This window comes from Bufo bufo, chromosome 4, assembly GCF_905171765.1.
Source record: "Bufo bufo chromosome 4, aBufBuf1.1, whole genome shotgun sequence".
In the NCBI taxonomy this organism is placed as follows: Eukaryota; Metazoa; Chordata; class Amphibia; order Anura; family Bufonidae; genus Bufo; species Bufo bufo.
This window is the reverse complement of record NC_053392.1, coordinates 404,568,063-404,640,151: the sequence shown is the minus strand read 5'-3', so window position 1 is coordinate 404,640,151 and position 72,089 is coordinate 404,568,063.

Here is a 72,089-nt window from a genome sequence, read left to right as displayed (position 1 = left end):
AAATAGGGATGCAGTGAATACAGGTGAAAGTGAAAGTAAAAGCAGGTTTTACAAGTGATTATCCCCGACTTGATTTCTTACAGTGATATCTCCACTAATGCTGTTATTTTTGGTCTTGATTGAAAGCCTGGAATGCCAGCTTTTAAGCAAGACCAGTTGCATGTTGCTTCTACCATTCAGGAGATAGCAGCATCTAAAGCAGCCCTCTCTCCTCCACTTCTGCCGAGCTCAGCTCGGGCAGAACACTTAAGTACTTTTCCCACATCCCGAGCTGAGCTCGGGCGAAACAGGTAGGTGGCTAAAGGATATTCATTGAAAGCACTTATATACAGTATGCCATTGTGGCCGTAAGCTTCAATATCTTTTTGGCTTATATCTGTGTAGTATATGTCACATACCTTTTTTAACTTTTTATCAAAATGTCACAAAGGGGATCCACAAAAAAATAATAAACCATGTGATATGTGTTTTATTTTACACTGGGAATGAGAAGCAGACACATGCAACTTCAAAGTATACAGTTGCATATGACTGATGCATACTTTCAGAAGAACACTTAAAAAATGTCCTCCATCCATAAGCTGCAAACGCAGTTGAACAGAGCCTAACTTGGAGAGTCAAGAAGCTTAACCATAAAGTATGCCGCACAAACCATACATTTTCCATTCCAATATGATGAGTCCTGATAAATACAGTTCTCTCTCTTTTATGTTGCTAACATGAACAAGCTTTATGTCTAGAAGCAGAGGTAGATTTACTGTAGTGGAGCCACTGCTGATTAATTCACAAATGTAAGTAGTTTGGTCAATATACCTTGATTTAAATCCATTACTTAAATAAGTCTGTTTTCCTAGTGATTTAAACACAGCCTCACGGGGTATTTCAACTCACTGATTACTTTGTTCACTGTAAGCCAAGTAAAAAAAATTTTCACTGCAATCAAGTCTAAAATTCTATAGATTTCTAGTAATTCAGCTGCTACGCTATGTCCAGTGCAAAACTGCTACTCTAAACTGCATGTGATCCTCACAAAATATAATCAGATTAGAATTATTTAGAATTTCTATGCTACTTTATAGTGTCAAAGTCTTATGTAGAACATTTTTTCCACTATAATTTTTGTAATTTGTTTTCAAAAAAGTACCATCAGAAATATAAGAGAGACATTTCAGCTCAGTCAAATGTTTGATATCAATGAGGACAGGACTAGAAGTAGATATCTAGAATAATACATAAAGACACTTAACCCATCATGATGTTTACAGAGTGTAAAAATATATAAACATAAATTGCCATGAGCTTTTTGAGGCCAATTGAGCAAGCAACTGTCGGGAAGGTAGCGTTCCCTCCCGGAAATTGCTTGCTAGCTAGCCGCGGAGAACGCTTTTATTACATGCAGAGATCTTGGCTTTAGCATAGGGAAGAGTGATGGCTATGCCATCGCTCATCCCCATACTGTGTAGGTGTCGCTATAAGACAGCATATTCTGCCCCCAGCAAGCGCTGATTATTAAGCATGCTTAAAAATCAGAATTGCCCGAAGAATAAATTTTTGATCTTTCATCGGGCAATCGGCGGCTGTATTACACTGCAAGATGATTGCTAACGAACGTTGATAAAAAATCGGCCAGTGTAATATAGCCCTTGGAAGGTAGGAAGTGAAAGAGGATGGGTCCACCAAACAAAGCAAGATTGAATACACCCATCAGTAGAGATATGTGTGGGGACCTAAACAGATGATTGTGTATAGGAAATCCAGCGTGACCAAATGCTCTGGAATTTGTCATGCTTCTTCTCCCTTTTTGAATGGGTACATTTTCAGTTTTTTTTAGCATGTGTCTTTGAAAATAAGTCCTAACTTATTTTTTTCCATTCGAATATGTAAATAAGTTTTGGGCCTTTTTTGGTGATATCTAGGAATTTTTATTTTATTTAACTTTTGCATTGTTTTCACTTTTTTGGTTAAGAGCACAACATACTAAAATATTTTTAAATTATGTCCCCCATCCATAACAGTCATTTTGATATGGGATGTATGGGTTATGGTCACCGAGGGTGAGGTAAGGCTACTTTCACACCTGTGTTTAGGTGCGGATCCGTCTGGTATCTGCACAGACGGATCCGCACCTATAATGCAAACGCTTGTATCCGTTCAGAACGGATCCATTTGCATTACTATGAAAAAAAAAATATATATATATTATTATTATTTTTTTTGTTCATGATAATGCAAATTGCATTATATTGTGTCAGTAAAAACGCATCCGTGCCCATTGACTTACATTGTAAGTCAGGACGGATCCGTTTGGCTCAGTTTCGTCAGACTGCAAGCAGCGTTTTGGTGTCCTCCTCCAGAGCGGAATTGAGGCTGAACGGAAGCAAACTGATGCATTCTGAACGGATCCTTATCCATTCAGAATGCATTGGGGCTAAACTGATCCATTTTGGGCCGCTTGTGAGAGCACTGAAACGGATCTCACAGGCGGACCCAGAAACGCCAGTGTGAAAGTAGCCTTAGAAGCTGCAGTGTGGTGTGTAGTGGAGTTTATAAATATTATATATATATATATACAGTCAGGTCCATAAATATTGGGACATCAACACAATTCTAACATTTTTGGCTCTATGCACCACCACAATATATTTGAAATGAAACAAACAAAATGTGCAGACTGTCAGCTTTAATTTGAGGGTATTTACATCCAAATCAGGTGTACGGTGTAAGAATTACAACAGTTTGTATATGTGCCTCTCACTTGTTAAGGGACCAAAAGTAATGGGACAATTGGCTTCTCAGCTGTTCCATGGCCAGGTGTGTGTTATTCCCTCATTATCCCAATTACAATGAGCAGATAAAAGGTCCAGAGTTCATTTCAACTGTGCTATTTGCATTTAGAATCTGTTGCTGTCAACTCTCAAGATGAGATCCAAAGAGCTGTCACTATCAGTGAAACAAGCCATCATTAGGCTGAAAAAACTAAACAAACCCCTCAGAGAGATAGCAAATATTAGGCGTGGCCAAAACAACTGTTTGGAACATTCTTAAAAAGAAGGAACGCATCGGTGAGCTCAGCAACACCAAAAGACCCGGAAGACCACAGAAAACAACTGTGGTGGGTGACCGAAGAATTATTTCCCTGGTAATGAAAACACCCTTCACAACAGTTGGCCAGATCAAGAACACTCTCCAAGAGGTAGGTGTATGTGTGTCAAAGTCAACAATCAAGAGAGGAATTCACCAGAGTGAATACAGAGGGTTCACCACAAGATGTAAACCATTGGTGAGCCTCAAAAACAGGAAGGCCAGATTAGAGTTTGTCCAAACGACATCTAGAAAAGCCTTCACAGTTCTGGAACAGCATCCTATGGACAGATAAGACCAAGATCAACTTGTACCAGAGTGATGGGAAGAGAAGAGTATGGAGAAGGAAAGGAACTGCTCATGATCCTAAGCATACCACCTCATCAGTGAAGCATGGTGGTGGTAGTGTCATGGCGTGGGCGTGTATGGCTGCCAATGGAACTCGTTCTCTTCTATTTATTGATGATGTGACTGCTGACAAAAGCAGCAGGATGAATTCAGAAGTGTTTCGGGCAATATTATCTGCTCATATTCAGCCAAATGCTTCAGAACTCATTGGAAGCTGCTTCACAAGGCAGATGGACAATGACCCAAAGCATACTGCAAAAGCAACCAAAGAGTTTTTTAAGGGAAAGAAGTGGAATGTTATGCAATGGCCAAGTCAATCACTTGACTTGAATACAATTGAGCATGCATTTCACTTGCTAAAGACAAAACTGAAGGGAAAATGCCCCAAGAACAAGCAGGAACAGAAGATAGTTGCAGTTGAGGCCTGGCAGAGCATCACCAGGAATGAAACCCAGCGTCTGGTGATGTCTATGCGTTCCAAACTTCAGGCTGTAATTGACTGCAAAGGATTTGTAACCAAGTATTAAAAAGTGAAAGTTTGATTTATGATTAGAGTTGAGCGAACCCTGTAAAGTTCGGGTTCGTGCCGAACTTTAGGTTTTTCGGGACACCCGGACCCGAAACCGAACATTTACGTAAAAGTTCGGGTTCGGTGTTCAGCGCTTTCTTGGCGCTTTTTGAAAGGCTGCACAGCAGCCAATCAACAAGCGTCATACTACTTGCCCCAAAAGGCCATCACAGCCATGCCTACCATTAGCATGGCTGTGATTGGCCAACTGCAGCATGTGACCCAGCCTCTATTTAACCTGGAGTCACTTAGCGCCGCCCGTCACTCTGCTCTGATTAGTGTAGGGATAGGCTGCAGCTGCTGTGAGGGAGAGATCAGGGAGAAACCTTATGAAGAACTGCTTCTTTACTCAGCGATCTACAGCAAATGTGTTTTGTGGGTGCAGTGCACAATTGTTTTAAGCCTGCCCTGAGCCAACTACTACTGAAAACGAACTTTTTTTCCTTCAGTTAGTCAATATCAATACATAATCGGCAGCCATTTTATGCAACGATAGTGCACCAGCACAGGATATCTGCATGTCTGCAAGTCCAGAAATACTGCTTTGAGACACTGGGGTTAAAAAAATAACTTTTTTTCATATAGTGCACATCTAGGATTAGACGTGCATAAGTGAGTGTCACATTTAGGCCAGAAATACAGCTTTTTGCTTACTGGGGTGAAAAAAAACCACATCTGTTTCATATAGTGCACATCTAGGATTAGACGTGCATAAGTGAGTGTCACATTTAGGCCAGAAATACAGCTTTTTGCTTAGGCCTCATGCACACGACCGTTGTGTGCATCCGTGGCCATTGTTCCGTTTTCTGTGATCTTCTGCGGATCCATTGACTTTCAATGGGTCCTTTGAAAAATCGGAAAATGAACCGTTATTCATCCGCGGCCGTGATCCGTGTTTCCTGTCCGTCAAAAAATAGGACCTGTCCTACTTTTTGGACGGACAACGGTTCACGGACCCATTCAAGTCAATGGCCAGTGCAGCCTCTGGTGGCAGCGGAGAGTTCCGATCGAAGTCCCAGTTTAATCGCTGGGGCTCCGATCAGTAACCATGGCAACCAGAACGCTACTGCAGTCCTGGTTGCCATGGTTACTTAGCAATTTTTAGAAGCATTATACTTACCTGCGAGCTGCGATGTCTGTGACCGGCCGGGCGCTCCTCCTACTGGTAAGTGACAGGTCTGTGCTATAAGCAATGCGCCGCACAGACCTTTCACTTACCAGTAGGAGGAGCGCCTGGTCGGTCACAGACATCGCAGCTCGCAGGTAAGTATAATGCTTCTAAAAATTGCTAAGTAACCATGGCAACCAGGACTGCAGTAGCGTCCTGGTTGCCATGGTTACCGATCGGAGCCCCAGCGATTAAACTGGGACTCCGATCGGAACTCTCCACTGCCACCAATGATGGGGGAACGTGATTTTAACTAGGGGGGGAGGGGGGATGTGAGGCCGCACTGGCCACCAATGATGAGGGATTCGGAACGTGATTTTAACTAGGAGGGGAGATGTAAGGCCGCACTGGCCACCAATGATGGGGGATTCGGAACGTGATTTTAACAAGGGGGGGAGATGTGAGGCCGCACTGGCCACCAATGATGGGGGATTCGGAACGTGATTTAAACTGGGGGGGGAGAGGGGAGCCGCACTGGCCACCAATGAATATAATATTGGGGAGGGGGGTCTGCCCCCTCCTGCCTGGCAGTCACATAATCTCTTACAGGGGCTATGATACGCACAATTAACCCTTTAGGTGCGGCACCTGAGAGGTTAATTGTGCGGATCACAGCCCCCTGTAAAAGATCGGGTGCTGCCAGGCAGCAGGGGGCAGTCATGTAACAGTTCGTAGGATATTCTAACTTGAAGCGTCCCCATCACTATGGGAACGCCTCTGTGTTAGAATATACTGTCGGATATGAGTTTCACGATCTAACTCAAATCCATGGTGATAGGGGACGCTTCAAGTTAAAATACTACCATCGGAATTGGAGAAAACTCAGATCCTATGGTATATTAACTCTGACTTTACATTGAAAGTCAATGGGGGACGGATCCATTTGCAATTGCACCATATTGTGTCAACGTCGAACGGATCCGTCCACATTGACTTGCATTGTAAGTCAGGACGGATCCGTTTGGCTCCGCCTGGCCAGGCGACACCAAAACGACTTTTTTTTCATGTCCGTAGGATCCTCAAAATCAAGGAAGACCCACGGACCGAAAAAAAAACGGTCACGGATCATGGACCAACGGAACCCCATTTTGCGGACCGTGAAAAAATACTGTTGTGTGCATGAGGCCTTACTGGGGTGAAAAAAAAACCATCTGTTTCATATAGTGCACATCTAGGATTAGACGTGCATAAGTAAGTGTCCATTTAGGCCAGAAATACATCTTTTTGCTTACTGGGGTGAAAAAAAAACACACTCTGTTTTTATATAGTGCACATCTAGATTAGACGTGCCTAAGTGAGTGTCACATTTAGGCCATAAAATACAGCTTTTTGCTTACTGGGGTGAAAAAAAAAACATCTGCTTCATAAGTGCACATCTAGGATTAGACGTTCTAAGTGAGTGTCACATTTAGGCAGAAAATACAGCTTTTGCTTACTGGGGTGAAAAAACCCTCTGATATACTGCACATCTTGGATTAGACGTGCATAAGTGACTGTGAAATATAGGCCACAAATACGGCTTTCTCATACTGGGGCATACTGGGGTGAAAAAAAACATCTGTTTCATATAGTGCACATCTAGGATTATAGGTGCATAACTGAGTGTCACATTTAGGCCACAACTACAGCTTTTTGCTTACTGGGGTTAAAAAACCCTCTGATATTACTGCACCTCTGGGATATAGACGTGCATAAGTGAGTGTCACATTTTAGGCCAGGAAATAATGCTTTATTGGTTACTGGGGTTATAAAAACCCTCTGATATACTGCACATCTGGGATTAGAAGTGCATAATTTACTGTGAAATTTAGGCCACAAATACCGCTGTCATATAGAGTTTAAAAAAAAAAATTGAGTGCAATACCCTACATCAGGGTTTTTTATTGGCAGTAAATTATTTTTAACAGACTTAACCACTTTTTACTTTGCTTGGTGAACGCTAACTATGAGGCAAACATCTAATAAGGGACTGCGGTCATGGTCGTGGTGGTGGTGTTGGTGGAGCCTCTGGTGCAGGGAGAGGACGTGGCCGTTCTGCCACAGCTACACGTCCTACTGAACCTACTACCTCAGGTCCCAGTAGCCGCCAGAATCGAAAGCGATTATTTGGTCGGGCCTAATGCCGTTCTAAGGATGGTAAGGCCTGAGCAAGTACAGGCGCTAGTCAATTGGGTGGCCGACAGTGGATCCAGCACGTTCACATTATCTCCCACCCAGTCTTCTGCAGAAAGAGCACAGGTGGTGCCTGAAACCCATGCCCATCAGTCTGTCACATCACCCCCCGTGCATATCGGGGAACCTGTCTGAGCCTCAAGGTCATGCAGCAGTCTCTTATGCTGTTTGAAGACTCTGCTGGCAGGGTTTCCCAAGGGCATCCACCTAGCCCTTCCCCAGGGGTGGAAGACATAGAATGCACTGACGCACAACCACTTATGTATCCTGATGAGGACATGGGAATACCACCTCAGCACGTCTCTGATGATGATGAAACACAAGGTGCCAACTGCTGCGTCTTTCTGCAGTGTGCAGACCGAAAAGGAGGTCAGGAGGAAGGCTGGGTGGAAGACGATGCAGAGGACGATGAGATCCTAAACCCCACATGGAATGAAGGTCGTGCCACTGACTTTCAGAGTTCGGAGGAAGAGGCAGTGGTGAGACCGAGCCAACAGCGTAGCAAAAGAGGGAGCAGGGTGCAAAAGCAGAGCAGCTGTCACCAAAACAGTTCGCCTGCTACTGGTCACCATCACCAGGGACCAAGCACACCAAAGGCAGCTTCAATGAGTTCCCTAAAAGAAAGAGAAGGTTTCTGCCTCGGCGCAAAATCACTGGAGAAGACGATCTTAGTGCAAGAGTTATTCTTGGTTTAATAGAAACAACGCGTTTCGGGGATTACAAACTCCCCTTCATCAGGTTTCATAATGATACAATGAATATAGCAAAAAGGTAGACATTTATAGATAAAACATATAAAAAAAAACGCCAAAAAGACGCACCTGGGTGACGCCCCCTAAGGGGAGGGGCCACCCCCAGGTGTCATCCAATGTGCAGCTTCAGTTTTTGTAAAAAGAAAACAATGTTGTGGGTATATGACTGTTCTTTAGGAGTTGGGACTAAAATCGCTGGTATATTTGTAAAATGAGCTTTATTCTTAGCTGATTGTTTACACCATTGTTAAAGAAAGACTCCCTGTCATGTGATCGCAAGAATTCAGCTAAGAATTAGGCCTCTGCACACGACCGTATTTTTTTGCGGTCCGCAAAACGGGTTCCGTTTTGCCGTGATCCGTGACCGTTTTTTCGTCCGTGGGTCTTCCTTGATTTTTGGAGGATCCACGGACATGAAAAAAAAAGTCGTTTTGGTGTCCGCCTGACCGTGCGGAGCCAAACGCGATCCGTCCTGAATTACAATGAAAGTCAATGGGGACGGATCCGTTTGACGTTGACACAATATGGTGCAATTTCAAACGGATCCATCCCCATGACTTTCAATGTAAAGTCAGGAGTTAATATACCATAGGATCGGAGTTTTTCTCCAATCCGATGCTATATTTTAACTTGAAGCGTCCCCATCACCATGGAACGCCTCTATGTTAGAATATACCGTCGGATTTGAGTTACATCGTGAAACTCAAATCCGACAGTATATTCTAACACAGAGGCGTTCCCATGGTGATGGGGACGCTTCAGGTTAGAATATACTAAAAGAACTGTGTACATGACTGCCCCCTGCTGCCTGGCAGGCTGCTGCCAGGCAGCAGGGGGCAGCCCCCCCCTGTAGTTAACATATTGGTGGCCAGTGCGGCCGGCCCCCCTCCTTCCCCTGTAGTAACTCGTTGGTGGCCAGTGGGCCCCCTCCTCCCTCCCCTGTAGTTAACTCGTTGGTGGCCAGTGGGCCTTCTCCCCTCCCTCCCCCTCCTAATTAAAATCTCCCCCCTATCATTTGGTGGCAGCGCCGCAGCGGAGTGTACCGATCGGAGTCCCAGTTTAATCGCTGGGGCTCCGATCGGTAACCATGGCAACCAGGACGCTACTGCAGTCCGGTTGCCATGGTTACTTAGCAATTTGTAGAAACCATTATACTTACTTGTGAGCTGCCGATGTCTGCGTCCGGCCGGTAGCTCCTCCTACTGTGTAAGTGCCGTCCGGCCGGGAGCTCCTCCTACTGGTAAGTGACAGGTCATGTCACTTACAGTAGGAGGAGCTCCCGCTGGACGTCACTTACCAGTAGGAGGAGCTACCGGCCGGACGCAGACATCGCAGCTCACAGGTAAGTATAATGTTTCTACAAATTGCTAAGTAACCATGGCAACCGGGACTGCAGTAGCGTCCTGGTTGCCATGGTTACCGATCGGAGCCCCAGCGATTTAAACTGGGACTCCGATCGGTACACTCCGCTGCCACCAATGATAGGGGGGAGATTTTAATTAGGAGGGGAGAAGGCCCACTGGCCACCAATGGAGTTAACTACAGGGGAGGGAGGGGGCCCCACTGGCCACCAACGAGTTAACTACAGGGGAGGGAGGGCGGCCGGCCGCACTGGCCACCAATGAGTTAACTACAGGGGAGGGAGGGGGGCCCAATTGGCCATTAATGAGTTAACTACAGGAGGAGGGAGGGGGGGGGCCGGCCGCACTGGCCACCAATGAGTTAACTACAGCGGAGGGAGGGGGGCCCACTGGCCACCAATGAGTTAACTACAGGGGAGGGAGGGGGGGGCCTGCCGCACTGGCCACCAATGTGTTAACTAGAGGGGGGGGCCTGCCCCCTGCTGCCTGGCAGCACCTGCCAGGCAGCAGGGGCAGTCATGTACACAGTTCTTTTAGTATATTCTAAACTGAAGCGTCCCCATCACCATGGGAACGCCTCTGTGTTAGAATATACTCGTCGGATCTGAGTTTTCACGAAGTGAAAACTCAGCTATGAAAAAGCTTTTATGCAGACGGATCTTCGGATCCGTCTGTATAAAAACTAACACTACGGCCACGGATCACGGACACGGATTGCCAATCTTGTGTGCATCCATGTTCTTTCACGGACCCATTGACTTGAATGGGTCCGTGAACCGTTGTCCGTCAAAAAAATAGGACAGGTCTTATTTTTTTGACGGACAGGATACACGGATCACGGTCTCGGCTGCAAAACGGTGTATTTTCCGATTTTTCCACGGACCCATTGAAAGTCAATGGGTCCGCAAAAAAAACGGAAAACGGCACAACGGCCACGGATGCACACAACGGTCGTGTGCATGAGGCCTAAAGCTCATTTTACAAATATACCAGCGATTTTAGTCCCAACTCCTAAAGAACAGTCATATACTCTCTGAACGTGTATTTAGCACCGCAGGAGACGTCATTACAGACGCCAACGTGGACAAGCTCACATTTATTAACCCCTTAAGGACTAAGGACGTACCGGACCGCTATGTTTGCCGAGTCCTTAAGGACCCAGGACGTACCGGTACGTCGTAACTTTAAAACTACATTGCGGCGCGGCGGGGATTAATCGGAACAGGATGTCCGCTGAAATCATTCAGCGGGCATCCTGTCACAACGCCGGGGGGGGGTCACGTGACGCCCTGCATCGGCGATCGCCGCAACACCGCAGGTCAATTCAGACCTGCGGTTTGCAGTTTTACCTTATCCGGCGGGCGGCGGTGCCATCAGGTCCCCATGCGGCTGTAGGGGGGACCCGATGGCATGGAAGGCAGCGAGATGGCCTTCCTTTGGCATCTGCGCTGCCTTCCGGTGACAAGCCTGTGAGTTCTAGCCCCCTGGATCTCACAGGCCGGAAGCTGTATGAGTAATACACACAGAAGTATTGGAATGCATTGTATAAGGGATTAGACCCCAAAAGTGAATTCCCAAAGTGGGACAAAAAATAAAGTAAAAAAAAGTAGAAAAAATAAAGTTTTCCCCCGCAAAAATTAAAAGTTTCAAGTAAAAATAAACAAAAACGTCATTTTCCCCAAATAAAGTTAAAAAAAATGGTAAAAAATAGGGGGAGGGGGGGAGTAGACATATTAGGTATCGCCGCGTCCGTATCGACCGGCTCTATAAAAATATCACATGACTTAACCCTTTAGATGAACACCGTAAAAAAAAAAAAAAACCTGTGCTAAATAAACCATTTTTTTGTCACCTTACATCACAAAAAGTACAACAGCAATCGATCAAAAGGCGTTTTCCCACCGAAATAGTACCAATCTAACCGTCACCTCATCCCGCAAAAAAATGAGCCCCTACCTGAGATAATCGCCCCAAAAACCTTAAAAAAACTATGGCTCAGAATATGGAGACACTAAAACATATTTTTTTTGTTTTAAAAAGCTGTTATTGTGTAAAACTTACATAAATAAAAGAAGTATACATATTAGGGATCGCCACGTCCATATCGACCGACTCTATAAAAATATCACATGACATAACCCCTCAGATTAACACCTTAACTGTGTCAAATAAAACAATTTTTTGTCACCTTACATCACAAAAAGTGTAATAGCAAGCGATCAAAAAAGTCATATGCACCACAACATAGTGCCAATCAAACCGTCATCTCATCCCGCAAAAAATGAGACCCTACCTAAGATAATCGCCCAAAAACTGAAAAAACTTGGCTCTCAGAATATGGAGACACTAAAACATGATTTTTTTTTTTTGTTTCAAAAATGATATTTTTGTGTAAAACTTACATAAATAAAAAAAAAGGATACATATTAGGTATCGCCGTGTCCGATCGACCGGATCTATAAAAATATCACATAACCTAACCTTTCAGATGAACACCGTAAAAAATAAAAACTGTGGCTTAATAAACCATTTTTTGTCACCTTACATAACAAAAAGTGAATCCAAGCGATCAAAAAGTCATGTGCACCCCAAAATAGTGCATAAAACGTCATCTCTCCCGCAAAAATCATACCCTACCCAAGGTAATCGCTCATAAAACTGAAAAAATTATGGCTCTCAGACTATGGAAACACTAAAACATTATTTTTTTTTTTGCTTCAGAATGAAATCATTGTGTAAAACTTACATAAATAAAAAAAGTATACATATTAGGTATCGCAGCGTCCGAAATAACTTGCTCTACAAAAATTCACATGACCTAACCCCTCAGGTGAATACCGTAAAAAATCTAAACGGTGTAAAAAAAGCTATTTTTTGTCACCTTACATCACAAAAAGTGTAATAGCAAGCGATCAAAAAGTCACACGCACCTCAAAATAGTGCCAATAAAACCATCATCTCATAACGCAAAAATCGAACCCTACCCAAGGTAATCGCTAAAAAACTGAAAAAATTATGGCTCTCAGACTATGGGAAACACTAAAACATGATTTTTTTTTGTTTCAAAAAGAAATCATTGTGTAAAACTTACATAAATAAAAAAAAGTATACATATTAGGTATCGCAGCGTCCGAAATAACTTGCTCTACTAAAATATCACATGACCTAACCCCTCAGGTGAATACGTAAAAAAATAAAAATGGTGTAAAAAAAGCTATTTTTTGTCACCTTACATCACAAAAAGTGTAATAGCAAGCGATCAAAAAGTCACACGCACCTCAAATAGTGCCAATAAAAACCATCATCTCATCACGCAAAAAATCATACCCTACCCAAGGTAATCGCCTAAAAACTGAAAAAATGATGGCTCTCAGACTATGGAAACACTAAAACATGATTTTATTTTTGTTTCAAAAAAGAAATCATTGTGTAAAACTTACATAAATAAAAATAAAGTATACATATTAGGTATCGACGCATCCGTGAAAACCTTGTCTATAAAAATATCACATTATCTAACCTGTCAGATGAATGTTGTAAATAACAAAAAATAAAACTGTGCCAAAACAGCTATTTCTTGTTACCTTGCCTCACAAAAAAGTGTAATATAGAGCAACCAAAATCATATGTACCTAAACTAGTACCAACAATACTGCCACCCTATCCCGTAGTTTCTAAAATGGGTCACTTTTTTGGAGTTTCTACTCTAGGCGTGCATCAGGGGGCTTCAAATGGGACATGGTGTCAAAAAAAACAGTCCAGCAAAATCTGCCTTCAAAAAAACCGGATGGCATTCCTTTCCTTCTGCGCCCTGCCGTGTGCCCGTACAGCAGTTTACGACATTATGGGGTGTTCTGTAAACTACAGAATCAGAGCCATAAATATTGAGTTTTGTTTGGCTGTTAACCCTTGCTTTGTAAAAGTTTTAAAAAAAATTTAAATGGAAAATCAGCCATAAAAAAATGAAATTTTGAAATTGTATCTCTATTTTCCATTAATTCTTGTGGAACACCTAAAGGGTTAACAAAGTTTGTAAAATCAGTTTTGAATACCTTGAGGGGTGTAGTATCTTAGATGGGGGGACTTTTATGGAGATTCTAAAATATAATTTACTATGTCCTAGTACATAGCTATTAATTCTCAATTTTGTATATTTAGGTAACACTTTATATTATTTTGTTTCAAAAAGGTCTGTATCTAAACCTAGAAGCAACTACTATTTCTACTAAGAACTATACCTCTTTGGCTATACCACTTTTTGGACTTTTCTGTCTAAAATAATGGATCTCTGACGGAAATGGCTCAAATGGAAGCACATGTGTATTACTGGTGCTCACAATCCATTTTTTTTTCTTTATTTTTTGTTCTTCTGGTGAGGTGAACTCAGCCTTTCCAGTAAAGTTTTTTATTTCTACCACTGGAAACTGAACAATTCAAGCATTATTCACATGTCCATGTTCGTTTGAAATCAGTGAAAAAAAAGTTGTGTTTTATACATGAAGATGGCCATGAAGAGAAGTTTTTGGGGCCTCGTGTCCATATTGTGTCCTCTGTGTTGCATCCGTATCCACGTCTCTTTTAGTTTGAAAAAGTATCTCATCAGTGGTCTGTGAAAACCACTGACAGAACACAGATGCCATTTGTGTTCTGTTAGCAAAATAGTGCATGCGTCCTTTGTCTTCACGCTGACCCATGATGAGTGGAAAAAGATGGGCCAACACGCAGGATGGGCCAAAAAGAGTGATGTTATTCTCCTGGAAGAAGTCCCTTGTCCTGTGGGCATTGGTGTACTGCAGCGTTGTCCTGTTGAAAACCCAGTAGTAACCACACAGACGAGGGCCCTCAGTCATGGGAATGCTCTCTGCAACATCTGGACATAGCAGCGGCTGTTTGACGCCCCTGCACTTCCTGAAGCTCCATTGTTCCACTGAGGGAAAAAGCACCCCAGACCATTACAGCGCCCCTCCACTGTGGCGCGTAGAAAACATCTCAGGTGGATCTGCTTGTCATGCCAGTAACGTTGGAAAACCATCAGGACCATCAAGGTTATTTTTTTCTCAGAATAAAACTTTCTTCCACCTTTGAATGTCCCATGTTTGGTGCTTTCTTGCAAAGTCCAAACGAGCAGTTCTGTGGCGTTCAAGGAGACGAGGTCTTTGAGACGTTTTTTGTTTTTGAAGCCCTTCAGTCTCAGATGCCGTCTAATGGTTATGGGGCTGCAACATCACCAGTAAGGGCCTTAATTTGGGTCGAGGATCGTCCAGTGTCTTGACGGACAGCCAATTGGATACTTCGGCTCAGTGCTGGTGAAAATTTTTTTGGGTCTTCCACTTGACTTTTTTGTTTCATAACCCTCAGGATCATTTAAGAAATTCCAAATAACTGTCTTACTGCGTCCCACCTCAGCAGCGATGGCGCGCTGTGAGAGACCCTGCTTATGCAGTTCAACATCCCGACCACGTTCAAAATGGGAGAGTTTTTTGCCTTTGCCATCACAACATGTGACTACCTGACAGAAATGAGAATGAATCCACATCTTTGCACAGATTTGGCCTTTTAAAGGCATGTGGTCCTAAAATTTGGATCAGCTGAAAAACAGCCTGTTTCAGTTTAATCATTATTTTCAATTAATTGAATGCCTCAAAAACCTCTTCCTCCTACATCATTTCTAAATTTTATTTTTTTTAAGGTCTTTTATGTTTTTTTAATTCATTTCCCTATCCACATTTGTTTGCAGAGCATTTGCCATGCTCTTAAGCAAATTTTGCTGCCTTTTGCAGCCCTCTAGCTCTTTCCAGGGCTATTTAGAGCATTTTAGTGGCCAAAAGTTCAGGTCCCCATTGACTTCAATGGGGTTCGGGTTCGGGGTCAAGGTTCGGGTCAAGTTTTTTTTCAAGTTCGGCCGAACCTGCCGAACCCGAACATCCAGGTGTCCGCTCAACTCTATTTATGATTATTATTTTGTCCCATTACTTTTGGTTCCTAAACAAGTGGGAATGAAGTCAAAAGTTAAGAGCCCAAAAAAAATGCTATATTATTGCCCCGATTCTGTAGTTTGCAGAAACACCCCATATGTGGCCGTAAACTACTGTACGGGCACACAGTAGGGCGTAGAGAGAAAGGTGCGCCGTGTGGTTTTTGGAAGGCAGATTTTGCTGGACTGGTTTATTTACACCATGTCCCATTTAAAGCCCCCCTGATGCACCCCTAGAGTAGAAACTCCATAAAAGTGACCCCATCTAAGAAACTACACCCCTCAAGGTATTCAAAACTGATTTTACAAACTTTGTTTACCCTTTAGGTGTTCCACAAGAGTTATTGGCAAATAGGGATGAAATTTGAGAATTTAATATTTTTTGCAAATTTTCCATTTCAATCCATTTTTTCCAGTAACAAAGCAAGGGTTAACAGCCAAACAAAATGCTATATTTATTGCCCCGATTCTGTAGTTTGTAGAAACACCCCAGATGTGGCCGTAAACTCCTGTACGGGCACACAGTAGGGCATAGAGGCAATGGTGCGCCGTTGTGGTTTTTGGAAGGCAGATTTTGCTGGACTGGTTTATTTACACCATGTCCCATTTGAAGCCCCCCTGATGCACCCCTAGAGTAGAAACTCCATAAAAGTGACCCCATGTAAGAAAGTAAACCCCTCAAAGTATTCAAAACTGATGTTATGAACTTTGCTAACCCTTTAGGTGTTGCACAAGAGTTATTGGCAAATGGGGATGAAATATGAGAATTTGTATTTTTTGGCAAATTTTCCATTTTAATAAATTTTTTCCAGTAACAAATCAAGGGTTAACAGCCAACAAAATGCTATATTCATTGCCCCGATTCTGTAGTTTGCAGAAACACCCCATATGTGCCGTAAACTACTGTACAGGCACACAAGTAGGCGTAGAGGGAAAGGTGCGCCGTGTGGTTTTTGGAAGCCCCCCTGATGCACCCCTAGAGTATAAACTCCATAAAGTGATCCCATCTAAGAAACTACACCCCTCAAGGTATTCAAAACTGATTTTTCAAACTTTGTTAACCCTTTAGGTGTTGCACAAGAGTTATTGGCAATGGAGATGAGATTTCAGAATTACTATTTCTGGTAACCTTGCCTCACAAAAAGTAATATAATTAAACAAAAATCATATTGTACCCTAAAAATAGTCCCAACAAAACTGCCCGTTTTTTTGGGTCCGTCCCTTCTTTCCAGTATGAAGGACCACACCTGGAAAGTGTTGGCCAGGAACGATCGGGCGCCCTCCAGTTCCCGAGGTACTCCGGCCTGCTCTTTCCGGTCAGAAAATATCAGGGCCTTGAGGACTGCTTCATAGAACTGAAGGAATGTCCCTGTGTTGCCAGCGCTCTGGGACAGCACAAAAGAGTTGTACAAGGCAACCTGCACCAAGTAGACCGCAACTTTTTTGTACCATGCCCGGGTTTTGCGCATGGCGTTATATGGCTTGAGTACTTGATCAGAGAGATCAACTCCTCCCATAACCGATTGTAGTCGACGATACAATCAGGCTTGAGGACCATTGCGCGGTACCTCGCACAGGGACAGGGGTGATGCCGTTACCATGAATTGTGGACAGTACAAGGACATCCCTCTTGTCCTTATATCTGACCAGCAACAGGTTTCCAGTGGTAAGGGCACGGGTCTCACCCCTGGAGATAGGTACCTGGAGGGGGTGGGCAGGCAGGCCGCGTTGATTTTTCCACACGGTCCCACAAACTGACGTAGATCTGGCGGCGAGGGACTGGAACAAAAGGGATACTAGTATAAAAGTTATCCACGTACAGGTGGTAACCCTTATCTAGCAGTGGGTGCATAAGGTCCCACACAAGTTTCCCGCTAACACCCAGAGTGGGGGGACATTCTGGGGGTTGAATACGGGAATTTCGCCCCTCGTACATACTAACTGAATATCCCTGCCTAACCCAACCTTTCCCTAACCTTTCCCTAAATATCTGGGGGGGCTGGGGCACAGATGGGGGTGGTGAGGTGCTGGCTGGAGATCGGTTGCAGCTCTGGATCCACGTGCAGCAGCGCTCCTCTCTCCTCGGCTCCCATACACAAAAGGAGGAGGAGAGGTGTGCTGCTCTAATTTTAACCTCCCGTCCGCCCGCCCACCTACCAATCAGAGCCGATCCTGAGAGGTGATGGCACCATTACCTCTCAGGATCGCAGGATGGTGATTGGTGGTGTATTATCACACCACCGATCACCAGGAACAGGATGTTCCGGGTTATCGGGTCCCCAGAGACCCGAATAACTCGGAAACGCAGCAAACCGCAGGTCTGAATTGACCTACTGTTTGCTGCGATCGCTGACATAGGGGGGTCACAGGACCCCCCGGCACATTTAGCCAAGGTGCCTGCTCAATGATTTGAGCAGGCACCGGTTTCCGATGACCGCCGCCCGGCGGGCGGTGTTCATCGGAACTTTACATGACTTACCGGTACGTATATATAAACAATTATATAAACAATTTTCACATTTTGTACAGTCCTCACAATAAGGTCATACAAGACCTTGGTGGACATTCAATGCTACATTTCCTTTTATTGCTGATTTCTCCTGCAACTGTAAAGACCCAGCAGCTCGCACCTAGTGACACCTGCTGAGCACATCACCGCTGGATCAAAGCAGGAAGCAGCATTAGTATGCAGCTGCAATATCTGCAAGGACATTTAGAGAAATCCATGCAGAGATAAGTGCCAACTGCCTGGATGTTTGTAGTCAATGGGCAGTTGGCAAGCGGTTAAGGAGGGCGTCACAGAGTTTCTTGGGATGTTATGCCCCATCAAGGAAAATATTATTTACCATATCCTAGTCCATAGCTTATTAATTCTCAAATTTTGTACAAACCGGATTCCAAAAAAGTTGGGACACTAAACAAATTGTGAATAAAAACTGAATGCAATGATGTGAGATGGCAAATGTCAAAATTTTATTTGTAATAGAACTTAGATAACAGATCAAACGTTTAATCCGAGTAAATGTATCATTTTAAAGGAAAAATACATTGATTCCAATTTTCACGGTGTCAACAAATCCCCAAAAAGTTGGACAAGTAGCAATAAGAGGCTGGAAAAAGTAAATTTGAGCATAACGAAGAGCTGGAAGACCAATTAACACTAATTAGGTCAATTGACAACATAATTGGGTATAAAAAGAGCTTCTCAGAGTGCCAGTGTCTCTCAGAAGCCAAGATGGGTAGAGGATCACCAATTCCCACAATGTTGCGCAGAAAGATAGTGGAGCAATATCAGAAAGGTGTTACCCAGCGAAAATTGCAAAGACTTTGCATCTACCATCATCAACTGTGCATAACATCATGCGAAGATTCAGAGAATCTGGAACAATCTCTGTGCGTAAGGTCAAGGCCGTAAAAACCATACTGGATGCCCGTGATCTCCGGGCCCTTAAACGACACTGCACCACAAACAGGAATGCTACTGTAAAGAAAATCACAGAATGGGCTCAGGAATACTTCCAGAAACCATTGTCAGTGAACACAATCCACCGTGCCATCCGCCGTTGCCAGCTGAAACTCTACAGTGCAAAGAAGAAGCCATTTCTAAGCAAGATCCACAAGCTCAGTCGTTTTCACTAGGCCAGGGATCATTTAAAATGGAGTGTGGCAAAATGGAAGACTGTTCTGTGGTCAGACGGAGTCACGATTCGAAGTTCTTTTTGGAAATCTGGGACACCATGTCATCCCGGACCAAAGAGGACAAGGACAACCCAAGTTGTTATCAACGCTCAGTTCAGAAGCCTGCATCTCTAATGGTATGGGTTGCATGAGTGCGTGTGGCATGGGCAGCTTGCATGTCTGGAAAGGCACCATCAATGCAGAAAAATATATTCAGGTTCTAGAACAACATATGCTCCCATCCAGACGTCATCTCTTTCAGGGAAGACCCTGGATTTTTCAACAAGATAATGCCAGACCACATTCTGCATCAATCACAACATCATGGCTGCGTAGGAGAAGGATCCAGGTACTGAAATGGCCAGTCTGCAGTCCAGATCTTTCACCTATAGAGAACATTTGGCGCATCATAAAGAGGAAGGTGCAACAAAGAAGGCCCAAGACGATTGAACAGTTAGAGGCCTGTATTAGACAAGAATGGGAGAGCATTCCTATTTCTAAATTTGAGAAACTGGTGTCCTCGGTCCCCAGACGTCTGTTGAGTGTTGTAAGAAGAAGGGGAGATGCCACGAGATGCCACACAGTGGTGAAAATGGCCTTGTCCCAACTTTTTGGGGATTTGTTGACACCATGAAATTCTGATTCAACATATTTTTCCCTTAAAATGGTACATTTTCTCAGTTTAAACTTTTGTTCCGTGATTTATGTTCTATTCTGAATAAAATATTAGAAGTTGGCACGGCTCCACATCATTGCATTCAGTTTTTATTCACGATTTTGTATAGTGTCCCCCACTTTTTTGGAATCCGGTTTGTATATTAGGTAACACTTTTATATTATTTTGTTTCAAAAAGGTCTGTATCTAAACCTAGAAGCAATCACTATTTCTACTAAGAACTATACCTCTTTGGCTATACCACTTTTTGGACTTTTTCTGTCTAAATTAATGGATCTCTGACGGAAAATGGCTCAAACGGAAGCAACATTGTATAACTGGTGCTCACCATCCATTTTTTTTTCTTTATTTTTTTGTTCTTCTGGTAAGGTGAACTCAGCTTTCCAGTAAAGTTTTTTGTTTCTACCACTGAAACTGAACAATTAAGAATTATTCACATGTCCATGTTCATTTGAAATCAGTGAAAAAAAAGTTGTGTTTTATACATGAAGATGACCATGAAGAGTAATTTTTTCTCCTGGTATCCATATTGTGTCCTCTGTGTTGCATCCGTATTCCACGTCTACTTCTAGTTGAAAAGTATCTTCAACAGTGGTCTGTGAAAACCACTGACAGAACACAGATGCCATTTGTGTTCTGTTAGCAGTGTTTACTGACCAAAAGACTTCAATGGGCGTGTTTGTTCTGTAACACTGACCAAAATAGTGATGGCGTCCTTTGTCTTCACACTGACCCATGGTGAGTGGAAAAAGATTCATGTGTGAATAAGCACATTAAGAACAATGGATAAGTGTGCTGTCCACTGAGAACATGGACCGCACACATCCATGACTCACTGACATGTGAACAGGCCTTTACAGTAGACCCTCTTGTTATTTTAATTTTTCTATAAAACATTTATATGCTTATGTGATGAATACTCCTCTAATATCTCTTCTCAAGTTTCAAACATCACTCAAACCACATGGTTCCTAGGGGAGGAAGGGCCTGCTTGAAGCAAAGTATATGCAATTGCTTAGATTTCCAACAATTATAAAAAAAAATGGAGTTAAGAGTTGCATCATGAAGGGTTGTACCAACTGATTAGACTAAATGTGAAGAAAAAAAAATATTATTTATAGCGTTCAACACAGGTTATAGGTTTTTATTTTTTTGTCGAAATGCTGTCAGTGTTTTGGTGTGTAGAGGAGGTATTTTTATTTGTACCCATGTCATGTAAAGAAAATTGCCAGGGCTGCACTTTTTATATAGGGAAACAAGACAAAACAATTTTCTCTATTGTGAAATAATATTTTCAGTAGTATTAGAAGCATCATTGCACACAGTAAATAACGTCTAATGGCTGTGAGTAAAAGTAAAAAAAAAAAAAAAAAATCCTGTAAAGTTACATGGTTAGGCTAGGTTCACATCCCGTTTTTTGGCTTTCGTTTAACATACAGTCCTGATCAAAAGTTTAAGACCACTTGAAAAATGGCTAAAAATCATATTTAGCATGGCTGGATTTTAACAAGGTTCCAAGTAGAGCTTCAACATGCAACAAGAAGAAATGGAAGTGAGACAAAACATTTTTTAAGCATTCAACTAATGAAAACAATGAATAAAACTGAAACAAGCTGTTTTTCAGCTGATCAAAAGTTTAGGACCACACCTCCAAAAAAAAACCTAAACACCCCCCCAAAACAGAAATCCAACTTCCAAACATGAACTTAGTAATGAGTAGCTCCGTCGTTATTGTTGATCACTTCAAAAATTCATTTCGGCTTGCTTGATGCAAGCGTTTCCATGAGGTGAGTGGGAACAATTCTCCAAGTGGTGAAGACGCCGCACGAAGGCCATCTACTGTCTGGAACTGTTGCCCATTTTTGTAAACTTCCTTGCCATCCATCCCCAAAGGTTCCCAATTGGATTTAGATCAGGGGGAACACGCAGGATGGGCCAAAAGAGTGATGTTATTCTCCTGGAAGAAGTCCCTTGTCCTGCAGGCATTGTGTACTGCAGCGTTGTCCTGTTGAAAAACCCAGTCGTTACCACACAGACGAGGGCCCTCAGTCATGAGGAATGCTCTCTGCAACATCTGGACATAGCCAGCGGCCATTTGACGCCCCCTGCACTTCCTGAAGCTCCATTGTTCCACTGAGGGAAAAAGCACCCCAGACCATTACAGCGCCCCCTCCACTGTGGCGCGTAGAAAACATCTCAGGTGGGATCTGCTTGTCATGCCAGTAACGTTGGAAACCATCAGGACCATCAAGGTTATTTTTTTCTCAGAATAAAACTTTCTTCCACCTTTGAATGTCCCATGTTTGGTGCTCTCTTGCAAAGTCCAAACGAGCAGTTTTTGTGGCGTTCAAGGAGACGAGGTCTTTGAAGACGTTTTTTGTTTTGAAGCCCTTCAGTCTCAGATGCCGTCTAATGGTTATGGGGCTGCAGTCAGCACCAGTAAGGGCCTTAATTTGGGTCGAGGATCGTCCAGTGTCTTGACAGACAGCCAATTGGATCTTCCGGCTCAGTGCTGATTAAATTTTTTGGGGTCTTCCACTTGACTTTTTTGTTCCATAACCCTCAGGATCATTTAAGAAATTCCAAATGACTGTCTTACTGCGTCCTACCTCAGCAGCGATGGCGCGCTGTGAGAGACCCTGCTTATGCAGTTCAACAACCCGACCACGTTCAAAATGGGAGAGTTTTTTTTGCCTTTGCCATCACAACGTGTGACTACCTGACAGAAAATGAGAATGAATCCACATCTTTGCACAGATTTGGCCTTTTAAAGGCATGTGGTCCTAAAATTTGGATCAGCTGAAAAACAGCCTGTTTCAGTTTAATCATTATTTTCAATTAATTGAATGCTCAAAAAACCTCTTCCTCCTACATCATTCCTAATTTTCATTTTTTTAAGGTCTTTTATGTTTTTTTAATTCATTTCCCTATCCACATTTGTTTGCAGAGCATTTGCCATGCTCTTAAGCACATTTTGCTGCCTTTTGCAGCCCTCTAGCTCTTTCCAGGGCTATTTTAGAGCCATTTTAGTGGCCAAAAGTTCTGGTCCCCATTGACTTCAATGGGGTTCGGATTCGGGGTCAAGTTCGGGTCAAGTTCGGGTCCCGAACCCGAACTTTTTTTTCAAGTTCGGGCCGAACCTGCCGAACCCGAACATCCAGGTGTCCGCTCAACTCTATTTATGATTATTATTCTGTCCCATTACTTTTGGTTCCTAAACAAGTGGGAATGAAGTCATAAGTTAAGAGCCCAATTGCCCCGATTCCTGTAGTTTGCAGAACACCCCATATGTGGCCGTAAACTACTGTACGGTCACACAGTAGGGCGTAGAGGGAAAGGTGCGCCGTGTGGTTTTGGAAGGCAGATTTGATGGACTGATTTATTTACACCATGTCCCATTTGAAGCCCTCCTGATGCACCCCTAGAGTAGAAACTCCATAAAAGTGACCCCATCCAAGAAACTACACCCCTCAAGGTATTCAAAACTGATTATACAAACTTTGTTTACCCTTTAGGTGTTGCACAAGAGTAGGGATGAGCGAACCCGAACTGTATATATTTTCGTAAAAGTCCGGGTTCGGGTTCGGTGTTCGGCGCTTTCTTGGCGCTTTTTGAAAGGCTGCAAAGCAGCCAATCAACAAGCGTCATACTACTTGCCCCAAGAGGCCATCACAGCCATGACTACTATTGGCATGGCTGTGATTGGCCAGTGCAGCATGTGACCCAGCCTCTATTTAAGCTGGAGTCACGTAGCGCCGCACGTCACTCTGCTCTGATCAGTGTAGGGATAGGATGCAGCTGTTAGGGCGAGATTAGGCAGTGATGTACTTACTGAAGTGATCGATATACAGCTGTGTATCATACAACCTCTGCTATTCAATTGCTCACTGTTTTAAGGCTGCCCAGAGCGTTTTTCAGTCACTTTTTTCCGGGGTGATCGGCGGTCATTTAGTGTCTTGTGGTGCGCCAGCACAAGCTGCCACCAAGTCCATTTTTAACCATCAATAGTGTGTTTTTTTTTTTGCTATATCCTACATCAGGGGCTTGGCTGTGCTTGCTATTTCATTGAGGGGTAAAATACAATTGCCAAAATAGCAGTACCCTAAATATTGTGTTTCAGCTGTGGCTAGCCAATTGTAATACTGTCTGCTGTCTGCCAAAGCACAGTTTTTGTTCTTGGTTGAATACAATTCCCAACTTAGCAATTCCCTAAATAATTGTTTTCTGCTGTATCAGGCCAAGTTTAAATCTATCCATAAAAGGGTATATTAGATTGAAGGTGCTGATAGGGTCATCCTCAATAACTTCACACGCTACCGTGCATTTCCAAGTCTAATTCTGTCCGTAAACGTATACCTGTCATCCAGCGCCTAAATAATAGGCCTACAATTTATATTCAGCTGAATCTGTTGTTACTGCTGTGCCTGTATTAGTGTAATACGGTACCTAAATAGATAGCCAGATAGTGTTAGGTGCCTGTAAAAAAAGGCCTGAATTTGAATTCAATACATTGGGCCAAATAATTTTTTTCTTATTGTGGTGAACGGTAACAATGAGGAAAACATCTAGTAAGGGACGCGGACACGGACATGGTCGTGGTGGTGTTAGTGGACCCTCTGGTGCTGGGAGAGGACGTGGCCGTTCTGCCACAGCCACACGTCCTAGTGAACCAACTACCTCAGGTCCCAGTAGCCGCCAGAATTTACAGCAATATTTGGTGGGGCCCAATGCCGTTCTAAGGATGGTAAGGCCTGAGCAGGTACAGGCATTAGTCAATTGGGTGGCCGACAGTGGATCCAGCACGTTCACATTATCTCCCAACCAGTCTTCTGCAGAAAGCGCACAGATGGTGCCTGAAAACCAAGCCCATCAGTCTGTCACATCACCCCCCATGCATATCAGGGAAACTGTCTGAGCCTCAAGTTATGCAGCAGTCTCTTATGCTGTTTGAAGACTCTGCTGGCAGGATTTCCCAAAGGCATCCATCTAGCCCTTCCCCACCGGTGGAAGACATAGAATGCACTGACGCACAACCACTTATGTTTCCTGATGATGAGGACATGGGAATACCACCTCAGCACGTCTCTGATGATGACGAAACACAGGTGCCAACTGCTGCGTCTTTCTGCAGTGTGCAGACTGAACAGGAGGACAGGGAGGAAGACTGGGTGGAAGACGATGCAGGGGACGATGAGGTCCTAGACCCCACATGGAATGAAGGTCGTGCCACTGACTTTCAGAATTCGGAGGAAGAGGCAGTGGTGAGACCGAGCCAACAGCGTAGCAAAAGAGGGAGCAGTGGGCAAAAGCAGAACACCCGCCGCCAAGAGAGTCCGTCTGCTACTGACCGCCGCCATCTGGGACCAAGCACCCCAAAGCCAGCTTCAAGGAGTTTCCTGGCGTGGCAGTTCTTCAAACAATGTGCTGACGACAAGACCCGAGTGGTTTTCACGCTGTGCCATCAGAGCCTGAAGCGAGGCATTAACGTTCTGAACCTTAGCACAACCTGCATGACCAGGCACCTGCATGCAAAGCATGAACTGCAGTGGAGTAAACACCTTAAAAACAAGGAAGTCACTCAGGCTCCCCCTGCTACCTCTTCTGCTGCTGCCGCCTCGGCCTCTTCCTCCGCCTCTGGAGGAACGTTGGCACCTGCCGCCCAGCAAACAGAGGATGTACCACCAACACCACTACCTCCGTCACCAAGCATCTCAACCATGTCACACGGCAGCGTTCAGCTCTCCATTTCACAAACATTTGAGAGAAAGCGTAAATTCCCACCTAGCCATCCTCGATCCCTGGCCCTGAATACCAGCATTTCTAAACTACTGGCCTATGAAATGCTGTCATTCAGGCTGGTGGACACAGACAGCTTCAAACAGCTCATGTCGCTTGCTGTCCCACAGTATGTTGTTCCCAGCCGCCACTACTTCTCCAAGAGAGCCGTGCCTTCCCTGCACAACCAAGTATCCGATAAAATCAAGTGTGCACTGCGCAACGCCATCTGTGGCAAGGTCCACCTAACCACAGATACGTGGACCAGTAAGCACGGCCAGGGACGCTATATCTCCCTAACTACACACTGGGTAAATGTAGTGGCGGCTGGGCCCCAGGCGGAGAGCTGTTTGGCGCACGTCCTTCCGCCGCCAAGGATCGCAGGGCAACATTCTTTGCCTCCTGTTGCCTCCTCCTCCTACTCGGCTTCCTCCTCCTCTTCTTCCACCTGCTCATCCAGTCAGCCACATACCTTCACCACCAACTTCAGCACAGCCCGGGGTAAACGTCAGCAGGCCATTCTGAAACTCATATGTTTGGGGGACAGGCCCCACACCGCACAGGAGTTGTGGCGGGGTATAGAACAACAGACCGACTAGTGGTTGCTGCCGGTGAGCCTCAAGCCCGGCCTGGTGGTGTGCGATAATGGGCGAAATCTCATTGCAGCTCTGGGACTAGCCGGTTTGACGCACAACCCTTGCCTGGCGCATGTGCTAAATTTGGTGGTGCAGAAGTTCATTCACAACTACCCCGACATGTCAGAGCTGCTGCATAAAGTGCGGGCCGTCTGTGCGCGCTTCCGGCGTTCACATCCTGCCGCTGCTCGTCTGCCTGCGCTACAGCGTAACTTTGGCCTTCCCGCTCACCGCCTTATATGCGACGTGCCCACCAGGTGGAACTCCACCTTGCACATGCTGGACAGACTGTGCGAGCAGCAGCAGGCCATAGTGGAGTTTCAGCCGCAGCACGCACGGGTCAGTCGCACTGCGGAACAGCACCACTTCACCACCAATGACTGGGCCTCCATGCGAAACCTGTGTGCCCTGTTGCGCTGTTTCAAGTATTCCACCAACATGGCCAGTGGCGATGACGCCGTTATCAGCGTTACAATACCACTTCTATGAGGACGAGGAGGACGAGGATGAGGAGGAGGAGGATGAAGCTTGTTCACAGCGGGGTGGCACCCAACTTAGCTCGGGCCCATCACTGGTGCATGGCTGGGGGGAAACGCAGGACGATGACGATACGCCTCCCACAGAGGACAGCTTGTCCTTACCTCTGGGCAGCCTGGCACACATGAGCGACTACATGCTGCAGTGCCTGCGCAACGACAGCAGAGTTGCCCACATTTTAACGTGTGCGGACTACTGGGTTGCCACCCTGCTGGATCCCCGGTACAAAGACAATGTGCCCACCTTACTTCATGCACTGGAGCGTGATAGGAAGATGCGCGAGTACAAGCGCACGTTGGTAGACGCGCTACTGAGAGCATTCCCAAATGTCACAAGTGGAAGCCCAAGGCGAAGGCAGAGGAGGAGCAAGAGGTCGCCAACGCAGCTGTGTCACGGCCAGCTCCTCTGAGGGCAGGGTTAGCATGGCAGAGATGTGGAAAAGTTTTGTCACCACGCCACAGCTAACTGCACCACCACCTGATACGGAACGTGTTAGCAGGAGGCAACATTTCACTAACATGGTGGAACAGTACCTGTGCACACCCCTCCACGTACTGACTGATGGTTCGGCCCCATTCAACTTCTGGGTCTCCAAATTGTCCACGTGGCCAGAGCTAGCCTTTTATACCTTGGAGGTGCTGGCCTGCCCGGCGGCCAGCGTTTTGTCTGAACGTGTATTCAGCACGGCAGGGGGCGTCATTACAGACAAACGCAGCCACCTGTCTACAGCCAATGTGCACAAGCTGACGTTCATAAAAATGAACCAAGCATGGATCCCACAGGACCTGTCCATCCCTTGTGCAGATTAGACATTTATAACTACCTCCCCTTAACCATATATTATTGTTCTCCAGGGCACTTCCTCATTCAATCCTTTTTTTATTTTCATTTTACCATTATATTGCGGGGTAACCCAAAGTTGAATGGACCTCTCCTCTGTCTGGGTGCCGGGGCCTAAAAATATCTGACAGTGGCCTGTTCCAGTGTTGGGTGACATGAAGCCTGATTCTCTGCTATGACATGAAGCCTGAATTTTTGCTATGGGACCTCTCTCCTCTGTCTGGGTGCCGGGGCCTAAATATCTGACAATGGCCTGTTCCAGTGGTGGGTGACGTGAAGCCTGATTCTCTGCTATGCCATGAAGCCTGATTCTCTGCTATGGGACCTCTCTCCTCTGTCTGGGTGCCGGGGCCTAAATATCTGACAATGCCCTGTTCTAGTGGTGGGTGACATGAAGCCTAATTCTCTGCCATGAGACCTCTCTCCAATTGATATTGGTTAATTTTAATTTATTTTATTTTTATTTTAATTCATTTCCCTATCCACATTTGTTTGCAGGGGATTTACCTACATTTTGCTGCCTTTTGCAGCCCTCTAGCCCTTTCCTGGGCTATTTTACAGCCTTTTTAGTGCCGAAAAGTTCGGGTCCCCATTGACTTCAATGGGGTTCGGGTTCGGGGCGAAGTTCGGGTCGAGTTCAGATTTCCGGCCTAACTTCTCGAACCCGAACATCCAGGTGTTCGCTCAACTCTACATAAGAGTTATTGGCAAATAGGGATGAAATTATTTTTTTTTGCAAATTTTCCATTTCAATCCATTTTTTCCAGTAATAAAGCAAGGGTTAACAGCCAAACAAAATGCTATATTTATTGCCCCGATTCTGTAGTTTGCAGAAACACCCCATATGTGGCCGTAAATTACTGTATGGGCACACAGTAGGGCGTAGAGGGAAAGGTGTGCCATATGTTTTTTTGGAAGGCAGATTTTGCTGGACTGGTTTATTTACACCATGTCCCATTTGAAGCCCCCCTGATGCACCCCTATAGTAAAAACTCCATAAAAGTGACCCCATCTAAGAAACTACACCCCTCAAGGTATTCAAAACTGATTTTATGAACTTTGCTAACCCTTTAGGTGTTGCACAAGAGTTATTGGCAAATGGGGATGAAATTTGAGAATTTTATTTTTTGGCAAATTTTCCATTTTAATAAAATTTTTCCAGTAACAAATCAAGGGTTAACAGCCAAACAAAATGCTATATTATTGCCTCGATTCTGTAGTTTGCAGAAACACCCCATATGTGGCCGTAAACTACTGTACGGGCACACAGTAAGGTGTAGAGGGAAAGGTGCCCCGTGTGGTTTTTGGAAGCCCCCCTGATGCACCCCTAGTGTATAAACTCCATAAAAGTGACCCCATCTAAGAAACTACACCCCTCAAGGTATTCAAAACTAATTTTACAAACTTTGTTAACCCTTTAGGTGTTGCACAAGAGTTATTGGCAAATGGAGATGAGATTTCAGAATTTCTATTTCTGGATAAGTGTGCTGTCCACTGAGAACACGGACCGCACAACACACATCCATGACTCACTGACATGTGAACAGGCCTTTACAGTAGACCCTCTTGTTATTTGAATTTTTCTATAAAACATTTATATGCTTATGTGATGAATACTCCCTCTAAATATCTCTTCTCAAGTTTCAAAGATCACTCAACCACATGGCTCCTAGGGGAGGAAGGGCCTGCTCGAAGCAAAGTATATGCAATTGCTTAGATTTCCAACAATTATAAAAAAAAAATGGAGTTAAGAGTTGCTTCATGAAGAGTTGTACCAACTGATTAGACTAAATGCGAAGAAAAAAAATATTATTTATAGCGTTCAACACAGGTTATAGGTTTTTATTTTTTTTTCGAAATGCTGTCAGTGTTTTGGTGTGTAGAGGAGGTATTTTTATTTGCACCCATGTCATGTAAAGAAAATTGCCAGGGCCGCACTTTTTATACAGGGAAACAAGACAAAACAATTTTCTCTATTGTCAAATAATATTTTCAGTAGTGTAAGTATTAGAAGCATCATTGCACACAGTAAATAACGTCTAATGGCTGTGAGTAAAAGTAAAATAAAAAATAAAAAATCCTGTGAAGTTACATGGTTAGGCTGGGTTCACATCACGTTTTTTGTCTTTCATTTAACATACAGTCCTGATCAAAAGTTTAAGACCACTTGAAAAATGGCAAAAAAATCATATTTAGCATGGCTGGATTTTAACAAGGTTCCAAGTAGAGCTTCAACATGCAACAAGAAGAAATGAAAGTGAGACAAAACATTTTTTAAGCATTCAATTTAATGAAAACAATGAATAAACTGAAACAGGCTGTTTTTCAGCTGATCAAAAGTTTAGGACCACACCTCCAAAAAAAAACTAAACCCCCCCAAAACAGAAATCCAACTTCCAAACATGAACTCAGTAATGAGTAGCTCCTTCGTTATTGTTGATCACTTCAAAAATTCGTTTCGGCATGCTTGATGCAAGCGTTTCCATGAGGTGAGTGGGAACATTTCTCCAAGTGGTGAAGACGGCCGCACGAAGGCCATCTACTGTCTGGAACTGTTGTCCATTTTTGTAAACTTCCCTTGCCATCCATCCCCAAAGGTTCCCAATTGGATTTAGATCAGGGGAACACGCAGGATGGGCCAAAAGAGTGATGTTATTCTCCTGGAAGAAGTCCCTTGTCCTGCGGGCATTGTGTACTGCAGCGTTGTCCTGTTGAAAAACCCAGTCGTTACCACACAGACGAGGGCCCAAAGTCATGAGGAATGCTCTCTGCAGCATCTGGCCATAGCCAGCGGCCGTTTGACGCCCCTGCACTTCCTGAAGCTCCATTGTTCCACTGAGGGAAAAAGCACCCCAGACCATTACGGCGCCCCCTCCACTGTGGCGCGTAGAAAACATCTCAGGTGCGATCTGCTTGTCATGCCAGTAACATTGGAAACCATCAGGACCATCAAGGTTAAATTATTTCTGAGAATAAAACTTTCTTCCACCTTTGAATGTCCCATGTTTGGTGCTCTCTTGCAAAGTCCAAACGAGCAGTTTTGTGGTGTTCAAGGAGACGAGGTCTTTGAAGACGTTTTTTGTTTTTGAAGCCCTTCAGTCTCTAATGGTTATGGGGCTGCAGTCAGCACCAGTAAGGGCCTTAATTTGGGTCGAGGATCGTTCAGTGTCTTGACAGACAGCCAATTGGATCCTCCGGCTCAGTGCTGATGAAATTTTTTTGGGTCTTCCACTTGACTTTTTTGTTCCATAACCCTCAGGATCATTTAAGAAATTCCAAATGACTGTCTTACTGCGTCCCACCTCAGCAGCGATGGCGCACTGTGAGAGACCCTGCTTATGCAGTTCAACAACCCGACCACGTTCAAAATGGGAGAGTTTTTTTTGCCTTTGCCATCACAACGTGTGACTACCTGACAGAAAATGAGAATGAATCCACATCTTTGCACAGATTTGGCCTTTTAAAGGCATGTGGTCCTAAAATTTGGATCAGTTGAAAAACAGCCTGTTTCAGTTTAATCTTTATTTTCAATTAATTGAATGCTCAAAAAATGTTTTGTCTCACTCTCATTTCTTCTTGTTGCATGTTGAAGCTCTACTTGGAAAATTGTTAAGATCCAACAATGTAAAATATGATTTTTTTCAAGTGGTCTTAAACTTTTGATCAGGACTGTATATATTGGGGAAAACAAGGATGCAAAAGTGTAGTACACTAAAAAGTATAAAGTATACATTTTTTTAACAATGGAACTCTATGGCAGCGGATTTCAATGTATGGCATCTGTAGGAATCATGCATTTTGTATATATGTTTTTTATATGTATTAAATGTAAAACAAAAATGTGATGTGAACTCAGCCTTATCTGGACTTAAGAACAGAAGTGGGTGACGGGTATGATTAGTAAAGAATTTGTTTAAAAAAAAAAGGTTACAAAATTATTAGTTTTTGCCTGAAAGAGACTCTCACCTTACAAGGGCAGATAACCCTTACTATATGGGTCCATTCACACATCCGTAGTGTATTTCGGATCCTCAAATTGCACCCCTATAGAAATGCCTATTCTTGACCACTATTTTTTTCGGGAGCAGCGCACAAGGAGGTACGGAGCCGCAGACCGGAAATGCGGAAGCGGACAGCACAATGTGTGCTGTCCGCATCCTTTCTGTCCCCATTGAGAATGAAAGGGTCCGCACCCATTCCCATTCTACGGGTAGTGAATAAACATTGGCATATTATTAGTGAGTCATACCCCACAATTGAAGAGTTCCAAAACTGACCTATGGTATGCTACAAGAAAAGAGAAAATATTTGTGACAAAATTGTCAAAGCTGACATAGGGAGTGACAAAGGGAACTAAAACAAAAAGCTCTTACGACTCCGAGACAGGGAACTGGAGAAACCTCCACACGCATGAAAGATAGGTTCAGAAAACACAAATCCACGATCAGGAAGGAAAAAGTGAAAGTGTATTTTCCTTCTCAATGCACCTTGATTCCTTCCTTTGTCCCCGAAGACAGACGTCTGGAGAACTTGTCAGTGACAAATGCAGTATGATGTCAGTAACAGTTCTATTTATTGCTTGTCATACTAGGCATTATATACATCCATGCATACATACAAGAATAGCTGCAGCTCTCATTACAATAGTAGCAGTTCCTTCTACAGACCGGCAGCTCTTGTTATAATAATGCTGACTAGAAACTTTTCCTTATACAGACAGGAGGTAAATGTATATATAGTCACCCTTCAATATGATGTCACCCAACCTCCTGTCCTTCATACAGATTATACAGCTAATTCTTTTTAAACCTTCAATCCCCTCTTAAGTCATGAATATGACTTATCTTTTCTCTCTCATAGAGAGGTAAGTAGCATATGATTGTCCAGGGTCTGTTGGTTTTGGACACATTACACAAAACATCTGTATGAGGGAAGGGATACACTGGATGCATCAACATATGACAATCAAGGAAGCAATTATAATTATAACACTGATCAATAATGTTCTAAACCAACTCAAATCCGGCAGCCAGCTCAATAACCAGTCCCACCAAGAGGATGACTCAACATCTTTCCTGATATTATTAGCAATTTCATGTAACGCTTGAATATGGGACTGGATTGATCTGGAATGATCAGATAAATTAAAGCAACACATCCCTTTAAAATCTTGACATCGTATATTATGTTTCAGTAACAGATAATCTACAGCAAATCTAGTTTCTAGCACTGCTCCTCTTACGCCTTGTATATCTAAAAGCATATCTGATAAGGCGATAGAGGTATGATTCAGAGATTTAGCTAAGTCACATGCAATAGAATTTATAGTACAAGTATTATATATAGCCAGTCCAGGCACTCCTAATATAGAGGCGCCCAAACTTGTATATTCTGTACGGCTGAGAAGGGGTAAAGTAGAGTCACAGTCTTCTGATAAAGTCTTGGTAACTGATCTGTGAGCTCTCCTGATAGGGGGTTGACTGGGAAGAGCCAAAGTCAGCCTGTATAACGCACAGGGACCTCCAATAACATTAGCAGGAATGTAATTGTAGGTGCTGTTACCACAAAACAAAAACCATCCTTTAGGGAGCATTATATTATAGATAAAACTAGGAGTCACAATGGTCTTATTACAACTCATGGAACTATCCAGGGAGCTAGCAAGCCTACTATTCTTTTTACAAGTGTCGTCAATATAATCATATACACTATTCTTAGGTAATCCATTTTTATGTCTCTATTATCACAATATAAAGTCATATCCTGGGAAAAGGTAAAACAAGTTTCTGCTGCAGTCACGTTAATAGTAGTTATTCTAATATTATCCCTGCTATTTCCTCATTTCTGACACTCCCCACAGAAGTCATACAAGGGAATAAAAGATTGTTAACCTTCGACCAGACTTCAAGGAGGGATTCATCGGGTGTAGGCACAGCAATAACACATGTTTGTATAAGATCCTGTGGGCTCTGTAAGTCTTTAAGGCACAATGAACTAACATTTAGGACATTTGCCATCCTGACTATACTATTCTGTTCAGAATAAAAGGGGACGGGAGCAAAGGAATCTTGCTCCTGAGCTCTTTTATATACTGGCCGATTATTTGGTGCACCGCAGAAGAAACTCATCTCCTCTGGGTGATAAATACATGTAGTAATAAGCCAGACTGGCAAGAAAACAGAAAGATTAATAATTATCAGCAGACAAACAAATCTCCCAGAATATTGTGGGGTCATCATCTTCAGCCTGTGGCAAGGCACTTTTCAGGGAAACGTCTTCTGAGTTCCCCTCTTTGTTCAGGGAGTTCACACCTGCTTCACCCTCTTTATCTCTGTCTGTCACGGGAGAAGAAGCCTCAGGGACCCTTTTCACTCTGCTAGCGTGAATCCAGATTGGAGCCTCTTCTGTGAGAATCGCTGTTCTGGTGACTGCAGCCTAATAAGAATACTGGTTACTCACCATTTGAGGTCCTAATGGGAAGACCCTTCCCCACCCCTTGGGTGGTCCAAATGGGAACTCAGTCTGTTTTCGTCCTTTTGCCAGGCGCTGGACTATCACCACGTCTCCTGGTTGGAAAGGATGCGTAGGTTCCTGTGGAGAGAAAGGAGAGGCACGAGCAATATCTTGTTCAAATTGATCTAAGATTTCTACAAGTTTCCTCACATATTGTGCATGTACTACTTCTAGATCCCCTTTTTCTATCACAGGGGCCTTTGGACCCCAAGGGGTGGGGAAGGGTCTTCCCATTAGGACCTCAAATGGTGAGTAACCAGTATTCTTATTAGGCTGCATCATAATTTCTGAGACATATAATACACCGTGAAACATAAGATTGTACCTTTGTTCTAAGACCTGGTATAAAAAAATCTCTCTAAATGAGGTCAGTGGTTGCCTGTGCTCCCCTATGGCCAAGACCATGATACTGTGCAATTAAAATCGGGGCGCTTGCAACTGGGATACATGGCTTCCCCTCTTTGCAGAGAAGACCCGTATTAGGGTCTTGTACTGCACCTACCGACTGCCATTCCATTTTGTCGCTACTGGTAGCCAAATCCTGGAGGTTGAGCAATAGATTGTCAGTAAGGGTAATGTCTGGAACTAGGGAAGGCATTTGAACTGTTGCTGCCGTTCTAATAGCAGCCTCCTTTGCTGCATGATCAGCCAGGGCATTCCCTTTAGCTATGTGTGTTTGGAGTCCAGCATGTGCCTTACAATGGATAATAGCAACTTTGCTTGGTAATTGGATGGCGGCCAGGAGATCATGTACTAGGGTGGAATGGGAGATTTGTCTCCCATCTGCAGCTATGAAGCCTCTCCTCTGCCAGATCACCCCATGATCATGTACAACCCCAAAGGCATACTTGGAATCGGTGTATACATTTGCATCTTTCCCCTCAAAAAGACAACAAGCTCTGGTGAGGGCAATCAGTTCAGCAGCTTGGGCCGACTGAAAAGGTATAGGATTCGATTCCAGTATAACGTCAGGGAGCTGAACCACAGCGTATCCTGCATGATAAGTGTTGTCATTAGGGCGGGAACAGGATCCATCCACAAAAATATCAGGTGCTCCTTCAATGGGTGTGGACTGTAAGTCAGGCCTAGGTGAGGTATGTTCATGTATAAGTTCAGTACATGCATGGGGAGGAGGCAAATCATCCTGCTCTCCCTTGTAGCCAAGTAGGGCATTCAGTATAGCCATTGGACCGAACGTGGGTGCTGAGTATTTGTTATGAAGTTGAGGATTAGATAGCAACAAAACTTCATATCCACTCAGTCTTTGTGCTGACATATGTTGCATATGTATGTGCCTCAATAGGGCCTGAACATTGTGTGAGGTATGCAGAGTGGTGGGATGACCTAGGGTGATAGGCGTGGCCATCTCAGCGACCATAGCACAGGCTGCCAAACTCCTGAGACACGCAGGCATGCCCTGAACCTGTACGGGAACCACTTTTAAGAAAAAAGCAACAGGGCGGAATTTACCTCCATGATCCTGCGCCAGGACTCCTGCCATGGTTTTACAATTGTCCCTGGCAAATAAGTGAAACATCACACCATAGTCGGGTAGGCCCAAACCAGGACTTGAAACCATTGCACATTTCAAATGACTAAAAGCTTGTAACATGTCATCAGACCATTTAATGGAGTCAGGCATCTTAGTATTAGTGGCTTGTCTCAGAATATTATCATAGTAGGAACAATCAGCAATCCATTGGCGGCAGTAACCAATCATGCCAAGAAAGGACAACATGTCTTTCTTGGTTTGTGGGCGGGGCAGACCCAGTACGGAGGTAATTCTGGCATGGCTGATTGTCCTCTCACCTTTACTGAGAACAAAGCCCAAATACTCAACACTTTCCATACACCATTGTAATTTCTTCCTAGAAACTTTGTGACCGCTTTCACATAACCACAGTAGTAAACTAACACAGTCTGCCTGGCAGGGCTCCCGAGTAGAACTACATATGAGGAGTAGTCCACATATTGTAGAAGGACAGAACCATGAGGGGCAGTCCAAGGGCGCAGTGTAATTTGGAGGACAATGGAGTAGACTACTGGGGAGTCTACATAACCCTGAGGCATTCTACACCAAGTAAACTGGCGAAATTTTAATGTGAAAGCAAAAAGTGGCCGTGTCTCCTTGCCAACTGGGACAGATAAAAAATGCATTCTTCTAAATCATTAACAGAGAAAAACTCTGCACAGGCAGGAATAGCTGATAGCAGAGATGATACGCCTGGAACCACAGGGGCTATGGGTATAATAACTATCTTATTAATATCATCTACTTCAATAGGTTCCTTTACCAAGGTGACCCCTACAGACATAAATGTGAACTGTCCCTCAAGGCCACTGTCCTAATCATGATGAGGTATATGTTCAGGTTTGGGAAAACATTTTTTTTTGTGATCTACGGCGCATGGGAGCTATGACATCTCTAGTGTTAGAAATGTGTGAAATGTATTCTACATGTTCTCGTATCTCCAGGACAACAACTGGTCAATCCCAAGCTGCCACAAAGTTCTTCTTAGCTCAGGAGCCACCCTCCCCCTCCCTTTACTGCTGTCACTCGAAGCCCTGTGTATGCAACGACATGAGGAGAAGGAGGGGGGCAGGGTGCTGTGGGCAGCATGTGTCTCCTATCTCCCAACAGATGATTTGAAGAAGAAGTGTGCACTGTGAAAGGACGCTAGAATGTTATCTATTCTCCACCTATCTCTTCTTCCCTTTTGAGCCAATTTAATAATACCTGTTCCTCAAAGTACTGCCCTTTTAATCAAAGTCATCTTTTGGAAGGGACGGATATCTGTGGGATATTTCCTGAATAGGGAGGAGGGGGCTTCTGGAGTGAACCCCTTGTCAATTCTTTTTCTAACTCATGTTTCTTTGTATATCTATCCCTCCTGGTTCCCTGCCTTCTCCTTGTGAACCTTTTTATTTGGTCAATCATACCAGTATGGTGCATAAGTAAGGCAATTTTCCCCTCATATACTGCATGTCCCACTGGGGGTCTGGACCATAATATGGGTAAGCTTCAGTGTCACCCAAACATAACCTTTCTCACCATATCCATATGGAAGGTGTCATCAGCCCCTTCTCGAGGGAACGAATTTATGCTCTTTATTGCCTCTGTCCATCCTGGCATATTATCCACCCAGGGAGTAACTAAATAATAATCAGTCCCACAGACCCGGGCTACATAATCCCTACATGTTTCTCCTACATTCGGAGGGGGTGGAGAGACCTCTCCTTGCTTTGCACCCATTACTTAAAACTTAATTGAGATGGAGGCAGAGCAAAACTTCCCCAGAACTGGCTGAACTGAACCGTGAAGGACTTATGTCTATGCACAACTTCCTTCACAACTGTCAGTTAGTATAATCCCTTAAAATAGTTACTTGCGTTCACCAGCTGCTGGGTGAGAAGGTCAACCAGGACACACACAATAAAGTTAGTACATCCGTCACAGTATCAATTGCTGCTTACCTTCAGCATAAAAATTACTGAATGTTGCATAACATTAAAAGATAACAGAAAGCATAAGAAAGCGACAGAAAAGAAGCAATAGACAGTGGGTGACAAGAGAAATCAAGGTGCAGACACTTTATGAATTGTTCCCAAAATAATTCCTCTGGTAAATCCTTCCCTAAAGGATATATATCTGTTAAATCCTTCCCTAAAGGATTTATCTGTGAGACTTGGCCAGTAGTTTATTCACAGTCTATCTTGCCTAAAGATAGATATCATCACTTTCATTCTATCTTGCCTAAAGATAGCTACCATATCTTTCAGAGTGTCTAAAGCGGATTCAAAATAGAAGCAACAGAAAATTTTACGGAAAGTATCGGAATGTCCCCAGTCGTTAGACAGGAATGTTCCGTTACTTTCCCGAATTCCTGTATTTTCTATTCCACGGACGAGCTCCCAACTGAAAGTGTATTTTCCTTCTCAATGCACCTTGATTCCTTCCTTTGTCCCCGAAGACAGACATCTGGAGAACTTGTCAGTGACAAATGCAGTATGATGTCAGTAACAGTTCTATTTATTGCTTGTCATACTGGGCCTTATATACAGTACAGACCAAAAGTTTGGACACACCTTCTCATTCAAAGAGTTTTCTTTATTTTCATGACTATGAAGGCATCAAAAACTATGAATTAACACATGTGGAATTATATACATAACAAACAAGTGTGAAACAACTGAAAATATGTCATATTCTAGGTTCTTCAAAGTTGCCACCTTTTGCTTTGATTACTGCTTTGCACACTCTTGGCATTCTCTTGATGAGCTTCAAGAGGTAGTCCCCTGAAATGGTCTTCCAACAGTCTTGAAGGAGTTCCCAGAGATGCTTAGCACTTGTTGGCCCTTTTGCCTTCACTCTGCGGTCCAGCTCACCCCAAACCATCTCGATTGGGTTCAGGTCCGGTGACTGTGGAGGCCAGGTCATCTGCCGCAGCACCCCATCACTCTCCTTCATGGTCAAATAGCCCTTACTTTCAAAGTTTTCCCAATTTTTCGGCTGACTGACTGACCTTCATTTCTTAAAGTAATGATGGCCACTCGTTTTTCTTTACTTAGCTGCTTTTTTCTTGCCATAATACAAATTCTAACAGTCTATTCAGTAGGACTATCAGCTGTGGATCCACCTAACTTCTCCTCAACACAACTGATGGTCCCAACCCCATTTATAAGGCAAGAAATCCCACTTATTAAACCTGACAGGGCACACCTGTGAAGTGAAAACCATTTCAGGGGACTACCTCTTGAAGCTCATCAAGAGAATGCCAAGAGTGTGCAAAGCAGTAATCAAAGCAAAAGGTGGCTACTTTGAAGAACCTAGAATATGACATATTTTCAGTTGTTTCACACTTGTTTGTTATGTATATAATTCCACATGTGTTAATTCATAGTTTTGATGCCTTCAGTGTGAATCTACAATTTTCATAGTCATGAAAATAAAGAAAACTCTTTGAATGAGAAGGTGTGTCCAAACTTTTGGTCTGTACTGTACATCCATGCATAAATACAAGAATAGCTGCAGCTCTCATTACAATAGTAGCAGTTCCTTCTACAGACAGGCAGCTCTTGTTATAATAATGCTGACTAGAAACTTTTCCTTCTACAGACAGGAGGTAAATGTATATATAGTCACCCTTCAATATGATGTCACCCAACCTCCTGTCCTTCATACAGATTATACAGCTAATTATTTTTAACCCTTCAACCGGTACCACATCACTTTCATCAAGAGAGACATAATATATCGCAGTTGCGGTTTCATATTATTGAGGGTATAACACAACCAAGGAGAGGAGGGGACAGGAATCTATTACTAAGAAAATGAGAGGCATACTGGATCGACGGGTCTAAACTGTGACTACGAACTTAACAGTTTTTTATTTTAAAAAAAATTCTTTCTTTTTTTATTGTATTCACATTTTTATGCATTTGATATGGGTAGGATTTCAATATATATACATATATATATATATATATATATATATATATATATATATATGTGTGTTTTTCTACAGGTGAAATAATGCGAAATTACGCTGTACATTAAGATTGATAATAAGAGAAGATCATGCCCAGGATGAGAATTATTGAACATAACTGGAAGTGAGTGCCGGCCCTTCACTGCTGTTACCATTCTACGGACGTGTGAATGGACCCCATATGTGTCATTAACATGTTTTTTTTTTGTTTTTTTTACTGGTGGCTTAGTAGTTTGTATTTTTACTTCTTACTTCTTCCTCAGCTTGTGATAGACTTGTATGTATATACAGCAGCCAATCAGAGGAAAAAGAGCTGCAGGGAGGAGAGAAAGAGCATTAGCCTAAACCAATGATAAATATAAGGCAGATGTCAGACTACCTCAGACTCCCTGTAGGCATTGTAGCTAAGCTTTAGTAACAGATCACAGCTCTAATGTAATGGAACAAAGCTAAAAAGCAGCCAAGCAGCAAGCATTAAGAAAAAGAAATAGGAACTTACTAAAATGCAATGTTTTGGCTCATGACTAAACATGCACCTTTAAAAAGGGGAGTATAAGGTAGGTCATAGAATTCGCTAAATTTCCATTTTTGTTCATCTATTGTTGTTAAGCAATCTATAACTTCGCTTTACTATTTATATTAACTCAAATTTTCTTATTAATGATGTTGTAGAAGGCTTGCACAGTAAAATATTTTTTGCAGATGACATTAAACTGTGTAAAGTAATTACCATATTTTTCCCTTTATAAGAAGCACCTGATGATAAGACGCACCTAGGTTTTTGAGGAGGAAAATAAGAAAAAAATATTTTGAACCAAAATGTTATGTTATGGGGGGATCTGTGGATGACGCACTGTTATGGGGGGATCTGTGGATGACACTGATGGGGGATCTGTGGATGACACTGATGGGGGATCTGTGGATGACACTGATGGGGGATCTGTGGATGACACTGATGGGGGATTTGTGGATGACACTGATGGGGGATCTGTAGATGACACTGATGGGGGATCTGTGGATGACACTCATGGGGGATCTGTTGATGACACTGATGGGGGATCTGTGGATGACACTAATGGGGGGTCTGTGGATGACACTGATGGGGGATCTGTGGATGACACTTATGTCATCCACAGATCCCCATAAGTGTCATCTACAGATCCCCCCCATCAGATGCATCAGTGTGGAGGGAGGAGGCGAGACATGGCGGGGCCCGGTGCAGTGACTCTACTCTAATACACCAGGCCCCGCAACTTTTAAATACATTCAATCCGATTTATATCTAAATGTATACGCTCTGTTCGGTACTTACTGTAGTACCGTAAGTATAGCATTAAGACGGCGCAGACCGGCAGCTCCCTTGGTCATGCGCCGCCTGCCGCAGCTCCATCCTCTTGCGCCGCCTGCCCCAGCTCCCTCGGTCATGTGCCGCCTGCCCCAGCTCCCTCCTCATGCGCCGCCTGCCTGCTTATCTCTGAACAAGCAGGCGGCGCATGACAGAGGGAGCTGGGGCAGGCGGCGCATGACAGAGGGAGCTGCGGCAGGCGGCGCATGACCGAGGGAGATGCCGGTCTGCGCCGTCTTAATGCTATACTTACGGTACTACAGTAAGTACCGAACAGAGCGTATACATTTACATATAGATCAGATTGAATGTATTTAACAGTTGCGGGGCCCGGTGTATTAGAGTAGAGTCACTGCACCGGGCCCCGCCATGAGTTTCCCGGCCTCCTCCCTCCACACTGATACTTCGCTGGCCGCGCTGTGCAGCATAGCGGCCAGCGAAGTATCCGCTTTATAAGACGCACGGCCATTTTCCCCCCACTTTTGGGGGGGAAAAAGTGCGTCTTATAAAGCGAAAAATACGGTAACTCTGAAGAGGACAGTATACTACTACAGAGGGATCTGGATAGATTGGAGGCTTTGGCAGATAAGTGGCAGATGAGGTTTAACACCAATAAATGTAAGGTTATGCACATGGGAAGGGATAATGCTAGTCACCAGTACTTACTAAATGGTAAAACACTGGGTAACACTGACATGAAAAAGGACCTAGGAAATTTGGTGAACAGCAAGCTAAGCTGTAGAAACCAGTGTCAGGCAGCTGCTGCCAAGGCCAATAGGATAATGGGTTGCATCAAAAGGGCCATAGATGCCCATGATAAGAACACAGTCCTGCCACTTTACAAATCACTAGTCAGACCACACATGGAGTACTGTGTACAGTTCTGGGCTCCTGTGAACAAGGCAGACATAGCAGAGCTGGAGAGGGTTCAGAGGAGGATTCTTTACGGTAAGAGCAGTGAGACTATGGAGCTCTCTGCCTGAGGAGGTGGTGATAGTGAGTTCAATAATATAGTTCAAGAGGGACCTGGATATATTTATGGAGTAGAAAGATATAGAAACTCCAGCAATGTAAATGCAAACTCGTGAGTCTTTATTGGAAAATGCGGCTCTATAAAACAGGTGTGACGTTTCGGCCTAACTGGGCCTTTATCAAACTATAGCACATCATAAAATATAACTCCCAACCCCAGAGGTTGCAGAGTTCAAGAATCCAATACTCGCCTGCACACATTGCCCCAAAAACCTACGGGACCTGCTAGTAAAAGCAGACATCGGGTCGGCCAAAATCACCCCCAGACAAACCTTTCTCTGTACATAGAAGAGGGGCACATTCCCCTGTATACATTCTATGCAGTGCTCCAATGTCATAAAAGGTCCCTATTTTTACCATCCCCAGTCAGGTAAAAGCTTCCCTTTTCAAGGCTTTTTCACTTGTGACTCTTCATTCGTAAAATATATCTCTTGTTTTAAAATTGTTTTTATTGTTTTCCGACAAGAAATAAACAACATAGAGGTCAGCAATGTTTCAACCTTTTGGAAGTATACACATAACCTGAGCATACATTATAAATGTATAGTTGCACATACCAAAGATTAACATGCTCATTGTTTTTCAAATGATACCATCAAGATGCTCATCTTAATATAACAGACATATGAATATCCATTAGATATCTAAATGGACTGACCCTAAACACAATAATGCAAGAAGAAACAAAGACAGAGGGTGAGGGGGGGGGGGGGAAAGGAAAAGCAAAAGGGAGAAAGAGGTGAGTTTGGGTGGGGGGTAAAGAGTAGCTTTGTAAAGAACAAAATTCCATTGAGGCAGGCGTAAAGTGTAATGTCTCGCACTAAGGCCTCATGCACACGACCGTATTTTTTTGTGGTCCGCAAAAACGGGTTCCGTTTTTCCGTGATCCGTGACCGTTTTTTCGTCCGTGGGTCTCCCTTGATTTTTGGAGGATCCACGGACATGAAAAAAAAGTCGTTTTGGTATCCGCCTGGCCGTGCGGAGCCAAACGGATCCGTCCTGAATTACAATGCAAGTCAATGGGGACGGATCCGTTTGACGTTGACACAATATGGTGCAATTTCAAACGGATCCGTCCCCGATTGACTTTCAATGTAAAATCAGGAGTTAATATACCATAGGATCGGAGTTTTCTCCAATCCGATGGTATATTTTAACTTGAAGCGTCCCCATCACCATGGGAACGCCTCTATGTTAGAATATACCGTCGGATTTGAGTTACATCGTGAAACTCAAATCCGACAGTATATTCTAACACAGAGGCGTTCCCATGGTGATGGGGACGCTTCAGGTTAGAATATACTAAAAGAACTGTGTACATGACTGCCCCCTGCTGCCTGGCAGGTGCTGCCAGGCAGCAGGGGGCAGCCCCCCCCCTGTAGTTAACACATTGGTGGCCAGTGCGGCCCGGCCCCCCCTCCCTCCCCTGTAGTTAACTCATTGGTGGCCAGTGGGGCCCCCTCCCTCCCCTGTAGTTAACTCATTGGTGGCCAGTGCGGCCGGCCCCCCTCCCTCCCCTGTAGTTAATTCGTTGGTGGCCAGTGGGCCCCTCCCTCTCCTGTAGTTAACTCGTTGGTGGCCAGTGGGCCCCACCCCTCCCCTGTAGTTAACTCGTTGGTGGACAGTGGGCCCCCCCTCCCTCCTTTGTAGTTAACTCGTTGGTGGCCAGTGGGCCTTCTCCCCTCCCTCCCCCTCCTAATTAAAATCTCCCCCCTATCATTGGTGGCAGCGGAGTGTACCGATCGGAGTCCCAGTTTAATCGCTGGGGCTCCGATCGGTAACCATGGCAACCAGGACGCTACTGCAGTCCCGGTTGCCATGGTTACTTAGCAATTTGTAGCAGCATTATACTTACCTGCGAGCTGCGATCTCTGCGTCCGGCCGGGAGCTCCTCCTACTGGTAAGTGACAGGTCATGTCACTTACCAGTAGGAGGAGCTCCCGGCCGGACGCAGACATCGCAGCTCGCAGGTAAGTATAATGGTTCTACAAATTGCTAAGTAACCATGGCAACCGGGACTGCAGTAGCGTCATGGTTGCCATGGTTACCAATCGGAGTCCCAGTTTAATCGCTGGGGCTCCGATCGGTAACCATGGCAACCAGGACGCTACTGCAGTCCCGGTTGCCATGGTTACTTAGCAATTTGTAGCAGCATTATACTTACCTGCGAGCTGCGATCTCTGCGTCCGGCCGGGAGCTCCTCCTACTGGTAAGTGACAGGTCATGTCACTTACCAGTAGGAGGAGCTCCCGGCCGGACGCAGACATCGCAGCTCATAGGTAAGTATAATGGTTCTACAAATTGCTAAGTAACCATGGCAACCGGGACTGCAGTAGCGTCCTGGCTGCCATGGTTACCGATCGGAGCCCCAGCGATTAAACTGGGACTCCGATCGGTACACTCCGCTGCCACCAATGATAGGGGGGAGATTTTAATTAGGAGGGGGAGGGAGGGGAGAAGGCCCACTGGCCACCAACGAGTTAACTACAGGGGAGGGAGGGGGGGACCCACTGGCCACCAATGAGTTAACTACAGGGGAGGGAGGGGGGGGCCCACTGGCCACCAACGAGTTAACTACAGGGGAGGGGGGCCGGCCGCACTGGCCACCAATGAGTTAACTACAGGGGAGGGAGGGGGGCCCACTGGCCACCAATGAGTTAACTACAGGGGAGGGAGGGGGGGGCCTGCCGCACTGGCCACCAATGTGTTAACTAGAGGGGGGGGGCCTGCCCCCTGCTGCCTGGCAGCACCTGCCAGGCAGCAGGGGGCAGTCATGTACACAGTTCTTTTAGTATATTCTTCGGATCCGTCTGTATAAAAACTAACCTACGGCCACGGATCACGGACACGGATGCCAATCTTGTGTGCATCCGTGTTCTTTCACGGACCCATTGACTTGAATGGGTCCGTGAACCGTTGTCCGTCAAAAAAATAGGACAGGTCATATTTTTTTGACGGACAGGATACACGGATCACGGTCTCGGCTGCAAAACGGTGCATTTTCCGATTTTTCCACGGACCCATTGAAAGTCAATGGGTGCGCGAAAAAAAACGGAAAACGGCACAACGGCCACGGATGCACACAACGGTCGTGTGCAGGAGGCCTAACTCCAACTAGGAGCAATCAATATGAGTGCTCACAACCAAAGGAGACCCGTTCAAAGGGAAGCAGCTCAAAGAGGGGAGGCTCACCTTCGCAAAATGTTCCCAACACTGTAAGAACTCAAATCCCAGAAAAATTCCTAAATGTTTTCCATGGATTCCAAACATTTTCGAACTGCATAGGGGTGCGAGCATCCCAGTGTGCAATTTGTTCGAGACGATATATTTGATCGCATTTGAGGATCCAATTTTGAATAGTTAGTGGGTTTGGTTGTTTCCATGCTATTGCCAACATAAGTCTAGCTGCAGCTAGCAAAGTGTTACATAGCGAACGTTTATTTTTGGGGCACCTGATTTCTCCCAAAACTCCTAAAAGGCAAATTTTCGGGGAAATGGGTAATTTCAGGCTACAAATGTCAGATATAGGTTTACAGATCTCTTGCCAGTAAGGGGTTATCTTGTTACACTCCCACCAGATATGGGTATGCGTACCTATTTCTAGGCTGCATCTCCAGCACATAGGGCTACACTCAGGAAACATGCGATGAAGTCTTTGAGGTGTGTAATACCATCTTGTTAAAACTTTATAGCTGTTCTCTTGCAGCTTGACGCACCTGGACACCTTAAGAAACGCTCTGAATGCATGTTTTACTTCTAAGGGGGATAATTGAATGTTCAGCTCTGCTGTCCATTGCTGAATAAATATAGGGGTCTCTGAACCCTGGTTGGAAAGTAGGGTTTCATATAATTGGGAAATTTTCCCTTTTGGTTCCATTATTTGTAAAGCTAATTATTCAAAAGGGGTGTGAGCTGTTACCATCGGGAAAATTGTTAAGTGTTTTTTTATCTGATGGAGTAAATAGGCCAGATGAAAAGTGGAAAGGTTATTCAGCGCCGGAAGAGAACGCAAATCATCATATGTAGGAACATCATCTTCTTTGCATAAGTTTAAAATAGGCGTGGTAAGAGATTTCGTTCTAACCGGTAGGGTGTCTAGAAACTGTATAGGCGCTTGAAATAATAAATCTCTTACTTGCATTAATGTAGGATAATTTGGGGCTAATGATGTAAGCCAATTAGATTCTGACCATATCTTTATCGAATACAGAGTTATGGAGCTAACTGTTTTCAATGCTTTCCTAGCCAATGCACTATCCATAAACAACAGAGAGCGCAAAGGGATGTTAGCCATGCTGGATTCAATTGAAAGATCTAAGCGGTTTGAATAACATCTCAACCATTCCAAACAGCGCATGCAAATCACTGCTTTGTGGTATAAGTATACATCTGGTACCCCCATTCCCCCTTTAGTAGTCCGTTGCTTGACCTGTTTAAAAGGTAACCTAGCTTTTTTTTTACCCCATAAAAATTTCAGAAGGATGCTTTGGATTTTCTTAAAGAAGGCCCTGGGAATTGGAATAGGCAACGCCTGAATGTAATACAAAACCGTTGGCATGAGAATAGCTTTGATCAGAGTTCTACGGCCAAACCAAGACACAAATGGGATATCCCAGGAACTTATAAGGTCTTCTATACGTTTCGAAAGAGTGTGGAAATTCTCGTGATATAACCGGGAAAAACTAGGGGTCAGATTTATTCCTAAAAAAGTGATATGGTCAGTTGTCCAATGAAAGGCCGCAGCGTTTTTTAACCTGGTCATAGTCGTCACCAGTAAAGAAACGTTCAAGATCGTAGATTTAGATAAATTTACTAAGAAATTGGACATTTCATAGAAATCATGAAGTAACGACTGTAAATATATATCTCTTAAAGTGCCCCTCTGGCAAGATATATGTGGGTGAGACAATACATAAAAATCTGTGATTGGGTATGCCAAAATAAGTCCAATATTATGCGGAAAAAACTCCTATTACCCGTAACGGCACACTTTGATGCAGCAGGTCACAACCTCTCCTAATTGAAATATCAAGTGATTGAACAGGTGACACCATGCAGAATCGGACAACTAAAAACCAGGGAAGCCTTCTGGATACATAAACTTGATAGCTTGGAACCAAAAGGACTGAACAGAAAATATGAGATCCATAGTATTATTTAATGTTACAAGTAGGGCTGAGCGAACCAGAACTTTAGGATTTTTGAACCCCAGACCTGAACCCGAACTTTTCAGTAAAAGTTCGGGTTCGGTGTTCGGTGAGTTAATGGTGTTTTTTGAAAGGCTGCAGAGCAGCCAATCAACCAGTGTTTAACTTGTGTGCCTTTAGAAGCCATCACAGCCAAGCCTACTAATGGCATGGCTGTGATTGGCTAGTGCAGCATGTGACCCAGCCTCTATATAAGCTGGAGTCACATAGTGCTGCATGTCACTCTGCTCTGATTAGTGTAGGGATAGGAAGCTGCTGCTGTGAGGGAGAGAATAAGACAGAATCTTTAATCAGAAGTGCTTGTTAACTCGGCGATCTACCTAGATTTTGTTTTGTGGGTGCAATGCACAATCTTTTTACCCTGCCCTGAGCCCAGTGACACAGAAAAATGACTTTTATCCGTCTGATAGTTACGTGGGCGGCGGCGGACATTTTATGCAAGTTCAGTGCACCAGCACAGCATATGTGTATTTGTGACAGTCAAATAGAAGCTTGAAATATTGCAATACATTTCTGGGTTTAAAAAAGCACCCATTTTGGCAATACCCTACATCTGGGGCCTATGAAGCATTTGTCAGTGTGATATTTAAGCTTCAAATACTGCAATCATTTTCTGGGTTTTAAAAAACACCCTTTTTGGGCAAAATACAAAATTTGACAGCCCTTGCTGCATCTGTCAGTGTGAAATACAAGCGTTAGATACTGCTGTCATATTCTGTTATTAAAAAAATACCCATTTTGGGCAAAATACAAAATTTGCAGCGTTTGCTGCATGTGTCATTGTTAAATTTAACCACTTCCTGACTGCCCATTGACTATAAACGTCCTTGAGCGGTCGGTTAATCTCTGAATGGACGTTCTGGAACGTTCATTCAGAGATCGCAGCTGCACGCTAATCGTGCATCTGCAGATCGGGTTGTACGCTGTCAGTGACAGCAGGGTAACCCTTAGAGAAGGCAGGGACAGTTCCCAGGTGTCCCTGCATTCTAGATCGCTGTATACACAGCGCATACAGAGTAGGAAGAGTGCAGAAGCTGTCGGGTCTTTCACAGACCTCGATCAGCCCTGCACTGAGGCTGTACAGTACAGCGCTGTATTGTGCTGTACAGCCTCTCTGGAGGGTGTATTTCCCCTGTAACTGGGGCTACTATGTCAGCCCCAATTACAGGAGAAATCAATAGTGGAAAAAAAAAAAGGTTTCACATGTAAAAAAATAAAATAATTTTTTTTTTAAATTGAAAAAAAAAAAGAAAATAGACATATTTGGTATTGCCGCGTCCATGACAGTCGGCTCTATAAATATATTACATGATCCACCCAGTCCGATTAACACCATAAAAAATAAAAAATTTAAACTGTCAAAAAAAGCCATTTTTGTCACCTTACATCACAAAAAGTGCAACACCAAGTGATCAAAAAGGCGTATGTCCAACAAAATACCAATAAAACCATCACCTCATTCCGCAAAAAATTTGCCCCTACATAAGAAAATCACTCAAAAAATAAAAAAAAATAAAGCTCTCAGAACATGGACACATTAAAACATCATTTTTTTTGTTTCAAAAATGCTATTATTGTGTTAAAGTAAAATAAAAAAAAGTATACATATTAGGTATCGTCACGTCCGTAACAACCAGCTCTATAAAAATATCACACGACCTAACCCCTCAGGTGAACGCTGTAAAAATAAATATATAAAAACTGTGCTAAAACAACCAATTTTTTTGTCACTTTGCCCCATAAAGTGTTAGAATGAATGATCAAAAAATCATATGTACCCAAAAATAGTATCAATAAAACTGGCACCGTATCCCCTAATTTCCAAAATGGGGTCACTTTTTGGGGCGTTTCTACTGTAAGGGTGCATCAGGGGGGCTTCAAATGGGACATGGCATCTAAAAACCAGTTCAGCAAAATCTGCCTTCCAAAAACCATGCGGCGCTCCTTTTCTTCTGCTCCCTGCTGTGCGCCCTTATATCAGTTTATGACCACATGTGGGGTGTTTCTGTAAACCGCAGAATCAGGGTAATAAATATTGAGTTTTGTTTGGCTGTTAACCCTCGATGTGTTAAAGAAAAAAATGTAAAAAAAATTGAAAATCTGCTCAAAAAGTGAAATAAAAAAATTTGATCTCCATTCTTGTGGAATGCCTAAAAGGTTAACAAAGTTTGTAAAATCACTTTTAAGTAACTTGAGGGGTGTAGCTTTGACAATGGGGTCATTTATGGGGGTATCCACTATGTAAGCCCCACAAAGTGACTTCAGACCTGAACTGGTCCTTAACCACCTCCGGACCGCCTAACGCAGGATCGCGTTCCGGAGGTGGCAGCCCTGCGCAGAGTCACGCATATATGCGTCATCTCGCGATGGCCGAGATTTCCTGTGAACGCGCGCACACAGGCGCGCGCGCTCACAGGAACGGAAGGTAAGAGAGTTGATCTCCAGCCTGCCAGCGGCGATCGTTCGCTGGCAGGCTGGAGATGTGTTTTTTTTAACCCCTAACAGGTATATTAGACGCTGTTTTGATAACAGCGTCTAATATACCTGCTACCTGGTCCTCTGGTGGTCCCATTTGTTTGGATCGACCACCAGAGGACACAGGTAGCTCAGTAAAGTCCCACCAAGCACCACTACACTACACTACACCCCCCCGTCACTTATTAACCCCTTATTAGCCCCTGATCACCCCTGATCACCCCATATAGACTCCCTGATCACCCCCCTGTCATTGATTACCCCCCTGTCATTGATCACCCCCCTGTAAAGCTCCATTCAGATGTCCGCATGATTTTTACGGATCCACTGATAGATGGATCGGATCCGCAAAATGCATCCGGACGTCTGAATGAAGCCTTACAGGGGCATGATCAATGACTGTGGTGATCACCCCATATAGACTCCCTGATCACCCCCCCTGTCATTGATTACACCCCTGTCATTGATCAACCCCCTGTAAAGCTCCATTCAGACGTCCGCATGATTTTTACGGATCCACTGATAGATGGATCGGATCCGCAAAACGCATCCGGACGTCTGAATGAAGCCTTACAGGGGCATGATCAATGACTGTGGTGATCACCCCATATAGACTCCCTGATCACCCCCCTGTAAAGCTCCATTCAGATGTCCGCATGATTTTTACGGATGCACTGATAGATGGATCCGATCCGCAAAACGCATCCGGACGTCTGAATGAAGCCTTACAGGGGCATGATCAATGACTGTGGTGATCACCCCCCCTGTCATTGATTACCCCCCTGTAAAGCTCCATTCAGATGTCCGCATGATTTTTACGGATGCACTGATAGATGGATCGGATCCGCAAAACGCATCCGGACGTCTGAATGAAGCCTTACAGGGGCGTGATCAATGACTGTGGTGATCACCCCATATAGACTCCCTGATCACCCCCCTGTCATTGATTACCCCCCTGTCATTGATTACCCCCCTGTAAAGCTCCATTCAGACGTCCGCATGATTTTTACGGATCCACTGATAGATGGATCGGATCCGCAAAACGCATCCGGACGTCTGAATGAAGGCTTACAGGGGCGTGATCAATGACTGTGGTGATCACCCCATATAGACTCCCTGATCACCCCCCTGTCATTGATCAACCCCCTGTCATTGATCACCCCCCCTGTCATTGATCACCCCCCTGTCATTGATCACCCCCCTGTAAGGCTCCATTCAGACATTTTTTTGGCCCAAGTTAGCGGAATTATTATTATTTTTTCTTACAAAGTCTCATATTCCACTAACTTGTGTCAAAAAATAAAATCTCACATGAACTCACCATACCCCTCACGGAAACCAAATGCGTAAAAATTTTTAGACATTTATATTCCAGACTTCTTCTCACGCTTTAGGGCCCCTAGAATGCCAGGGCAGTATAAATACCCCACATGTGACCCCATTTCGGAAAGAAGACACCCCCAGGTATTCCGTGAGGGGCATATTGAGTCCATGAAAGATTGAAATTTTTGTCCCAAGTTAGCGGAACGGGAGACTTTGTGAGAAAAAAATTAAAAATATCAATTTCCGCTAACTTGTGCCAAAAAAAAAAAATTTCTATGAACTCGCCATGCCCCTCATTGAATACCTTGGGGTGTCTTCTTTCCAAAATGGGGTCACATGTGGGGTATTTATACTGCCCTGGCATTCTAGGGGCCCCAAAGCGTGAGAAGAAGTCTGGTATCCAAATATCTAAAAATGCCCTCCTAAAAGGAATTTGGGCACCTTTGCGCATCTAGGCTGCAAAAAAGTGTCACACATCTGGTATCGCCGTACTCAGGAGAAGTTGGGGAATGTGTTTTGGGGTGTCATTTTACATATACCCATGCTGGGTGAGATAAATATCTTGGTCAAATGCCAACTTTGTATAAAAAAATGGGAAAAGTTGTCTTTTGCCAAGATATTTCTCTCACCCAGCAAGGGTATATGTAAAATGACACCCCAAAACACATTCCCCAACTTCTCCTGAATACGGCGATACCACATGTGTGACACTTTTTTGCAGCCTAGGTGGGCAAAGGGGCCCATATTCCAAAGAGCACCTTTAGGATTTCACAGGTCATTTACCTACTTACCACACATTAGGGCCCCTGGAAAATGCCAGGGCAGTATAACTACCCCACAAGTGACCCCATTTTGGAAAGAAGACACCCCAAGGTATTCTGTGAGGGGCATGGCGAGTTCCTAGAATTTTTTATTTTTTGTCACAAGTTAGTGGAAAATGCTGATTTTTTTTTTTTTTTTTTTTCATACAAAGTCTCATATTCCACTAACTTGTGACAAAAAATAAAAACTTCCATGAACTCACTATGCCCATCAGCGAATACCTTGGGGTCTCTTCTTTCCAAAATGGGGTCACTTGTGGGGTAGTTATACTGCCCTGGCATTCTAGGGGCCCAAATGTGTGGTAAGGAGTTTGAAATCAAATTCTGTAAAAAATGACCTGTGAAATCCGAAAGGTGCTCTTTGGAATATGGGCCCCTTTGCCCACCTAGGCTGCAAAAAAGTGTCACACATCAGCCTAGGTGGGCAAAGGGGCCCATATTCCAAAGAGCACCTTTCGGATTTCACAGGTCATTTTTTACAGAATTTGATTTCAAACTCCTTACCACACATTTGGGCCCCTAGAATGCCAGGGCAGTATAACTACCCCACAAGTGACCCCATTTTGGAAAGAAGAGACCCCAAGGTATTCGCTGATGGGCATAGTGAGTTCATAGAACTTTTTATTTTTTGTCACAAGTTAGTGGAATATGAGACTTTGTAAGAAAAAAAAAATAAATAAAAAATCATCATTTTCCGCTAACTTGTGACAAAAAATAAAAAGTTCTATGAACTCACTATGCCCATCAGCGAATACCTTAGGGTGTGTACTTTCCGAAATGGGGTCATTTGTGGGGTGTTTGTACTGTCTGGGCATTGTAGAACCTCAGGAAACATGACAGGTGCTCAGAAAGTCAGAGCTGCTTCAAAAAGCGGAAATTCACATTTTTGTACCATAGTTTGTAAACGCTATAACTTTTACCCAAACCATTTTTTTTTTTTACCCAAACATTTTTTTTTTATCAAAGACATGTAGAACAATAAATTTAGAGCAAAATTTATATATGGATGTCGTTTTTTTTTGCAAAATTTGACAACTGAAAGTGAAAAATGTAATTTTTTTGCAAAAAAATCGTTAAATTTCGATTAATAACAAAAAAAGTAAAAATGTCAGCAGCAAAGAAATACCACCAAATGAAAGCTCTATTAGTGAGAAGAAAAGGAGGTAAAATTCATTTGGGTCGTAAGTTGCATGACCGAGCAATAAATGGTGAAAGTAGTGTAGGTCAGAAGTTTAAAAAGTGGCCTGGTCTTTCAGGGTGTTTAAGCACTGGGGGCTGAAGTGGTTAAAAAAGTAGGTTTTGGCAATTTTATTAAAAATTTTAAGAATTGCTTCTTAAATTCTAAGTATTCTAAAGTCCTAAAATAAAAAAATATATACTGTTCCAAAATGATACCAACATTAACCACCTCAGCCCCCCTAGCTTAAACACCCTTAATGACCAGGCCACTTTTTACACTTCTGACCTACACTACTTTCACCATTTATTGCTCGGTCATGCAACTTACCACCCAAATGAATTTTTCCTCCCTTTCTTCTCACTAATAGAGCTTTCATTTGGTGGTATTTTATTGCTGCTGACATTTTTACTTTTTTTTCTTTATTAATCGAAATTTAACAAGTTTTTAGCAAAAAAATGACATTTTTCACTTTCAGTTGTAAAATTTTGCAAAAAAAACGACATCCATATATAAATTTTTCTCTAAATGTATTGTTCTACATGTCTTTGATAAAAAAAAAATGTTTGGGTAAAAAAAAAAATGGTTTGGGTAAAAGTTATAGCGTTTACAAACTATGGTACAAAAATGTGAATTTCCGCTTTTTGAAGCAGCTCTGACTTTCTGAGCACCTGTCATGTTTCCTGAGGTTCTACAATGGCCAGACAGTACAAACACCCCACAAATGACCCCATTTCGGAAAGTAGACACCCTAAGGTATTCGCTGATGGGCATAATGAGTTCATAGAACTTTTTATTTTTTGTCACAAGTTAGCTGAAAATGATGATTTTTTTTTCTTGATTTTTTTTTTCTTACAAAGTCTCATATTCCACTAACTTGTGACAAAAAATAAAAACTTCTATGAACTCACTATGCCCATCAGCGAATACCTTGGGGTGTCTCCTTTCCAAAATGGGGTCACTTGTGGGGTAGTTATACTGCCCTGGCCTTCTAGGGGCCCTAATGTGTGGTAAGTAGTTTGAAATCAAAATCTGTAAAAAATAGCCGGTGAAATCCGAAAGGTGCTCTTTGGAATGTGGGCCCCTTTGCCCACCTAGGCTGCAAAAAAGTGTCACACCTGTGGTATCTCCATACTCAGTAGAAGTTGGGCAATGTGTTTTGGGGTGTCATTTTACATATACCCATGCTGGGTGAGAGAAATATCTTGGCAAAAGACAACTTTTCCCATTTTTTTATACAAAGTTGGCATTTGACCAAGATATTTATCTCACCCAGCATGGGTATATGTAAAATGACACCCCAAAACACATTGCACAACTTCTCCTGAGTACGGAGATACCACATGTGTGACACTTTTTGCAGCCTAGATGCGCAAAGGGGCCCACATTCCTTTTAGGAGGGCATTATTAGACATTTGGATACCAGACTTCTTCTCACGCTTTGGGGCCCCTAAAATGCCAGGGCAGTATAAATACCCCACATGTGACACCATTTTGGAAAGAAGACACCCCAAGGTATTCAATGAGGGGCATGGCGAGTTCATAGAATTTTATTTTTTTTGGCACAAGTTAGCGGAAATAGATTTTTTTTTGTTTTTTCTCACAAAGTCTCCCTTTCCGCTAACTTGGGACAAAAATTTCACTCTTTCATGGACTCAATATGCCCCTCAGTGAATACCTTGGGGTGTCTTCTTTCCAAAATGGGGTCATTTGTTGGGTGTTTGTACTGCCCTGGCATTTGAGGGTCTCCGCAATCATTACATGTATGGCCAGCATTAGGAGTTTCTGCTATTCTCCTTATATTGAGCATACGGGTAATGAGATTATTTATTTTTTTCGTTCAGCCTCAGGGCTGAAAGAAAAAATGAACGGCACAGATTTATTCATTCGCATCAATCAATGTGAATGAAAAAATCTCTGCCAAAAAAAAAAAAAGGAGGGGAAAGGCGTCTGCCAGGACATAGGAGCTCCGCCCATAATCAGTACCCACTTAGCCCGTATGCCCTGGCAAACCAGATTTCTCCATGAATAAATGAATAAATCATTGCCGGGATTTTCTATTATTTTTTTATATACAAACTGTTTGCCAAAGTATATGAAAACCGCCGCCTCCTCAGCTCATATGCCTCGGCAAACGTATCTTTTACTGCAGAGGAGAAATTTCGTCTTGCAGCGCCGCATACACCGACTTTTGTGTAATCTGACAGCAGCGCAATGCTTCTGTCAGAATGCACATCAGTGCTGCAGCTAGTCGATCGGTTGGTCCACCTGGAAGGTAAAAAAAACAAAACAAAAAAGAAAAAACCAGGCCGCAACGCAATAAATTTATTAACTTTATAATAACTTTTGAACATAACATATAAACTTTATTGAACTGAACGCTAACTTTTTTTGCTTACCGGTGTTTTTTTTTTTTTTTTTTACCTTTATAGGACAAACCTCTCCTTCCCCATGGGACAATGTGCAAAGCGCAAATCCCCCAAAGATGTGGCGAAGTACATTATGCACTTTATCCCAGGTGAAATGAGAGGTTTGCAGCAGCTGTGAGAGAAAAGGCCCTAATAGCCCTGTGTACCTGTCCTGTGAGATGCAATCCCTATGCTAAGTGTACCTGTGTGTGGTACTTCCGGAAACACTCCCATAAGCATAGGGCAGGGTGGTCAGGGCAGTCAGGACAGAAATAGCGGGTGTCACGCCTTATTCCACTCCTGCTACAGACACAATTTTTTTTTCGGTGTGACGGTTGGGTTGAGGTACCAGCAACGACATTGGGGAAATGTCGCTCGTGTAGACGGCTCGCTACACTGGTGGTTGGGGCCACGGAACCTCCTGGATACAGTGGGTTCTCGATGATCTCTTCCTGAAATTTGAGGAAGGATCCTGTTCTCCCCGCCTTACTGTAGAGAACAAAACTATTATAGGCAGCCAATTGAATTAAATATACAGACACCTTCTTATACCAGCGTCTGGTGCATCGGGAAACTAAATAGGGAGCCAACATCTGGTCATTGAAGTCCACTTCTCCCATGAGCGCATTATAGTCGTGGACTGAGAGGGGCTTTTCAATGACACGGGTTGCCCGTTCAATTTGTATTGTCGTGTCTGCGTGAATGGAGGAGAGCATGTAAACGTCACGCTTGTCTCTCCATTTCACCACGAGCAGTTCTTCGTTACACAAGGCAGCCCTCTCCCCCCTTGTAAGACGGGTGGTAACGAGCCGTTGGGGGAAGCCCCGGCGACTAGGTCGCACGGTGCCACAGCAGCCAATCTGTTCTAGGAACAAATGCCTGAAGAGGGCCACACTTGTGTAAAGATTGTCCACATAAAGATGGTACCCCTTGCCAAATAAGGGTGACACCAAGTCCCAGACTGTCTTCCCACTGCTCCCCAGGTAGTCAGGGCAACCGATCGGCTCCAGGGTCTGATCTTTTCCCTCATAGATCCGAAATTTGTGGGTATAGCCTTTGGCCCTTTCACAGAGCTTATACAATTTGACCCCATACCGGGCGCGCTTCCTTGGGATCTATTGTTTGAAGCCAAGGCGCCCGGTAAAATGTATTAGGGACTTGTCTATGCAGATGTTTTGCTCAGGGGTATACAAATCTGCAAATTTCTGGTTGAAGTGGTCTATGAGGGGCCAAATTTTGTGGAGTCGGTCAAAAGCTGGGTGGCCTCTGGGAAGAGAGGTACTGTTGTCGCTAAAGTGCAGGAAACACAGGATGGTCTCAAAACGTGTCCTAGACATAGCAGCAGAGAACATGGGCATGTGATGAATTGGGTTCGTGGACCAATATGACCGCAATTCATGCTTTTTGGTTAGACCCATGTTCAGGAGAAGGCCCAGAAAAATTTTAATTTCGGAAACTTGGACTGGTTTCCACCGGAAAGGCTGGGCATAAAAGCTTCCCGGGTTGGCGGATATAAATTGAGTGGCATACCGATTTGTTTCTGCCACGACTAAGTTCAAGAGCTCCGCAGTCAAGAACAGCTCAAAAAATCCCAGGGCCGAACCGATCTGAGCTGTCTCAACCCGAACTCCAGACTGGGCGGTGAAAGGGGGAACTAATGGTGCGGCTGAAGTTGGTGACTGCCAATCAGGATTTGCCAGCACCTCAGGGACTCTAGGGGCTCTACGGGCCTGTCTTTGCGGTGGCTGCGACGGGGTCACTATTGCACGTGCCACCGTACCAGCTTCAACTGCCCTTCTGGTGCTCGCCACTTCACCATGTTGTACGGCAGTGCTGGTACTAGGTCCAGGATGGGCTGCGCTGCTGGTGTATGCCTCAACACGTAATCCGACAACGCCAGCCCCACTCTGCTGCCCTTGAAACGGATCCTGCACAACCTGAGGTCGAGCGACATGGGGCCGGGTACGCCTGGTGCTATCAGGGACCTCAACCTCCTCGTCCGAACTTTGGGTTAGACTGCCACTGCTTTCTACAGGTTCATATTCTGACCCGCTAGATTCGTCAGATAAGGGTTCCCATTCCTCATCCGACTGGGTCAGAATCCTGTAGGCCTCTTCAGAAGAATACCCCCTGTTTGACATTTGGACTACTAAATTTAGGGGTATTCCCTGAGACTACCCAAGAAAAAAAGCAAGCCTGTCTTACAAATGGGAGGCTAGCGAAGTACCGGAGGCCGCTGCGATTGAAAAAAAATATCAAAACTGATTTTTTTTTATCGCCGCAGTGCTTGTAAAGTGATTGTGCAGTGATCAAAAAAATAATAATGTTTTGTCACTGCGGTGGGGCGGGCGTGGGTGAACGCACGTGTGGGCGACCGATCAGGCCTGATCGGGCAAACACTGCGTTATCTTCTGTTATTTAAAAATAACACCCATTTTGGGCAAAATACTAAATTTGCAGCCTTTGCTGCATCTGTCAGTGTGAAATTCACACGTTAGATACTGCTGCTATATTCTGTTATTAAAAAAACACTAATTTTGGGCAAGATCCTAAATTTGCAGAGAATGAGGAGAGCGTCGAATAAGGGACGTAGCCCCGGTCGTGGTGCTGCTGGTGAAGCTCCTGTTTCAAAAATAGGACGTGGTAGATCTGTGCCAGCTACACGCACAAGTGAAACACCTTCCTCAGGTGCAAGTAAGTGACAGAACCTTCAGCGTTATTTGGTCGGGCCTAATGCGGCTCTACGAATGGGGAGGCCAGAACAAGTACAGGCGATAGTAGATTGGGTTGCTTTCAGTGCCTCCAGTTCCTTCAGATTGTCTCCCACCCAGTCTCCTGCTGAAAGATCAGAGTTAGCACCTGCAGCCGATGTCCATTAGTCTTTCACCTAACCCCCTTGCAAATCAGCCAAGCAGTCTGAGCCCCAAGTCATGCAGCAGTCTCTTCTGCTTTTTGATGACTCTGCTAGCAGGGTTTCCCAGGGCCATCCACATAGCCCTATCCCAGAAGTGGAAGAGATTGAGTGCACCGATGCCCAACCACTTATGTTTCAAGATGAGTACATGGGAGGACCACCGCAGCACGTCTCTGATGATGATGAAACACAGGTGCCAACTGCTGTGGCTTTCTGCAGTGTGCAGACCGACAAGGAGGGCAGGGGTGAAGACTGGGTGGAAGATGATGTGGAGGACAATGAGGTCCTCGACCCCACGTAGAATCAAGGTCATGCGAGTGACCTGTGTAGTTCGGAGGAAGAGGCGGTGGTCGCACAGAGTCACCAACCTGGCAGAAGAGGGAGCAGGGGGCAAAAGCGGAGCGCCCGTCCCCTAGACAGTACGCCTGCTACTGCCCGACGCAGCAATGGACTGAGCACACCAAAGCCATCTCCAAGGAGTTCCCTGGCGTGGCAGTTCTTCAGACAATGTGCTGACAACAAGACACAAGTGGTTTGCACGCTGTGCAATCAGAGCCTGAAGCAAGGCATAAACGTTCTCAACCTGAGCACAACCTGCATGACCAGGCATCTAAGTGCAAAGCACAAGCTGCAGTGGAGTAGACACCACAAAAAGAAAGAAAGGTCTCTGGCTCCTCCTCCTTCCTCTTCTGCTGCAGTCTTGGCCTCTTCATCCAACTCTGGAGTGACAATGGCACCAGCCACAAACAGAGGATCTGCCAGCAACACCACCACCTGGGTCACCAAGCATCTCCACAATGTCCCAAGGAAGCATTCAGATCTCCATCTCCCAAACACTGGAGCGGAAAAGAAAGAACCCCCATACCCACCCGCGATCCATGGCCCTAAATGCCAGCATTTCAAAATTACTGGACTTTGAAATGCTGTCATTTCGTCTGGTGGAGACAGATTTTTAAAAGCCTTATGGTGGTGGCTGTCCCACAGTACATCGTGCCCAGCCGCCACTACTTTTCCAGGCAAGGCATTCCTTCCCTGCACAACCAAGAGGGGGACAAAATCAGGTGTGCACTGTGCAACGCCATCTGTGGCAAGGTCCACCTAACTACAGATACGTGGACCAGTAAGCAGAGACATTATATCTCCCTAACAGCACACTGGGTAAATCCAGTGGCGGCTAGGCCTGAGGTGGATAGCAGTTTGGCGCATGTCCTTCCACCACCGAGGATTGCAGGGCACTTCAGTTTTCCTCCTGTTGCTTCCTCCTCCTACTCCACTCCCTCATCCTCTACCGGCTCCTCATCCGGTCAGCGTAACACCTTCACCACCAACTTCAACACAGCCAGGGGTAAACGACAGCAGGCAGTTTTAAAACTTATCTGTTTGGGGGACAAACCCCATACTGTGCAGGAGCTGTGGATGGGCATGGAACAACAGACCGATGAGTGGTTGGTGCCAGAGAGCCTCAAACCCGGCCTGGTGGTGTGCGATAATGGGCGAAATCTCGTAGCAGCTCTGGGACTAGTCGGTTTGACGCACATTCCTTGCCTGGCGCATGTGCTGAATTTGGTGGTGCAGTGGTTCCTTAAAAATTACCCCGATGTGTCAGAGCTGCTGCATAAAGTGCGGGCCGTCTGTGTGCGCTTTTGGCGTTCTCACCCTGCTGCTGGTCGTCTGTCAGCGCTGCAGCATAACTTCGGCCTTCCCGCTCACCGCCTCATATGCAACGTTTCCACAAGGTGGAACTCCACTTTGCACATGCTGGCCAGACTGTGCGAGCAGCGGCAGGCGATAGTGGAGTTTCAGCTATAGCACGCACGGGTGAGTAGCTCTGCGGAACAGCACCCCTTCACAGCCAATGATTGGGCCTCCATGCGAGACCTTTATTCCTTGTTGCGCTGTTTTGAGTAATCCACCAACATGGCCAGTGTCGATAACGCCGTTCTCTGCGTTACTATACCACTTCTATGACTCCTTGAAAAAACGCTTCTGGCGATGACGGAAGAGGATGTGGCACAGGAGGAGGAGGAAGAGGGATAATTTCATAAGGTTTCCTGCCAGTCATTCACAAGTGGGTCCGAGGGGGAGTTCCTGCACCCACAAATGTCAGGTACACAATTGTCCAGCCAGGGCACAGTTCTGGAGGATGATGAGGTAGAGGATGAGGAGGAGGAGGAACCATGTTCACAGCAGGGTGTCACCCAAACCAGCTCATGGCCATCACTGGTGCATGGCTGGGGGGATACAGAGGACACAGACAATATACCTTCCACAGAGGACAGCTTGTCGTTGCCTCTGGGCAACCTGGCACACATGAGCGATTACATGCTGCAGTGTCTCCGCAATGACCGCCGAGTTGCCCACATTCTAACTTGTGCTGATTACTGGGTGGCCACTCTGCTGGATCCCTGTTACAAGGACAATGTACCATCCTACCATCCATCAATGGAGCATGATCGTAAGATGCGCGAGTACAAGCGCGCGCTGGTAGACGTGCTGCTGGTGGCATTCACACCTGACAGGTCACCAATGCAGCTGAGCACCACCAGCACCTCAGAAGGCAGGGTTAGCATGGCTGAAATGTGGAAAAACGTTGTCAGCACGCCACAACAACCAGCACCAACAGCTGATATGGAACGTCTTAGCAGGAGGCAGCATTTTAGCAATATGGTGGAGCAGTATGTGTGCACACGCCTACACGTACTGAATCTCAAGTTCAAGCTCACGTTCATTAAAATTAACCAGGCATTGATCCCACGGGACTTGTCCGTACCATGTGCAGAATAGACATGTATACCGGCCTTACCCAGTCATTGTTATACTACAGCACAATTGCTCATTGTTGTATTTTTTATATTTCCAACGCTTTTGGGGTGTACCCTAATTTAAAAATAATAATAAAAAAAACAAAAAAAAAAAACAGTGTTGGCTACCTCGTCATCCTCCACCGACGCTTCCACCTACACCGCTACATCCACCGCCTCCTCAACCTCCTACTCCATATGGACCTCCACCTCATACATCAAGATTATTTTTTTTTATTTGTACATATTTTATTTTATGTCATTTCAATAAAATGTTTGTTACATTTTCGGGTGAAATTCACCAATTTTTGGCTATGATATACCCCTGCTCTACCTAGTAGATAGGTAAACAAATTTCACTAATTTGTCTGTTACATTTTCTGGGTAAAATTCACCAATTTTTAGCTGTAATATACCCCTGCTCTACCTAGTAGACAGGTAAACAAATTTCACTAATTTTTCTGTTACATTGTCAGGTGACATTCACATATTTTTGGCTGTGATATACCCCTGCTCTACCTAGTTGACAGGTTAATAAATTTCACTCATTTTTCTGTTACATTGTCGGGTGACATTCACTCATTTTTGGCTGTGATATACCCCTGCTCTACCTAGTAGACAGGTTAACATAGTACATAATACATAAGGCCGAAAAAAGACATTTGTCCATCCAGTTCGGCCTGTTATCCTGCAAGTTGATCCAGGCAAAAAAAAAAAAAAAGTGAGGTAGAAGCCAATTTTCCCCGTTTTAGGGGAATAAAATTCCTTCCCGACTCCAATCAGGCAATCAGACTAACTCCCTGGATCAACGACCCCTCTCTAGTAGCTATAGCCTATAATATTATTACGCTTGAGAAATACATCCAGGCCCCTCTTGAATTCCTTTATTGTACTCACCATCACCACCTCCTCAGGCAGAGAGTTCCATAGTCTCACTGCTCTTACCGTAAAGAATCCTTTTCTATGTTTGTGTACAAACCTTCTTTCCTCCAGGCGCAGAGGATGTCCCCTCGTCACAGTCACAGTCCTGGGGATAAATAGATGATGGGATAGATCTCTGTACTGACCCCTATATATTTATACATATTAATTAGATCTCCCCTCAGTTGTCTTTTTTCTAAAGTGAATAACCATAATTTTGATAATCTTTCAGGGTACTGTAGTTGCCCCATTCCAGTTATTACTTTAGTTGCCCTCCTCTGGACCCTCTATATCTCTGCTATGTCTGCCTTGTTCACAGGAGCCCAGAACTGTACACAGTACTCCATGTGTGGTCTGACTAGCGATTTGTAAAGTGGTAGGACTATGTTCTTATCACAGGCATCTATGCCCCTTTTGATGCAAACCATTATCTTATTGGCCTTGGCAGCAGCTGCCCGACACTGTTTTTTGCAGCTTAGTTTGCTGTTTATTAAAATTCCTAGATCCTTTTCCATGTCAGTGTTACCGTGAATTTTTCCATTTAGTATGTACGGGTGACTTGCATTATTCCTTCCCATGTGCATAACTTTACATTTGTCAGTGTTAAACCTCATCTGCCACTTATCTGCCCAACCCTCCAATCTATCCAGTGTTAATTACTTTACAGAGTTTAGTGTCAGACTCCTCCTGAAGAAGCAAATGCGAAACGCGCTAGAGGGGCATGCCAGTCAGCGACCGCTAATCCTGTTTGACACACACCTGGGGCTTCGGGTAAGAGAGGATCAGACTGTTATACTACATCCCTTGGACATAGTTTAGATTGGTATCGTGATTGACTTTGATGAATCCACTGTGTTCCATTTCACATATTGGGAATGTATGGGCAGTAGCTAGCATGCACTGTAATATGTGATTCCCGGATGATTGCCAGGTATGCATTATGTTTGACTGTTAGGACTATTTGAGAGGAGATATATTCATGTGAAGATGGTCACGCACTCGCAATGGTAGTCCATGTCATATGTTGTATGCAGTCTCACAGGATATATATGAGCTGTTGCTCCTGGCACATGTCTGTATATGTGTATGTATGTTTTTAATGTAAATTTAATAAACTTTGATATATTGGGTGTGGCGAAACCAACCTCGCCATTGGGTTTTGGAGAGGCCTGTTTATCAGCCTCTTGCCTCAGGATTATGGCCCATACTAACTTTTAAACCCCTGAACCTATTCAAGTGAATTTTGGATAGGTTTGTCCCCAAGTTATACTGTTTAAATTGATGTAAGTTATATGTATGGCCAATGTAAACTCACAAAGTTGTAACAATTTATAATAAGTGTAACTTGTCAGCTTGGGAGGAATATGCTGGGTGTGTTTCTATTGTGCCATTGTCCCATTGTGTGTTTAAATGGTGATGTCTGTCCTGTTATATCCACATGTGTATTGATGATTTCTCTTTGTCTTGAGAGATAATTGGATTACGCCTCGGGTGTCTCCAGGGCAGAGAGGAGGAAACCATGATGCATTGTGGGGATGTATTGTCTCTGTGTATCCTACAGTGCTGCATCTGTCCTATGTCACAGTCTTCATTCTGGTCCCCTAGGGGCGTGTACACCAGATGGGCTTGGTTGTTTTATACCTCCCTGTGGGCGGACCTGTATTTGCAAACAACTGTAATAAAAACCAGGTTGGGTGTGCCAGGACCTCAGACCACTGCTTGACCCTCAACACAGAGCCTTGTCTCGTTATTGGGGGGATCCGCTGTATGCTGTTAGAGACTGATTGCCAGGAGTGTAAGCTGATTCCTGTTCGTCTGCTAGCAGCTATTCCTGAGGTTCCAGTTTGGAGTGCTATTTTGTATCCAGTTCAGGAGTTGGGTGTTCTGCAGTAGCTGTGCCTGTCTCTCAGAAAGGGGCATATCGCCTCAACGGATTTTAACCCCTTGTCTGCTGAAACGGTCCGTTAGATTGGGTATTTTGGTAGTTGATCTCTGTGTTGATAAGAGTTTAGTGTCATCTGCGAAAATTGATACTTTACTATGCAAGCCTTCTACAAGATCATTAATAAATATATTGAAGAGAATAGGGCCCAATACTGACCCCTGAGGTACCCCACTAGTGACAGTGACCCAATCTGAGTGTCTACCGTTAATAACCACCCTCTGTTTTCTATCATTGAGCCAGTTATTTACCCACATACAGACGTTTTCTCCCAGTCCGAGCATTCTCATTTTATATACTAACCTTTTATGTGGTACAGTGTCAAATGCTTTGGAGAAGTCCAGATATACGACATCCATTGATTCGCCGCTGTCAAGTCTAGAACTTACCTCCTCATAGAAACTGATTAAATTAGTTTGGCATGACCGATCCCTCACGAAGCCATGCTGATATGGTGTTTTTTGCTTATTTCCGTTGAGATGCTCTAAGATAGCATCTCTCAGAAAACCTTCAAACAGTTTACCCACAACAGATGTTAAACTTTCCAGCCTATAGTTTCCAGGCTCTGTTTTTGGACCCTTTTTGAATATTGGCACCACATTGGCCATGCGCCAATAAATTTCACTAATTTTTCTGTTACATAGTTAGGTGACATTCACCAATTTTTGGCTGTGATATACCTGTGCTCTACCTAGTAGACAGGTTAATACATTTCACAAATTTTTCTGTTACATTCTTGGGTGACATTTTACCATTTTTGCCATGAATTAACCCCTCCTCTGCATAGGTGACAGGGACCGAAATTTTTAAAAATCATCTGTTGCATTGGTGGGTGACATTAACCAATTTCTGGCGATAAAAAGCCCCTGCTCTGCATAGGTGACAGGGACTTAAATTTGTAAAATTCGTATTTCATTGGCTCTTTCATTTGATCCTTCTGCTTTAATAACTTGTCCCACATTTCCGCTCGATCACATTGCAGTCATTGACCTTCCTTGGATGTGGTCTCCCTTTCTCACGCTCCCTCTCCAGTGTGGAACCCTGATTCGCCGCTAACCGCGATCAACATGCTAGGCGCAGAAAAGAACATCGAAAATTGATAGAGAAGATATCCAATTGGATCGTGGACTTCACAGGGACGTGCGATCAGGCAGAAGTTATCTAGAGTTAACAAAGCGGCAGCAGGGCCTCTCCTGTCTAACGTTTCCAAATCCAAAATACCCCAGTGACATTCCCTATAATTTTTTAATAATCATTCTAATAACAGGGCATCTTAAGAGTCCTGTATCTTTATTTATCACCACTACCTCCCTGAGTCAGGAGTGGGTAATTGCCGCGCGCCCCCTCCTTAACTTGGAAGCTTCGGCTTCAATAATTTGTCCCACATTTCAGCTTGATCACATAGCAGCCATTGACCTCCCTTGGATGTGGTCTCCCTTTCTCACGCTCCCTCTCCGGCGTGGACCCCTGATTCGCCGCTAACCGTGATCACCATGGTAGGCGCAGAAAAGAACATTGAAAGTTGATAGAGCAGATATCCAATTGGATCGTGGACATCACGAGGACGTGCGACATGGGGGAGCAGTATGTGTGCACACGCCTACACGTACTGACTGATGGGTCTGCCCCCTTCAACTTCTGGGTCTACAAATTGGGCACATGGCCTGATCTTGCCCTTTACACCTTGGAGGTGCTGGCCTGCCCTGCAGCCAGTGTATTGTCTGAACATTTTTTTAGCACGTCTGGAGGGGGTTATAATAGGTTTTGGGGTGTACCCTAATTAAAAAAAAAAAAAAAAGCAGTGTAGGCTATCTCCTCATCCTCCACCGTTGCTTCCACCTACACCGCCTCATCCACCTACACCGCCACATCCACCGCCTCCTCAACCTCCTACCCTATATGGACCTCGTCCTCCAAGATCAATATTATTCTTTTAAATATTTACGTATTTTATGTTATTTTAAGTCATTTCCTTTTCCACATTTGTTTGCAGAGCACTTGCCATGTTCTTAACCACATTTGCTGCCATTTGCAGCCCTCTAGCCTTTTCCATGACTTTTTTACAGCCATTTTAGTGCTCAAAAGCTCGGGTCCCCATTGACTTCAATGGGGTTCGGGGTCAAGTTCGGGTCCCGAATTCTAACTTTTTTGTGAAGTTCGGCCGAACCCGTCGAACCCGAACATCCAGGTGTCCGCTCAACTCTAGTTGCAAGGTTATTAACAATTTGAACCAACTGTAATAAAATTTATTATATATAGCAACTCATATGGTAAAGCAAGATATATAGTGCATAAGATCCTTTGTTTAACGTTTGATCATGTGTTTAATGATTTATAATTTCCCCTCTCTTACAGATATAAATTGTGGGACCCTAGTATCACCTGAAGCATCCGGATAGTATCCTTTATAACTCCCAACCCCAGAGCATTCATAAATATCCCCTCATAATCATTTAATATTGGTGATTCTGGTTAATAATTAATGAATAATCATTCAACCTTGGTGATTCTGATATGCAGTTCTACAGATTAAACAATCATTTAATAATAATTATCTAAAAATCATCTAAATTTGGGGATTTATCCATTGCTACTCAATATGCCTGTCTTTCTAGTAGTTCTCCCCACATATGGTGCTGCATCTTTGGTAATCGCCACTTTGCCTCCTAGTTACTGTTCCCCATTGAGGAGAGCTTCAACCTTGGCTCTTACCAGAGAGAGGCTTGACACGCTCTGTAAGCTGTTGCGTATGCGCAAAACCCCCTCCTCGGTCAGCGCGTCCTATTAAAGGGCGCGCTGCCCGCTCTACGTGGTGCATCCCTCATCTGTGCTGAGACACCTTTCTTACAGCGCATATCTCCTGGAAAATGTACCTATCGCGGCATCAGGTAATCCAATATTCCATCATCTTCTATTTTTATCCTATAGTCTGCATCTACTTATGTTCTTGATAGATGAATTAAGGATTCCACCAGCATCAACAGGATTATTGTTGCTTATTACTGTATATAATATATATTGTCATGTACTCTGTATTGCCTAGTGGAGTATAATTCTCAAGGTATGCGTTGTTCCTTATAGAAGATGCGAATACAGCCTATACTATCTATGAGGTTTTGTTCCTTATCACTAGTGTTGATCGAGGACTGTAGTGCTCGGGTGCTTGGGGGCTGGGCCGAACACATCGGGATGTTCGAGTGCTCGACCGAGCACCTGAGTATAATGAAAGACAATGGGAGAACCCGAATATTAAACCAGGCACCCCCTGCTCTGAAGAGGGGAGGGTGCCTGGTTCATAGAAAAATGTCAGAAATTGATGGAAACACCCCCAAAATGGTTTGGGAAAAGCATGGAGAGGATGTCTGAATGCATCTTGGACTCCCAGGTTGCTGCTGGGAACGATGTTGTCCGATTAGTACGCCTCTTTTACAGACTGACAATAATACACACAAAAACATTCTTTCCTATATATTTACTTGTATATGAAGTGTAAGTTCAGCCAAAAATGTTGTTGATTTCCAGAACTGTTGCCATGATTAAGGTGAAATTCGTGGACTGGCGCAAGACGAACCACAGTGTAAGCATTTGCCAAGAATGTTTTCATTAATCAACAATCTTTCTCGATTCTGTGGGTGGTGGTGCATGGCCGTTCAGAGTTGGTGGAGTGATTTGTCTGGTTAATTCCGATAACCAACGAGACTCCTCTGTCATAATTAGTTACGTGACCCCCGGCGTTGAGGATTGTGTTGACCAGACTCCCATTTGGAAAGTGCCTGCTGCTTAGTTGACACATTACACAGCAGATGTGGGCTGTTAAGGTCACTGTCAGAGGCGGACACCGTTTATTAAAAAAAAAAAATTTATGTCACATAAACATTTTAGAAGTACACACGTTACACAGCAGATGTGGGCCTGGTTAGGTCCCTGTCAGAAACGGACACCGAGCATGTGAGCATCTGACGTTTGACGCTAGGCTCTGCCCCCCTGCTCCGCTCGTTCGCCCGCTTGCTGCCGCTGCAATGTGTCTGATGAGGATGCCGTGTCTGCTGGGTGGTGAGGTCCCTTGTGTGGAGGAGCGAAGGGATTCAGTGTCGTTCCCGTTTGCGGAGTTGATGTGAGCTGGCGCGAGGTTGGGAGCCGGGGGTCTGGTGTGTGGAAAAGGCAAATCTTGACCTGTGAAGTTGCTTTCCCGTGCGGCCCGGCGGGTGAGCGGGATTCAAGACTGCTGACTGCAGAGCGAGGTCATTCCCAGTGAACGACTGCTTAGAGGAGAAGAGGGCGATTTGCTGATAGGTGGGATTCATCCCACAATAGGGAAACCGTGTTACAGCCGTAGAGGTAGGAAAGGAGAGGGGTTGGAAGTTGGAGAGTGGAAATTGGACGCTGTGCGGACACTTTGCAGCATTTGATATATTTGTGGGGACTGATTGTCCCTTGCTGAATGAAAGTGAGAGAAGGAAAGGAGAAAGGAAGAAGAAAAGGGGGGAGAAGATATACAGATGGCAGTGGAGTATTTTATACAGTGGACTGATTTATAGATATTTATATCGTACAGTTCCGACTCTGACCTTAACCCCCTCTCTCGCTAGACTAATTCGTTCTAACTCCCTTCTAACTCCCTGAATTACCAAGGATTAACCATTTTTAACCCAACCCCCTCTTACAAAGGTATTATGCTGATACCTCTCCTGTTGGCTTAAGTATTGTAAACTTGCGGTTTTCTCCATCTCTTCCTCCTCGACTAAACACACTCAGATTAAGAAACTGCTCCTGGAGATGTTTTATTCGATTAGCTGTGGACAGCAGGAAATGTACAGTCGTGGCCAAAAGTTTTGAGAATTACATAAATATTGGAAATTGGAAAAGTTGCTGCTTAAGTTTTTATAATAGCAATTTGCATATACTCCAGAATGTTATGAAGAGTGATCAGATGAATTGCATTGTCCTTCTTTGCCATGAAAATTAATTTAATCCCCAAAAAACCTTTCCACTGCATTTGATTGCTGTCATTAAAGGACCTGCTGAGATCATTTCAGTAATCGTCTTGTTAACTCAGGTGAGAATGTTGACGAGCACAAGGCTGGAGATCATTATGTCAGGCTGATTGGGTTAAAATGGCAGACTTGACATGTTAAAAGGAGGGTGATGCTTGAAATCATTGTTCTTCCATTGTTAACCATGGTGACCTGCAAAGAAACGCGTGCAGCCATCATTGCGTTGCATAAAAATGGCTTCACAGGCAAGGATATTGTGGCTACTAAGATTGCACCTCAATCAACAATTTATAGGATCATCAAGAACTTCAAGGAAAGAGGTTCAATTCTTGTTAAGAAGGCTTCAGGGCGTCCAAGAAAGTCCAGCAAGCGCCAGGATCGTCTCCTAAAGAGGATTCAGCTGCGGGATCGGAGTGCCACCAGGAATGGCAGCAGGTAGGTGTGAGCGCATCTGCATGCACAGTGAGGCGAAGACTTTTGGAAGATGGCCTGGTGTCAAGAAGGGCAGCAAAGAAGCCACTTCTCTCCAAAAAAACCATCAGGGACAGATTGATCTTCTGCAGAAAGTATGGTGAATGGCCTGCTGAGGACTGAAGCAAAGTCATATTCTCCGATGAAGCCTCTTTCTGATTGTTTGGGGCATCTGGAAAAAGGCTTGTCCGGAGAAGAAAAGGTGAGCGCTACCATCAGTCCTGTGTCATGCCAACAGTAAAGCATCCTGAGACCATTCATGTGTGGGGTTGCTTCACATCCAAGGGAGTGGGCTCACTCACAATTTTGCCCAAAAACACAGCCATGAATAAAGAATGGTACCAAAACACCCTCCAACAGCAACTTCTTCCAACAATCCAACAACAGTTTGGTGAAGAACAATGCATTTTCCAGCACGATGGAGCACCGTGGCATAAGGCAAAAGTGATAACTAAGTGGCTCGGGGACCAAAACGTTTACATTTTGGGTCCATGGCCTGGAAACTCCCCAGATCTTAATCCCATTGCGAACTTGTGGTCAATCCTCAAGAGGCGGGTAGACAAACAAAAACCCACTAATTCTGACAAACTCCAAGAAGTGATTATGAAAGAATGGGTTGCTATCAGTCAGGAATTGGCCCAGAAGTTGATTGAGAGCATGCCCAGTCGAATTGCAGAGGTCCTGAAAAAGAAGGGCCAACACTGCAAATACTGACTCTTTGCATAAATGTCATGTAATTGTTGATAAAAGCCTTTGAAACGTATGAAGTGCGTGTAATTATATTTCACTACATCACAGAAACAACTGAAACAAAGATCTAAAAGCAGTTTAGCAGCAAACTTTGTGAAAACTAATATTTGTGTCATACTCAAAACTTTTGGCCACGACTGTAGTAACCATTCGCTAACTGGACTCTTTTTTCATTTTTTTTTTCTCTCTCACTAACATTTTTTGGTTTCAAATAATTTTCATACCGTCTCCAGGATGGAAAATGTAATGGGGAGTATAGTGACGCAGATCGGGGCAGTGCAAACTGATGTTAGTGTAATACGTGGTGAGCTGGAGAAAATAAGACAGCGATTACATGAGATGTAAAAAAGGATCCTGTCGTTGGAGCACTCTGTTGAGAAATTAGAGAAGGAGGTTGCATCTCTAAAACAGATAAATAATAAGATGGAACAAAAATTGATAAATCAAGAAGATAGATCGAGAAGAACAAATATAAGATGTGTAGGGATTCCAGAACGGGAAGAAGGGGATAATTGTATAGAATTTATGGAGCGATGGATAAAGGAGAATTGTAAGGAGGGTATCCTCTCTCCCCTGTTCGCTATTGAAAGAGCACACAGGGTTCCCATGAAAAAGAGGGTCCCAGGGGATTACCCATGACACATGTTGGTGAAATGCTTACTCTCTAAGGACCGAGATACAATACTGTTTGATGCTAGAACCTCTGAAAAATATCAGATACATGGGGAAAAAATAAGACTTTTTCCAGATTACTCAGCAGATACTAACGCACGTAGGAAGGAGTTTAAGGGAAGCAGGTTTGAAGTATAGCTTACTCTTTCCCGCAAAGCTAAGGGTGGAATATAAAGGTAGGGTCGAATTTTTTCAGACACCAATAGAAGCTAACGAATGGGCAGACAGGATGGGTTTTTGAGGGGGAGGGGTAGGAAGGGGGGATAAGGAGCCAGTATGCTAAGTAATGGAGCTGCCTCGACTGCTGAGCAGCAGAGGGAGAGCTATTCAGAAGGGTGGGGAGGGAGGTATCTTGGAGAAGAGAGGGGGGTTGGGGTTTTTATATATTTCCCCCCCCCCTATGCTAGATGATCAAGATTCTTTCATTAAATGTAAGAGGTCTGCGAGAAAGGATAAAGAGATATGCTATCTTTGAGTGGATGAAGAGGTTTTTGCCAGCCATCGTTTGCCTCCAAGAGACACACTTAGTTAAAGAATCCTTAAGGTGGTTGGAGAAGAGATGGATAGTGGAAGGGTACCACTCGTTATACACTACTTATTCTGGGGGGGTTCAATTTTGGTACATGATAAGATTAAATTTGAGTGTGTTGCATATGAGGCGGACGACTGTGGTAGGTACATCTTCTTACAATGTAATTTAGAAGGGGTTAAAATGGTAATCGCAAATATATATATTCCACCACCATATAAGCCAGATGTGTTGTATGAGTTGCATAGATTCATGTTGAATAGACAGGAATGTATAATGATAGTGATAGGAGATTATAATGCTGTAATGGATCCACTCAGGGATAGAATGTCTGGCAGAGGGGGAAGAATACAAAATGTGGATTTGTTTAAACTGGCCTTGGAGTTTAACTGGACTGATGTCTGGCGTTATTTGAACCCGGAAGAAACCATGTATTCTTGTTATTCTAAGTCAAATCAAACGTGGTCAAGAATAGATATGGTTTTGGGAAATAAAAACTTAATGATCCAAAATAGGATTAAGATAAACTACTTGCCTATGGCCTTATCCGATCATAGTGCTGTGGTAATGGAATTGGACTTGAACAGAAAGCAAAATTCGCCAATGTTTAAATTTAATCCCCATTGGTTATCGTTAATCCCAAATAAAGAAAGTATATTGGTGGAGTTAAAAAATTTCTTTCAGGAGAATAATAACTCTGCTAAAAGATTGATAGTTTGGGATACCGCCAAGGCATATTT